The 57,607-nt window shown below is 33.8% G+C and overlaps 3 protein-coding genes across 3 annotated transcripts; 1 reads left to right on the forward strand and 2 right to left on the reverse strand.

Moving 5' to 3' along the window:
- Nucleotides 1-1,294: 1,294 nt before the first annotated feature.
- On the reverse strand, nt 1,295-7,806 carry LOC117332611 (small integral membrane protein 14-like). Its single transcript, XM_033891588.1, has 5 exons — nt 7,719-7,806; nt 6,091-6,167; nt 5,748-5,796; nt 4,425-4,570; nt 1,295-3,613 (listed from the first exon to the last, which is right to left on the reverse strand). Exons 2-5 carry the CDS (start codon nt 6,160-6,162, stop codon nt 3,575-3,577), a joined length of 306 nt encoding a protein of 101 aa, XP_033747479.1. The 5' UTR covers nt 6,163-6,167; nt 7,719-7,806; the 3' UTR covers nt 1,295-3,574.
- A 3,757-nt stretch (nt 7,807-11,563) lies between these two features.
- LOC117332612 (inactive peptidyl-prolyl cis-trans isomerase FKBP6-like) lies at nt 11,564-31,918 on the forward strand. The gene is made up of 14 exons (XM_033891589.1): nt 11,564-11,694; nt 14,619-14,727; nt 15,422-15,643; nt 16,885-16,974; nt 17,434-17,565; nt 18,828-18,898; nt 19,947-20,006; nt 24,096-24,155; nt 24,755-24,952; nt 25,270-25,379; nt 25,940-26,019; nt 28,044-28,137; nt 28,959-29,085; nt 30,147-31,918. The coding sequence occupies exons 1-14, from the start codon at nt 11,671-11,673 to the stop codon at nt 30,183-30,185; spliced, it is 1,416 nt and encodes a 471-aa protein (XP_033747480.1). The 5' UTR covers nt 11,564-11,670; the 3' UTR covers nt 30,186-31,918.
- Nucleotides 31,919-40,249: 8,331 nt separating this feature from the next.
- Nucleotides 40,250-44,585, reverse strand: LOC117332613 (ATP-sensitive inward rectifier potassium channel 1-like). Its single transcript, XM_033891591.1, has 2 exons — nt 43,072-44,585; nt 40,250-41,124 (listed from the first exon to the last, which is right to left on the reverse strand). The coding sequence occupies exons 1-2, from the start codon at nt 44,394-44,396 to the stop codon at nt 41,100-41,102; spliced, it is 1,350 nt and encodes a 449-aa protein (XP_033747482.1). The 5' UTR covers nt 44,397-44,585; the 3' UTR covers nt 40,250-41,099.
- Between the last annotated feature and the right edge of the window lie 13,022 nt (nt 44,586-57,607).

Below are 57,607 nucleotides of genomic sequence, written 5' to 3' on the forward strand. Positions count from 1 at the left end.
TTATTGAAAACTTGTTTACCAGAAGACTTTTACCTATTACAGCACATCTTTTCACATCAAGTTTGTTTTCATAACCTACATAATACCTGTACAAACACATTTAAATGCTTCCAATGATTAACTTACAAAGTAGACATATATTATAGATACAGTATATATAGCAGACATAGGTACATCTGTAGGTGTTATATAGATATACAGTGTATCTAGATATATATGCCTCTGGTACAATGCTGTATTAGTAATGTATCCAACCTAATCACACTGTGCACTTACAAAAACACAAAAGGTGTTTTTAATAATAAACTGTAAACAGATGAAGGTTTCTTGTGAAATCTGGGTGGAAAAGAATAATAAATTGGTCTCATTTTAGCGCAAACAATCTTTAGTCTTTACACCAGCAGATCAGTGAGGCAAGAAAATTCTTACATGTTTCAATTAGCACACCCATCCTCTTTTCCTGAAAAAGGTGGGGTGTGCTTATTAGGTCAAATATAATATGTCACCATGTTACACACATACTGGCATTCTCTATCAATATGATTATTGCACATCTTTATGTAATATTTACATATTTGTTTCAAACATGAAAGAATATTTTTTAAACGAAATCTTTAAACTGCCAATTAAAGTAGAAAAGAATACTTCAACAGATTTCTAATTAATCTCTGACTGGAACAAAATTCTATTGACAGTAATGATTAGCTAGTATAGAGAGAATCGATATCATTAGTATCATTATACAAATGAATCTTTCAATTAGAAACAAATTTTAATAGTACCTTTTTCAAAGATTTTATAACAAACAATTCAATAGTCAATATCTCTTCATACGACATTCTTAAACACTTCTAGCCTCTTTCTAGATACTTTTCACAACATTTAATGAAAATATTACTTTAGAATATGAAATAATGATTTCTCTCAAGTTTTCATTACTAAATTTTCTAAATCATCAATACAAGGTTTAAGCATTGATATCATTTTAAATATTTTTAAGGAAAACAAAACTTCTACTAAAATCAAGTGAATGAACATATCAGATATACTAGTATACCCTGTCACCATCATTGAAAGAAGTTGCCAACTTGGTATTAATATCAACTGATAGCTTCTGGCTAAATTTCTGAAATATTTTCCTTCCAACTCGATATAACTAACAATTAATAACAGATTGGAGAAAAATATAAAAATGCGAAAAACTTAAATATGATACATTAATCATGTAACAATACATTATTTTTAAATTCAGCAATAAAATTTTAGATAAGATATACTAGAAAGAATGTTTTTCAGTAAATGAAACAAAGGAAAAATTTTAGTAAAAAGAAATTCAAATGTTACCATATATAATACATAATTATATTCCAAAATATACATTATTACACGATTCGTTTACTATAAATCATAACCTCTTTTAATTGTTTTTTTATACTACTACATGTATATACATGAATTATGTTGTATCTCTCTTTCTCAAGCTTTCACACAAATTTCACACCATCTGAAATCTCAATCATCAGCAGATTAATCAACTTACATACAATACTACCATACAGCCAAACATTCATCACGGATCAATGCACCATTAAACCATTTACTAATATCCAACTTTGAGGAAATAAAATACATATTTGTAGTCACAGAGCTGGCTCACCACATATTCCTTACCCCATAGTCTACAAATGTGTATTTTACACACGTGTTGTTAGTACTACACATGAACTGTGGTGTTGGGAATGTGTGCTTAGCCTCCGTGTTTGTAGCACTCTCATTCAGTACCATAACAGCAGTAAATGACATCACTATATATCTATTTATAGTAACACTTTGCTGTAGCTTCACATATGTAACATTCTTGGTACGATCAAACTTAAACTTTAAACCTTATCTTGCCGGACATGAAAATGGAGGATTAAGTAATGTTAAATATTTCGTTAAACCTGGATTGAAAACATGCTGCCCACCCATGATCAACAGATTTACAATTATATAACTATTGTGTCCCATTGATGATGTTTTAACATGATAAAGCCAATTATGGTTTGTCAATTAAATCAACTTATATCAACAACCCAGTGTGTTACATGTTTACCCTAGGCTTTATTTATTTTAACCTTTTCCTTTCAGGCTACTATGAACTTGGCCATGCTTATCTTGTAGATTTTTCTATGTTAGCTGTTCAAAACCATATACTACCCAGCAGTATGATTTCAATTGTTACATTAAGATAGAGCAGCCGTTTAAAATTATAATTTCTATTAAAAGATTTGTGAAGTATGTTCTCAAAATATGATACATACGTATACCATGAATGTTGTCATAAGATATTAGAGATTGTTTTTATTTATTCATTTTTTTTCCTTAAATTTATGTCATGATCAAAAACATAATTTAGGTTCAACTGTTATGGTTAAAATTTGTAGATTTCGTATTTTTGAAGCATAATGATATTACAATATACACAATGATGAATTTCTACTATTAAAACTATTGAAACATTTTATAAACAAGTTTGGGTCAATATAGCACTTTACTAAAATGCAGAGAAAAAAAAGCCAGTCCAAAGAATTCTGAAATCTACCAGAGCCCCAATTTTAAAAACTCCAAAAATCAATACGTCAGCCAATTTACCATTGCATTCATTTTAACACTTTCTAATAAATTCATTACAATCAGCAACAAAAGATGGTAAAGAAATCCCACAAAATCTTTGCAAGGCATTAAACTTGCGTTAATAACAATGAAAAAAGCTATTACATCTTTTCCATTTTAGATTTCTTAAAGGCACGTGACTGAGTTTATAGTTTAATGACACATCTTATTAATAAGCTATTTTTATTAGAATTGTTTGTAGTTTTTGGACTTGTAAACATTTATCAGAAACTTTCAAACAATTACTTCAATGTTAGAATTTTGACTTCATAGTTGTTTCTCGAAAAAGGCCAAAATAACTTCAAGGTAGATCAAAGACATTCAGGGTTGGTATATAGGATGAGCAGAAACACTTTATTTTTAGGCCAAATGTGTTTCTTTAATTATCAATAAATGCTAATGGTTTTTGGTGATATGATTATCACTTCAAGCTTTTTCCATATATTAAATAACTATAATATACTTCATACAATATCTATAACTGAGAAAAACATCTAAAGCATTAAAAATTTGCATAAATGAACTCACCTCCTACGCATATAGCTTTTTTATAATATATTTTCTATGAATCTCAAAAAAGTGTCAGTATGTGAAAAATCCACTAAGTCACAACAAAAATGCTCAGGTTGTGTGTATATAATGGCCTGGAGTGTTTTTCTGTTTGACATCAACATGTTGATTCAATTTTTTTCCTCATTTTCTCCATTGAAGTAAAAATGTTCTTTACACCACAGCAGTGAAAACAGGTGCCTTTACAAGTATATTGTACATGACTTTGTTAAAAAAATATGGCACCTTGTTGAGACGAAAATATTGTGGAAATGAAATGTTAGTGTCCTTCACCAGATGATAAGAGAGAATATGTAGTTAGGAGTCCAGCCATTGTGAGATTACAACCCTTCACTCTAAGTTTCCCTTTTCAGTTGACAGAGGGACCAGGCGGTGGAGGACTTGGGTCCTGAAATTTCAAAGGAAATATATATAGCTTTTTAAAGGTGGCCGGGGTTTGATTCCCCGATCGAACGTGAAAAGGTTTCCCCGGTTTCCTCCCACAGTAAGACCCCTCGTGCCTTTCAATCCGGGCCAACGAGCATGATTAATGTAAGTTAATATAACTTGTTTCGCAATGGTGTAAAATAAATAAAGTTTACAGTTCTTTATATTACTATAAAGTACATGTATTTACTATCATGAAGGCCTCCACTGGTTGGTACAAGCCTTATATATATATATATATGAGATCAGTGTTTTGGTTGAATATATTCATACAGAACAGATGCAAAATGGGGTATTAAATTATAAGTCAGTTGTCAATAATAGCTAACAACGTAAAATATATATTATAATTTCAGGATTTTTTTCACTGGTTTGGGATGGGGCCTTTTCATTTTGGGAAGAATTTTTTTGGATTAGGAAAGATCTTTTCATGTGTGGCGGGGATTATGGCTTAAGTATGAAATAAATTCAATTGGGAAGTGGGCCCATTAACGGCCCAAAAAAGCTCTCAAAAAACCCTGAATATATATTTACAAAAGCAAGCATTATCTTGGGACACCTTACAACATGTTGGTACCATTCTCCTTTAAGTAAACTTATCTGAAAGGAGATTTATAAATAATCTTTTTACTGTATACTTATACTGTAGTCTTTTGTGTTGATAAATAAAACACAATTTTAATATAAATTTTCTCTTTGCATCATTTAAAATCTATTACCCAAAGGAATCAGCTTACTGGAAATGTACACTCATGAAACGAGGAAAAACTTACATTATTCCTGGCTGGTTTGGAATCGCCAGTGTTTCTCATGCTCCTTGGGCGAAACAGGAAGAGAGCTGTGGCCAACACTACCCAACCTATCATCATCAGCATCATGTTGTTTAAACCGCCATCTGGGGCTGTATTGGCACCAGGCACTATAACAGACAACACAGAAGTCCAGTGATCAGGAATTTTTGTGAATCAAAGCAACTTTCCAATATTATGGGAGAACCAGTGATATCAACGAGATTCACATTTATATTGAATAAAATTAATTTCACTTCAAACTGGTGTTAATAAATTTCAGTTCTTAGCATTTAATCATTTTTCAAAGTAGCCTTATTATGTTTTCTCTAATTTATACATTCAAACAGAACTCATTTTGAAGCCGACAAGCCATCCCAATAGCCCTTTTCAAGAAAAGAAACTGAAAAGGACCTGAATGTTGTTTTTTCAGGAAGTCTATTCAAGTTCTAGTGGGACTCCAATTTATCTGACCCATTTATTTATGAAATACCCCCACAAACCCTGATCAAGAAGCATCATAATAAACTAAATCTTAGCTGAGGAATTAAAGTGGTGTATGTATGAAAAAGGTATTTAGTTGGGAAAAGCAGAATAAAAGGAATCACACATATACTGCATGCCGACTGAATCCCTTGGATTGTGAATGATTAATAGAATCTTTCCCTACCTTGGGGGCTTGACACAGAAATCTCAACCTGAGGTGAAATTTATGAATGTCCATCCCGAGGCTTTCCGAGGGTTGGACATTCTTGAATTCCCCGAGGGTTGAGATTTCTTTGTCACACTCCCTAGATAGAGAATGATTATTTTTCTCCCACTACTTTAAATAATTGCATATTATGATCAAGGTCTTTTTGTAAACATCCTCATTTGAAGTACCCATCACAACCCAAAAAGTTACAAACCAATATCATTACACAAGTTGTGTAATGATATTGGTTTGTAACTTTTTGAGTTGTGATGGGTACTTCAAATGAGAATGTCAAGAAAACATATGTCCAAAATTAATTCACGATGTATACATTCAAACAGACATTTAGATTAGGCATCAGTGATACTGTTCTGATCTTAACATGAATACATCTTGTAATTTCACAAAACTTAGTGTCTCTTACACATACTAAATAACATTAAATAACAACGCGGGAACTAAAGCGACGTCATTCAAAAAGTAGTTCATCCGGTTCAGAAGGTTATTGCATGCAATCTGTCAGACTTTGAAGGTTGACAGAGAAATCTTTCCCGCCTAAAACTGGAGATGAATCAGTTAAGTGTGAGAAAACATGATCATGATTGTATACTTACAATCTGTCAGACACTCATTATCTGTACAATATGTCTGTGTGTTTCTCAGCTGAAAACAACAAAAAATACACAATGAATTTCATGTTTTCCATACGTACATATCATTTCCTAAATACCTAAATAAGAATACCTTATAAACAATGATGGGGTTCACCATTATAAAAGTTCATTCATCCAAAAGAGTTTTTAATATATGGGAAAACTGTTTTATATTTTATATATATATACATGCACACCATCATCTATGCTTAATTTCATTTTCCTATATTTATATTCAAGTATGATAAAATAAATTATCCTAACAATTTATTGTTTGAAGCTAGAAATGATATTTTATACTTACCAAGTTAATGAGTCTCTGCATGGCATGTTCATGATTCCAGACGCACTCACAAGGATCGAAACCGTCTGCCATTTTTACTAAAATACAAATAAATTTGATCATACAGTATGTTTCCATGTACAATATAAGTTCTTTTGGAGAATTATTTTCAATACCTATGGCTGATTTTTAGTTTTCAATTTTACTTGCATTTAATTGTGATGAATAGTAACCAATACACAATTTGCAGCACAAAACCAAGAAATTATTGCAATTAATGTTTGAATTTTTTCTGTATTTTGTTTTTTTTGGTGCCAAAAACACACTATTTTTATCTTTTTTATTGCATTTTTGGTTGAGAATATTATATCCATTTGCATATGCTGAGGCTTTTAAAATTTGCAGGGCCCAGTTGTTTTACAATATTCCTTCAATGAAAATGTCCAATATATGAAATTAAATTAAGAAAACTTTCCTTAACTATTAAGGTTTTTTCCTTTAAATCAAAAATGAAAATTTTAAGTAAATATTAAGGAATTTCATTAAGGTTTAATTTAGGACCATTAATTGATGCAACCAGAGCCTACTCTTTGAAAAGGGCAATAATACTTCGATACTAATTGATGATTAAATTAATCTATGTAGACAAATAACTAGATACGACAGATTTCAAAGTTAAAAGGTTAATAACATGAGTGGATTGCATACACTTAAAGCTTGCATATTATATAGATACAGAATAGAATGCATGGTAATGAACTGGGCTTCTTATGCACCCAAACAGTTTTTTTAATCCATAATCTGAGTGTCATTATGTGCATACATACATATGTGTTTACCATCAGAAACACAAAGTCATGAGGAAGCTGCTACCATGTAGATTGATGCATCAGATGAAAATCATGTTATATAAGCTTATAAGCTGACAACAATGAAGTCGACAACTATGAACAAAGGAGTGGAGCTAGTGCATTATTACGTCCATTATAACGGCCTAAGACTATATCAAAGTGGCTTAAGTAATTTACACGTATGTGTATTCTAAAAGCTAGAACTGTTGATATATTGATACTCCCAAATTGTATAAGGTTTCAGATCCAGAATGAGTATGAATTCTTGTTTTTAGTGTCGAGTGTACATGTGTGGGCTCAAAATTATAAAAAAGAGTTCATGATTTGGAGCTGGCCATGGGACACAGGACAACGTCTACCAGGTAGAAATAGGGAAACCCGTCACTGTAGCTAGCGCCGAGAATTGACAGTGATCAGCTGGTTATATTTATTGTAGCATGAAGCTCCATATAGAGAGCAACCTACTTCAGTAGCGCTGAGAATATTGACAGTTTTTGATAATAATGATAGCAAGTTTAGCGACTCTACTAATTTACATTTCTATATATATAAAGGATAGATTCGATCCACAATTCAGATACACAGCATTTAGCCTACTTTCGTAGTCACACGTACAGACATACAGGAGTGACCCATTTAAGCGTAAGTGGACATCTTGGAAATAAGATATCAATATTTCGAGATTTTAAGTGAAAATTTCAGGATAAAACGTGCATTTTTATTCAGATGGTGATATAATTCTAAATCAAGAAACAATCATAATGTGTTATATCAAAATAATGAGCATATGGCCATTACCTGTGTTGTTGTTTCGTCCAGACCTTCTGCCTCTAGAAGCACTTCCTGTTTGTCCTCAGATTATCAACAAAGACACGTCAGATTTAACAGGGTGCCCGGATGTACACATAAAGAGTTTTGCGCGGTAAATTCAAATTTCATTTGGTATTATGTATTTACCTATTTGAAGCATAATTATGCTCATTTTACACAGGCGGATTTAAAAAATTACCTGCTAAATTTTTTCCCCGAGGGAGTACGCACGGACCCCCGTAATTTGGCACGCCCTCCTAACTGAAAATCCTGTATATCCGCCCCATTTTAGGACGATATAAAACAAAATAAAAATAAACTATTGTATGCTGTACAGCTTTAACAGCTTGGATTTTTATCAGGGATCATTTTTTTTTTCAAACTCAATGGAAAACAGTTTTTTTTCTGTCCAGAATGAAAGGCAAACTTTTTTTTTGTCAAAACATATCAGCAACAATCTTTTTTTTCATATCCGTTTATATCAAAGTTTAATAACTCTAATATTTTTACTTGGATTTGAACTTTTCAAAGTTTATTTTTTTAATTTTCTTATGGCATTGGGAATATTTCATTCGTTTTGAAAATAAAGTGTTGATGTTTGTAATTTCATCATCCGTTGCTATCTATATCAGTTTATCAAATTTGATCATTCATCATTGCGGATCCAGTGGTCAGGATATACCCCCTCCCCCCCCCCCCCCCCCCCCCCTTTCTCGGAGGAGAGAAAGAATTGGAGAAAAAAATCGGCTCGCGCCTAAGGCGCGAGCATTATCACTAAATTATTGGGGTCTTCCCCGAACACCAACTCTGGTGAGGGTGGGGTGTTTACATAGGGGTTAAGGTGTGTTGATAGGGAGTTATAGTCTGTTACAGAAATATCCTCAGTGTAAGAACACAGGTAAATCAGAACACATGTAAATCAGAACACATGTAAATCAGAACACAGGTAAATCAACTTAGCTGGTCAGAAAAGCATTAGCTGTTAATGATTGCCAAACTGTTTCAAAAAATAGTGTATAAAACTGCATGAAGCACGCTTTGGAAAATCATCATATTTTGCTTCGATATTTGAATTATCAACATCTTGGCATATATATGTATTTACTGAATCTTGAATTGTAAATCAATTGTATCGTTGGATTTTAATTTTATTAAATTTAGCGTCTTATTGATTTAATTTGTGCTTGTTTTCAGATTTAATGTAAATATTTAGAAAAAAAAAGTACTTTAATGTGATTGTTTAATTTACATTCTTTTATATTATTTCAGCAAATTCAACCTTGTATCATTTTTCATTTACATTGTATGATGCAAATATTATATATATCTGATATCAACATTTAAATTAGCATTTAAATTGGCATAATTACGGAATCTTAAATTCATACTTTTTACTGGAAAGCAATATTAACCCTAACTATTATATAACACAATATAGATCAGTTAGGCCTACTGCAAAACTATTGTAATATTTTTGTAAAGTTGTATCTGTTCCAGGTTTGATCAGTACAAAAGTTTTCTTCAGCTCGCTATAATGCCTTTTTCCAGATTTGATAAGATTACCATATACATGTAATTACATTATAGATCAGCTCTTGTAGAGCAATATTCATGTGTGTATCTGTTTCAGGTTTAGTTAGTAGAAATATTTTTTGTTCATCATACACAGAATAGCGAACGCACAAGTCAACGTTAATTTCATCATTAACAGATATTGTCATTATTAATAGTAGCATCTATAATTAGAGCTTTGAATTTAGAAAACAATTTTATTTATTTTCTATTTATATATCTTAATATGATATTGTCATTATCAATAGTAAAATATATAATTAGGCATAGTGCTTTGAATTTTTTTTTTATATATATTTTATATAGATATATTGAGATAATATTGTCATTTCATTTTTAAGAGTAAAATAATCTAGATGAGAGTGCTTTGAATTTAGACAACTTTATCTGATTCATATACCTGAGCTGACCCTATTTTTTTTTACCTGAGTATGTCATATTGAAACAGACTATAACTAAACTTCAAAGAACTTCCTACAATAACATCTTCCTTTGTCTTTACCAGAGTTGGTGTTCGGGGAATGAGCCAAATTATTGGACCCCCTTTCGAAAATCCTGAATCCGCGCCTGTTCATCCTGTACAGCAGGCCATCTTTTAATTGATGATAAGGGCATGTATGTCAAATATCAGCAATATATCTTGATTGCCCACTTAGTAAAGGGACTTCGATAATATACTCTGAGTATACATTATGTATTTTAGAACTTTTTAAGTGTATATACAATTTTGTGATTATTAAGTGTGTGTGCAACCGGAACGAAGTCGCGAAGGACAATCATTAGTTGTGGCAGAGACCTATATACTAGTATATAGGTCTCTGGTTGTGGGAAAACGTCAAGATACATCAAAGAAGTCAAATTAGACTTATATCGATGTCTTCCAGTGATTCCAGTGATAAGTGTTTTTGGTGTGATCAATGAGTTTAATAAGATAAAGCAATACTAGCTGTTATATATGCAGATTGAAACAAAACAACAATTTAATACATCACAATCACTTTTATTATGCTATTCAGAGACCTATATATATGTTTATGTAATGGCTGGCACGTCCCTGATAACGAATAATGTATTTTGTTTAAAATTAATCAAAATTAATATTGAGTCCAACATCAGGGAGTTAAAAGAACATAATTACATATATATGCTCTATTTATCCATGAATTTGGACTGAAATATTATTTTCATTCACTGATTGATAGAAACGAGCTCCTCACATGTGTTCCGCTATAGTCACGTACATAGTCTACTGTTGTGCGATGTTTACAGCGTGCCGACTGGCTGTCCGGTTGTAAACTACGTAACAATTCTTTTTGGAGTAGGGGGACATTATACTCTTTTTATCTTTTATCTACATTTTGTTTATTGTTATTGACAGTAAAATACCTTTTCATTAATCTTATTGATTAATCTCTCCATTTAAGACAACCATGTCTTATTTTTGTAAGTTTCGTACAAGACGGAGGGGGAAAACCCACCTAAGTATTCACTGAATATAGTTAAATTAATGCTGGTTTGAACAGAGACCTATATACTAGTATATAGGTCTCTGTGCTATTGTAAGAAAAGATTTCACACAATAGTTTTGAATATCTGAAGACATTCACAAATTACACATACTGTACATGTATTAGATATTAAAAACAATTATGACCTAGTATTTGAGAGCGAAGCCTCCGAAAAAAATTGAATTTTGGATTCTTTCAATCTTTTTAATGCATCTAATCAAACTTTTTTTTTTGTAATCTTAAAGGAGCAAACCTTTTTTTAGCTCTAATTTACAAACAAACTTTTTTTCCGTCAAAACTGCCAACAAACTAATACTTGAATATTTTACAACTTTTTACTTTAGTGATGGGACGATGATCGGATATACAGTACTAGTAGAACTAGACATTATCATATCGTTTAACATCCAATGATCCAATAAATGATTGTATTTTCCATAATTATTCATCTGTAGGTTGAAAACTGCCTGTATTTTAGATTGATACATAACGTTATGAAGATGTCTTTTATCCATACTAGATAATTTTACAATTGTATTTACTGTAGTAACTACACAAATGGTGTAATGAAATAGTATAAACTATTAATTAATTTTATAAGAAATTTAAATAAACTGTCATCGGAATATATAACAGATCAATTACATTGGAATGTCTTTCCGATTAATTATTTACAAATGGTAAGGTTTCCACTAAAGTAGTCCGGTTCGACAGATCGGATCCTACATTATAATATCCCTTGATTCTTGCTCACTCATACGCTTGAAGTTTCGCGGGAATCGAAAGACTGGGCAGAAGTTGAGAGAAGAACGTGTGGTTTGTTTACAGTTTATTTTGGAGGTTGTTGTCAACGTTTTGAAATGGACCAGGACGAATATTACACGGTGTGTATCGAAAATGATACTTTGTGTAATTGATCGGGACTGGTGATGTGATCATGATTTGCAAAATGGGTGGGGCAGTCGTTCAGTGAGGACCAAAACTAAAGTTGAAAAAAACCTTTCATTGTTTGCATATGCATACTGTCACGTCACGCGCATACCACAGGGGCTCGGTTTCGGGATTCTGAGTAACATATGACATTAGTTAACAACCACAACACTATAAATTAAGTATTCATCTACATTCTAAAACCTTGTAAAAAATCGTGGTTATCGATGTATAAAAAAAGAGATAGATAACCCCGATGTTATAAGGTTTTAGAATGTATATGAATACTTAATTTATAGTGTTCTGGTTGTTAACTGATGTCGTATGTTACTCGGAATCCCGAAACCGAGCACCTGTGGCGCATACCAGTCACTGCTGCCTAACTATTGGTACGGTTGTTTTAGCTGCGATAACGTATACGTACAGTAGCTATTGATGATGGACGAACAATTTCTGATGGATGTTCGTTGTCAAGAGCTACGATTCCCTTCCATTGACGATAGTTTTGCAAAACAAGGAACCTCGGAAATGCTACAAATAACGGATGTCGTGTAACTTTGAGAGTAATATTTAGTATAATTAAACATTTCTTAAGCAATTTTAGCAATGTATTATCTTACCAGTACATCTGGAAGTCTTTAATTCACACACTTTGATATTATACTATTCAGAGTCATCTTCGTCATTAGCTGCGATAACGTACGTAGCTCTGGACGACGGAAAAACAAACAAAACCATCATATTATGTAGCCCATCAAGGAACCTAAGATGGACACTCAACAGGAATGTGTTTTTCTCTGTTCTTTCTTAAAATTAGCATAAGATATACAAATGTACATGTATAGTGTATAAGGATTACAGTATTACACTTCCACATTTTTAGGTGCTAGGAAACAGCAACCTTAAGCAGTCATTGCCAAATTTCGCTAGAACAAATTCATTCCGAACTATCGGAGGGAAAAAAATGACCCTTATTTAAATGATAAATCCCGATGAGTTCGGGATGGGACCGGAAATAATGTTTCCCAAAATTAAAATCACTATCAACACTAGACAATCTTGTCTCCTTCTGCGAACTGTTTGTTTGTGATTATTAGTAATATGATATTCACACTTTGACATGTTTGAAGACATTAGTTGAATTCAAATTAATTATAGAAAAACATCTTAAATCGTACATAATGACCTGTTTTATGCCTGAGTATGCCAAACTATTTTCTGTGCAAATTATACGCTTGCTTCCTGGCTTATAATATTGATATTTAACATTCAAACGTTCCGGTCAGGTCATAGTGACGTCGCCTTATAGAGAACAAGAGCATGTTCAAAGAGCACATGTAGCTTGTCTGTTCCCTTGGGTGAGATAAGAAAATCTCACCCCGGTAAAACTGTGGATATCCCTGTCCAGAGTAAGAGAATAATCAATTCTTTCACCCCTTTTGGGGTGAGATAGGGGGATCTCAACCCGAAGGGGGGGGGGGGGGGGGGGGGATTTTGTTAAATTCACAAACATGAGGCTTGTCGAGTGTTTGGGAACTTAACAATCTCCCCCTGAGGGTTGAGATCCCCCTATCTCATCTCAAAAAGGGGTGAATGATTATTTTTCTCTTACTGTTTTCCAATGGTAATGTGAACCAAATCCAAACGTATGTAAACAGCTACACGTGACGTTGACGGTGGATGACTGTTGTGATGAGGCTGCAGCAGATGCTTTACACCTTACAATGTTGATTTCATACAAAACATAATTCCGATAAGCTTGTCAAAAACAACAAACACCCAGTTAACTCCGATAATTAATACTGATTTTAATTTCTTTTGTGAATAATACTGATATCTGACATTCAAAAAGAACAAATGACACAGGTAAACAAGCAGATGAACATATGCATGTGTGTGACCCCGTAAAAGAAGTTCCGGGTCAGGTTATAGTGACGTCACCCTATCGAGAACATAAGCACGTTCAAAGGGCATGTGTAGCTTGTCTTTTCCCTAGGGTGAGATAAGAAAATCTCACCCCGGTAAAACTGCGGATATCCCTGTCCAGGGTAAGAGAAAAGGAAATCTCAACCCAAGGGGAAATTCATGAACATCGATATCCAACTCCAGGCTTGCCAAGGGTTGGACATCTATGAGTTTCCCCGAGGGTTGAGATTTCTTTGTCACACTCCCAAGGTAGGGAATGATTATTTTTCTCCCGCCATTTTAAATGATTGCATGATCAAGTCAGTGGTCAAGGCATGTTTGTAAACAAATGCACATGGTCGGTGCATGAATATCCTCATTTGAAGAATCGAAGTAGCCATCACAACCCCAAAAAATGCATTCCAATATCATTACACAAGAAAACAAAGTACACTGTACTTATTCAAACAGAAACTGAAATAAGGTATCGGTGATATACTATTCTGGTGTTAACAACAGTACAGCTTGTCATTTCATTTTCATAAAGCTTTGTGCCTCATACGCATATTTAACATTAGATAACAATGCGGGAACTATGAGTGACGTCACTCAAAAAGTACTTCCGTAAGTACTTCCGGTTCAGAAGGTCAGCGCGTGCAATCTGTCATACCCTAGGGGTTGACACTGACAGAGAAATCTCTCGCATCTAAAACTGGAGTTAAACTGGTGAACTGTGGGAGAAAATAATTAATTTGATCAACACATAGTTAACAAAACAAAAAAATATATTTCACATAAATTTTCATCATTCATCAACTTTGATAATATACAGTGTATCATGATCAGTTCCTTTACAAGATTCTTGAACCTTGTATTCATTAATGAATATTTAATATATATGTTAATATTGATGAAAGTATTATGATAATAATTGACATTGTAAAACCTTAAGTCAGAATTTCTTTCTTTACAGCAAGAAGATCTTTCTGTCCCCCTCAAGGAACCTCTTGATCTAAATGAGCTACGGAATCCTTTGAGTGAAGGCCAAAGTTTTCAGCTCAAAGAGGATTGTATGGTGCCAGGTTAGTTTTAAAAGTTCTTAATTTAAAACATATAAATTGCTCTCAGAATTGTTCAAAATTAGGAATCAGATTAACATTGTTTATTTCATTTACAACGAACATATATATAGCTCACAGAGATTTTCCTACAATAGAAACGGGGTCCGTTAAAAGGACCCATTCCCAATTCCCAATTTTGTAGTCACTTATGAATGACTAAGTATGTTTTATATACAAAGACCTATACTAATTATATAAGGTACCTTTAAAAAATCAAAAACAGCTACAGATAACAAAATGAAATGAAAAATAATATTAAGGCAATATTCATCAAAGAAAAACTAAAATTAGTATGAATTTCACTATTTTTTGTTTTTCCCAATGTCACATTTTGTCGTGTAGAAATTCCCAGTTCAATGGACCCTGGACCCAGTTAAAAAATTGTAGGAAAATCCCTGGCTCATGATCAGTTATTAGTTGAATTTTGAATTATCTCACAAGTATATATGAAATGATATATTTTCAGACTTTAACAACCCTGATTCTATGGATGAAACCCAATGTGGTTTTCAGCACATACAGTACGAGTACATCTATAGAAATTACTGACACATATATCATACCCATTGAGTGACCATGGGAATTGAAACATGATCCACAGAGATCTAGAAAAACATATCGTTCTTTCAGAAGTACAATCTGACTATCTTTTCAGATGAAAACCTGACCAGCAATGCCTTCTTTGAACCAAATGATGTGCTGAGAAATTGCTATATTCCTGATGAAGACGATGATGACACAGATGAAGATGATGGGACTTGTCCATTTGAAAAAATGGCAAAGAAAATGGAGAAACTTGTTGAAGATGGTGGGGTTGTGAAAAAGATACTGACACATGGATCAGGCAATGTTATACCTGATGGATCCATTGTAACCAGTGAGTTATAAGCATACATGTAGTTATATCAGTACACTAAAGCTTTCGTGCAAACGTGAATTTGAACATATTAGCATGATGATGAATTGACGCTTTATGGTGTTATTCCTACCTATACCGGTAGGCTTGAGTCCAAATATAGGCTCCATTCCCAATTGTATGTTGTTATCAGTAATATGTAAAATTTTAGTTCCCTGCCAGAAACGGAGGGGGGGGGGGGGGGATATAGTTTTGCGTTGTGTCCGTCCATCTTTCCGTCCTTCTGCACATTATATATATAATTATCTTGTCTGGACTTAATTATCTCCTATGCTTTTCCATGTTGGCACTTTATACATGCAGCATAGGTTCACCTAAATGAGGTGGTGTACGTGTCACATACCAAAAGTAGGTCACTGACCTACATCATGACCTTTGACCTACATCGAAGCAAAATATTGTCCAGGCTCTACCTCCTATACTTCTTAACACTGACACTTCATACTTGGGGCATAGCTGGCTTCACCTATATAAGGCAGTGTGTTGAGTGTCCAAACTAGTTTACTGTGATGTATATTGTGACCTTTGACCTACATAAAAGAAAAAGTTGTCAGGCTCTATCTCTTACACTTCTTACACTGCTACTTCCTACCTAGGGCATGGGTTCACCTAGATGAGGCAGTGTGTTGCGTGCCAAAACTAGGTCACGTTGACCTCCATTGTGACCTTTGACCTGCATCAAAGAAAACGTTTGGTCAAGTTCTATCTTCTATGTATACACTTCCTAATATTGGCACTTCATACTTGGGGCCTATGTTCACCTAAATGAGGCAGTGTGCCATGTACAAAGTCGATAAATCTAATCCACACTTCCAACTACTGTTATGGTTACCATGCATAAGGGGAAAAAAACAACCAGATTCTTTCTTCCAGGTTTGTTTATAATACTTTAGATATTCAGTCTCCAGTCCTGATAGTCATCTGTATGCACATTGTCATGGTGTAATGATTTCTTTTAAATACAATTTACTGAATTTAAGTATCAAATATTTCTAATTAAGGAAGCATTATCAACATATAACGTTTAAATTGATAAAATAACAAATGTATAAGTTACAGTAAATAGCCATCAGATTTATTTATCATCTTTGCATTCTTGGCATTTAAGTTCACATTCATTGAAGGACTGTAATTCACTGAATTGTCTGGTTGGTTTTGTTGTTACAAATCAAAATAATTTGGAAATAACATTTCTTTTCTAGTTCACTACAATGGCTTTTTGGAGTATTCAGATGAACCATTTGATTCCTCACGCTTACGAAATGCTCCTGTCAAAAGACAGTTGGGAAAAGGTAAAAACATTTGTCTTCCTGAATTTTGTAGATAACATTTATTTACTAACATGTATATGGTACTAACTAATGCAGCAAACACTATCAAGCATACAATATACTTAAACAATTATTAAAAAAGAAATACTTGTAAGCTTTAATATATAAGATAAAACAAATACTTGTAAGCTTGTAGATTCAGTTTGGAATTGATGTCATTGATATTGGCCGAGAGTATTAATTTAGATGTAAATTGATTTAAAAAAATGAAATTTATGTACTTTCACTCAAAATGTAGGAATTGTGTGATGATTGTTGAAATGTTAAAAAAAAGTATACCATTGTGCTATAAAACAGAATGCAATCTCTTTCAATTAGACAGCTGGATCATGTATCAACTGGACACATTAATACTCCTTTGTATTAGAGAGCTGGATCATGTATCAACTGGACACATTAATACTCCTTTGTAAATTTCAGGACAGCTACTAGAAGGATTAGAGATAGGAATTTCAACTATGAAGAAAGGAGAATTGTCCAGGTTCATCATTAAACATGATTATGCACTTGGAAAACTTGGCTGTGCTCCTCGGGTCCCACCTGAAGCTACTGGTAATGTACAGAATTGAGCAGTGACTAGTTTTGCTTATCAATCCCTGATCCTAACTTTTGAATGTTTTGGAATTTCTATAGGAGAGACAGTTCAAAAATACCTTAAAACTACCTTTTGCAGGCATGCTATTTCTGCTGGACTAATTTATTTTAGTAGTATTTTGATGTGATGGAGAAAATAAAAATAAAAAAAAGTTGTACTGAGATTTAAGTCAAAAATTGGGGTTGAAAATATAAAGTTGCCTTTGAAAATATATAAAATGGAAAAAGCAAGCGAGAAAGCATTACAAGTTTTGAGGATCAAAAAGTTTTTTTGTTGGAAGACAATTTAAAATACAATGTCACCAAACTTGCTTGCTGGATTTCAAAGATCCTTGACAAAGAAGCGTGTAAAGTATAAATGATGTCTTGGTTAATGTCACCCAAGCAATTGGGTATTTTTTGTGTGCGATCACTTGAGTTCCCTTGGGCCAATCAAACTCAAACTTCATACAGCACTTCCTTACAAAAAGTGCTTGCTTGGGATTGCTTCTCATGTTCAAAGGTCCAAGGTCAAGGATACTGTTACTATTAATAGAAAATTGGTTTCCTTGAATAACTCGAGTTCCCTTAGGTAGGCCAATCAAATTCAAACTTTGTATAGTGCTTCCTTATCAAAACTGGTTGCTTGGGATTGCTTTTTCAGGCTTGAAGGTCAAAGGTCATTGTTACTATAAAAGAAAAAAATTTGCTTGCAATAACTTGAGATCCCTTGGACCAATCACATGCAAACTTGATTTATTGCTTTCTTACAGGAAGTGCTTGCTTGTTTAAAATTCAACTCCTAGCTTGCTGTGCAGGTGACACTTCCACTTCTGTGGAATTCTTGTGTTATATACCTTTAATGACTTCTGACAATGCTATTAAGTCAATAGTTTACTGAAATGGTGTGATATGTTTGAGAAAAAACATACCTTAGAATTTGTTCTTTGTCACAGTGGTGAAAAAAAACATGATAGCTGTTCCCTATGATATTTGCTGGGATAACATATTTGTTGAAAAAAGAGCGAAATTATCTTGACTGAATTTGAAAGTTTTTGAAAGGTATACCACCTTCAGTGAAATGGTATTTCATCTGGATTTTTTTGTAGTTAGAATGTATGAAGTGTATGAATTTAGTTCAGTATTTTAGCCTTTACACACTTTGGAATGCTTTTTGAATAACATGAGCAATACAAGCCCATTTGAGCTGTTGCTAACTTGTTTTTTGGCAATCTTGACAGTGATGTACGAAGTGGAGCTGATGAGTTTTGTGGAGCATGCTGGACTAGATGAATACAATTTTCTAACAGAGGTGAGATTAAAGAGAGATTTCAATACCAGAACAGGTGTATGACAAGTTTGAGGATTTTGTGATTATAAGGAAATTAAAAAAACAAATCATCATATTTTGTGACATGATTATAAAATGATAAAGCTTTTCTTATCAATTACAAATTGTCCTTTTTATGCCTACATATTACTAAAGACAGTTTTCGATGATTTCCTACGTATACTGGCTGGTCATGTCATCAATATTGAAAGATGTGTGTAATAACACTATGACATCACAGTGAATATACTTATGATGTCACACGATTCTCTAATTACAATATAAGTTATGTGATAAACAGAATCTTACATTTGTTGCTACATGTATACAATTGGATTCATTTAATATTTGATCCCAAATTACATAGCAACTCATATGTATAAAATCCTCTATGTCCTTCACATTTCACAATATGACCTGCAAACTTCTTATCTATAAGTATCTCGTTCCCTAGTGCTGTTCATGTAGAACGGATATTCATACCGTCCTACCCTGGCCTCTGGCAGGGTATGAAACTGGTTCCATTACCGATGGTGTAGCAAACCTGATGTGATTCACATCGGCTGGTCATCAGTCTAAGATTATAGTTTTTTCAGGTAAAAAACATATGTAAATTGTTGATTCTGGTATCTATTATCAATATTCAATTAACAACCCTGTACATTATGTTATTTCTACAATGGAAGGTAATATCCAAAACAAACAAGATGCAGGCAGAAATCAGTTCAAATATACCGCCGTCTTTGATACAAATGTAAAGGTTGACTTCGAATTCCTTATAAGGCAATCAAAATAAATTGATTCCGTGAGATTTCAACAGATATTTGGAGTTACATACCTCGGAGAGCAAGGTAAAACATTCTGAAATTAAATAATTACACAACGTAAGATTCATTTTTAGCTCACCTGGTTCGGTGAGATTCAGGGGTTAGTATATATGCTGTATAGTGAGGAAACCCTAAGATATAATGACAATATAGAGATCACTTTGAAAGAAAATAATCAATTTACAAATCTTTATTTATTTCAGGAGGAAAAGAGAAATTTGAAATTTGATCAGCTTAGGAAAGTATACACTGAAGAAAGACAGGTGATTGACATTTAAATTTTTAGCACACCTACCCTTCGGGCAAGTGAGCTTATGCCATGGTGCAACGTCCGTTGTCCGGCCGTCTGTCCGGCGTCTTCTTCTCAATAACCAAGGGGTTCAGGGACTTGATATTGGGCCTGTAGCATGCTCAGGTGAAGGGCTACCAAGGTTGTTCAAATGAATGACCTTGACCCTCATTCAAGGTCACATAGGTCAAATAGGCTATAATCTTCAAAAGACTTCTTCTTAATAACCAAAATGCCAAGGGACTTGATATTGGGCCTGTAGCATGCTAGGGTGAAGGGCTACCAAGTTTGTTCAAATAAATTACCTTGACCCTCATTCAAGGTCACATGGGTAAAATAGGCAAAAATCTTCAAACAACTTCTCAATAACCAAGAGGCCCAGGGACTTGATATTGGGCATGTAGCATGCTAGGGTGAAGGGCTACCAAGTTTGTTCAATATAATGACCTTGACCTTCATTCAAGGTCACATAGGTCAAATACGGTAGGCTATAATCTTCAAACAACATCTTCTCAATAACCAAGGGGTCCAGGGACTTGATATCGGGCCTGTGGCATGCTTAACCAAGGGGTCCAGGGACTTGATATCGGGCCTGTGACATGCTGGGGTGAAGGGCTACCAAGTTTGTTCAAATAAATTACCTTGACCCTCATTCAAAGTCACATGGGTAAAATAGGCAAAAATCTTCAAACAACTTATCCTAAATAACCAAGAGGCACAGGGACTTGATATCAGGCCTGTAGCATGCTTGAGTGAAGGGCTACCAAGTTTGTTCAAATAAATGACCTTGACGTATTTGAAAGGTCACATTGGTCAAATAGGCTAAAATCTTAAAACAACTTCTTCTCAATAACCAAGAGGCCCAAGGACTTGATGTTGGGCCTGTATGTATACTGGGGTGAAGGGCTACCAAGTTTATTCAAATGAATGACCTTGACCTACATTCAAGTTCACAGGGATGAAATAGGCTTAAATCTTTAAATAATGATTTTGCGATAGCCAAGAGTCACCGAGACCTGATATTATACCAATAGTATGCTGGAATTAAGGACTAGAAAACTTATTGACATGAATAAACTTAGCTTTTTCTGATATTTGAATAAAGTGGTAATCAGCATAGTATCTGTAGAAATGACCTCAATCAACTTCAAAGTTGCTGTAGAGCCATGTGAGCGATACAGGCCCATTGGGCCTCTTGTTATTGATGATGGTTTGGTTTGCATTGTTTAATGTCCTATTTACAGCTTAGGTAACTAAGGATGGCCTCCCCTTTGTGCTAGATAGCACAGAACTGATGCCAACATTGTAGTGCTACCTGATCACTGAAGCCTACTGCCAAAGACACCCAGCAGGTCGCCCCACTCTGTCACATTATACTGACAACAGGCGAACCAGTTGTCCAACTCACCAAATGCAGAGTAGTATGCAGGAGTAGCAACTACCATTACTTAAGACTCTGGTATGCCTCAGCCAGGGGACAAACCCATAGCCATCCACACAGGGATTGTTAGGTTTGTCAGCCAGTCCACTCAATTTTTTGCACTTAAGCCAAGGTTTTGAGCGGGGGCCAGTTATAATTAGGAAACATTTATTAGCTCACCTGCCCGAAGGGCAAGTGAGCTTATGCCATGGTGCGGCGTCCGTCGTCCGTCCGTCCGTCCGTCCGGCCGTCCGGCCGTCCGGCGTCAACTTTTTTCATTTAAACAACTTCTTCTCAATAACCAAGAGGCCCAGGAACTTCATATTGGGCCTGTAGCATACTGGGGTGAAGGGCTTCCAAATTTGTTCAAATAATTGACCTTGACCTTCATTCAAGGTCACATGGGTCAAATAGGCTATAATCTTCAAACGACTTCTTCTAAATAACCAAGAGGCCCAGGGACTTGATATTGGGCCTGTAGCATGCTGGGATGAAGGGCTACCATGTTTGTTCAAATAAATGACGTTGACCTTCATTCAAGGTCACATGGGTCAAATAGGCTATAATCTTCAAACGACTTCTTCTCAATAACCAAGAGGCCCAGGGACTTGATATTGGGGCTGTAGCATGCTGGGATGAAGGGCTACTAAGTTTGTTAAAATAAATGACTGTGACCTTCATTCAAGGTCACATGGGTCAAATAGGCTATAATCTTCAAACAACTTCTTCTCAATAACCAAGAGGCCAAGGGACTTGATATTGAGCCTGTAGCTTGCTGGGGTGAAGGACTACCAAGTTTGTTCAAATAAATGACCTTGACCTTCATTCAAGGTCACATTGGTCAAATAGGCTATAATCTTCAAACAACTTCTTCTCAATAACCAAGAGGCCCAGGAACTTGATATTGGGCCTGTAGCATGCTGGGGTGAAGGGCTACAAAGTTTGTTCAAATAAATGACGTTGACCTTCATTCAAGGTCACATGGGTCAAATAGGCTATAATCTTCAAACGACTTCTTCTCAATAACCAAGAGACCCAGGGACTTGATATTGGGCCTGTAGCATGCTGGGGTGAAGGGCAACAAAGTTTGTTCAAATAAATGACCTTGACCTTCATTCAAGGTCGAATGGGTCAAATAGGCTATACTCTTCAAACAACTTCTTCTCAATAACCAAGAGGCCAAGGGACTTGATATTGGGCCTGTAGCATGCTGGGATGAAGGGCTACAAAGTTTGTTCAAATAAATGACGTTGACCTTCATTCAAGGTCACATTGGTCAAATAGGCTATAATCTTCAAATGTCTTCTTCTCAATAACCCAGAGGCCCAGGGACTTGATATTGGACCTGTAGCATGCTTGGGTGAAGGGCTACAAAGTTTGTTCAAATAAATGACCTTGACCTTCATTCAAGGTCACATGGGTCAAATAGGCTAAACTCTTCAAACAACTTCTTCTCAATAACCAAGAGGCCCAGGGACTTGATATTGGGCCTGTAGCATGCTAGGATGAAGGGCTACAAAGTTTGTTCAAATAAATGACCTTGACCTTCATTCAAGGTCACATGGGTCAAATGGGCTATATTCTTCAAACAACTTCTTCTCAATAACCAAGAGGCCCAGGGACTTGGTATTGGGTCTGTAGCATGCTTGGGTGAAGGGCTACCAAGTTTGTTCAAATAAATGACCTTGACCTTCATTCAAGGTCATATTGGTCAAATAGGCTATATTCTTCAAATGACTTCTTCTTAATAACCAAAAGGCCCAGGGACTTGATATTGGGCCTGTAGCATGCTGGGGTGAAGGGCTACAAAGTTTGTTCAAATTAATGACCCTTGACCTACATTTAAGGTCACAGGGGTGAAATCGGCTTAAATCTGTAAACAATAATTTTGCGATAGCCAAGAGCCTCCTAGACCAGATATTAGGCCAATAAAATGCTGGAATGAAGGACTAGAAAATTTATTAATACGAATAAACCTAGCTTACTATGATAATCAGCATAGTATCTGTAGAAATGACCTCAATCAACTTCAAAGTTGCTGTAGAGCCAGGTGAGTGATACAGGCCCATTGGGCCTCTTGTTACTTAAATTAATTTTTTTAAATTAATATTTACAGCATGCTTGTTATCTCTTATTAAAATTTTTAGTAAATCAAAAATTAATTCCATCTTAACTTAAGGAAGTCTATGTCGTTCTCTGACTCTATATTTGGTATGTAAATTTTTGCTGGTTTTTGTCAGATTTTAAATTTCTTTAATGTCGGTGTCATTTTATGCATTTTTTAGGCCAGCATTATTTCAGCTGTTAACAGTACTAGCGTATGATCTTTAAATAATGCAGTTCTTTATTATCCTGTGGACACTATTTTATCCTGAGACAACACCAAGATCATTGTCCCCTTAAAATCAACAGAAAGAAGAAATATATCTTATGCAATCACAGTAGTTTGAATTCATCATGGAAGAAAGTCTTTGCTTAAAACATATGGACATACAAAAATAGAAAGTTACCCATGATGTGAAAGCATCAGAAAAGACAAATGGAAAGGTCAACATCATTTATGATAATATATTGAATATGCAGAACTGAACTGAATTTCTAATAACTGAACATAGGTTTAAACTTTTTTTTTCATTATTTCAGCATGGAAAGCAGCTTTTCGATGCTGAACAATTTGGGAAAGCATATCGTCATTATAGGAAGGTAAATTGATCATGTGATTTAAGTTTTCATATTGAAGTTCAGAATATGTTAGGTAAAGATTAAACGTGTATATGGAAGACGTGTGATGCAACAAAGTTAATGTTAAATACATACAATTTTTGTAAATCCAATTTTCAAGGAATTGAACATCAGAACGGCTATTGATTTCATTGATTATGCATCTATCTTTACCCTAGCATATAAAATAAAATATCAAACTGTAACACTGTTGTTGAAAGAAGCAACAAAAACAAATCAAAGATAACATAATAATAAAATTAATTATCTCTCCAAATGGGATGGAAAAAGCTTATATACAGTACAAGGTGTATATTGAACAATGGATTTTGACAATTTTTGAGATAGATAAAAATCTTGCACTATATACAAATATTTATGGTTCTTCTAAGCTGACTTATTGTTATAAATATAATTTGATTGATCCCGGATCTGAATTCACTCCTTTCTGCCTTGTCAATGAATGAGTTTACACTTCTGGTTTGTTCCTGAATTAAATTGACCTTTGCTGCAGACTCGGTCATGAAGAACTGTACCCTTACCTGACTTGCTCTCTAAGTAAGCTTGTTAATTACCTTTAGGCTGCCACAATTCTGGAGGAATATCGCCTTAAGGACGATGAGGAGGAACGAGAACAGCAACAAATGCTTTTCAAGATGTACCATCACATGGCAGTGTGCAGCGATAGGATGGCCAAACCTGGTCGCTGTATTAGCTACTGCAAAAGGATGATGGAGATCGAACCAGAAAATGTCAAGGCACTCTACTTTTTTGGGAAGGTAGGCAATTCCACGACTTTGTCAGATTTCACTGAGAGTTTAAAAAAAAACCATTTCTCTAAAATTTCTCGCACTTGAATGACAAATCTCTCAAACTCTCAAACTGGAACATGATTTCTACCTCAAGTGAGAACTTAACAGAATGGTTTGTAAATTGTGTTTTCATTTCTGACAAAAAAAAATGCTTATGTTGATTTCTGCCCAAGTATATCAGTAGCAGTAATCTTGTTTTTGTGTATCTTAGATATGGTTTAATGAATATGTTTGGTCTAAGTTATTTTGGCTTTGTACATTAGGTTTGAAATTGGACATTTCAGGCACTGCACCAGCAACAGGAGTTTGATCGAGCGCGTGGTTACCTGATCAAGGCTCAGCGTATGGAGCCTAGCAACCGCAGCATCAATGAACAGCTTGCCAAACTCGAAAGGTGAGACTTTTTCTGAATATAGACGTAATTTGTCTGTTCTGCTAATATTTATAGCTTAATTATTGATGAAAAGGGGAAAAATGCAAAGAAACGGAATAATAAGACACTTTGTAGTAGGTTCGAAATCACTGCATCAGTGATAAAAAATGTTTATTAGTGTCAAGATCACTGCATCATTGATGAAAATTGCGTAGTTGTGTCAAAATCACAAAACCTATAATGAAAATTGTGAAGTAGTGTCAAAATCACTGCTTCATTGATGAAAATGTGTAGTAGTGTCAAAATCACTTTGCTATTGATGAAAATCGTGTAGAAGTGTCAAAATCACTGCGTCATCGATAGAATACCAGATATCTGATAGGTCATCAGCTTCTCATATATCGTGATACGTATCGTATTGTGACCCCTGTATTGCTATACGAATCATATCGCTACCGACCTTGCAATACACAGCTCTATTAGAAATAGAAATGTGATTTTGCTTTTAGTTTTGAAATTAATTTGTTAGCTGAATTAAAGTAAACTCTAATTGAATTGTAACACTGCATCACTTGTTATAGGGATGTTAGGAATTACAAGGTAATGGAAACCAACATGTACTCACGGATGTTCTCGAAACCAAAGGGACAAACACAGGAAGGTAATGATTCCTTATACATAGAATGTATTTGTTTAAAGGATATGGTAGAGAGTCATGATATATTTATCCTATGAAGGTATGAAATAAAACCTAGTATGCACATTCCCTTTACATTACACATCCATGAGATTTTTCAGGTAACCTAAGAATTACCTAGACTGTAAACATGGTTATGTAGGCTTGTCTCGTAGATAAAATATGGTGTATTTAAGTGTCCAAGAAGGACCAAGGTGAGCTTATGCCATACCATGGCGTCTGTCGTCTGTCTGTCATCTTCGTAACCGCTATACGGAAATTGACCAAATTTGGGCAAAATGGGTCAGTTTGGCTAAAGATATGTAAACGTCTTCTCTGAAACTAAGTTATGCACATCACTCATATTTGATTGGTAGCATCCTTATGGGGATTCAAAATTGTACAAAAGATATGGCTGACCCCCTGGGGACCTAAGGGGCGGGCCCAAAGGGGTCTATATGGCAATATTGATATTAATGACTGCTCTGAAACTAAGCAATGTATGACATTAATATTTCAGTGCTAACATCCCCAGGGGACTGGGACTCAAATTTATACAAATAATGGAACTGACACCCCCAACCAACCCCTGAAGAATTATTTCTTTGGTTTTATCTTTAAAACCATTCAGATCCCCACCCCTGAACCATATATAGCCTTGCTGGGCATCAAGAGATGAACACAATCATGAGTAAAAATAGGCCCAGGGTTCTTACCCCACCCCAAGGGACTTACAGTTTCTTTACAATCATGTAACAATCATGTTGAATCTGGACTTCGTTTCTGGGTTTTATCTTTGATGCCGCTGAGATCCCCACAGCATAAGCATACATCAACAATTTTTAGCTCACCTGGTCCGAAGGACCAAGGTGAGCTTATGCCATACTGTGTCGTCAGATGTCCGTCGTCCGTCTGTCCGCACTCACTCAGATATATGTGTGGGGTGAGTTAACGATTCATTCCGTGCAAAAATCTTCGTCGCCTATAGTAGAGGAAATTTAATGTAAATTTGTGTTTTTTCCCATAATTCATCATTAAATCTCACTGCGCATGTGCTTTTTTAGCGACGGAATGAACGGAAATTAAATGTGATGTCCGTATCAAATTAAAACTTGTGCCTTGTACCCCACAAGTTCTCAGACAAAAGACTTCGCCCCATAAGTCGATCTTGTCCTTATCACCGTCTTTCAACACAATTGATTTCTTCTTCTGAACTGCTGATCAGAGTTTAACCAAATTTGGTAGGAAGCATCCCTAAGTTGGTGGGATTCAAATTTATACATATGATGGGGCTGACCCCCCAGGGGCCCGAGGGGCGAGGTCAAAAGTGGTCCATTTGGCAATATTGATATAAACAACTTCTTCTCTGGACCTATTAAGCAATGTACGACATTGATATTTCAGTGGTAGCATCCCTCGGTGGCTGGGATTCAAATATATACAAATGAAAGGGCTTATTTCAATTGAAACAATTAAGATCAAGAGATGAACACAATTCTGATGTAGAAATAAGCCCAGGGGTCTTTCCCCACCCCCAAGGGATTTAATAGGTTTCTTTAAACACAATCATGCTGAGTCTTGACTTTGTTTCTAGGTTATATCTTTGAAGCAGTTGAGATCTTCACCCCATAATCATACATTTACAATGTAGCATTGTTTTAGACATTAACAAATATAACATGAACATTATTTTTATGTTTGCTCAAATAAACCAGGTGAGCGATACAGGCCCTCTGGGCCTCTTGTTTTACAAATAAAGCTATAAGCAAATGGAACAAACATTATTTTGATGTTTGCATATATAAACCAGGTGAGCGATACAGGCCCTCTGGGCTACTTGTTTTAAATATGGAGATACATAGTTTTGTCTGGTAGATATAATATGGTGTATTTAATTGTTTTAAGTATCGAGATATGTAGTTTTGTCTCGCAGATATAATATGGTGTATTTGTTTTTAATATGGAGATATGTAGCATCTGTTGCTGATATAATTTGGTATATTTTGCAGAGAAAGAAAAAGAAAATGAAAAAATAACAGTGAAAGAAAACAAAGCTCTAAATTGTTCTGAAGCATTTGCTGATCTTGCAAGGACCCAGCTGATGTAAGTACAGGGCCAGTTCATCAAGTGATTTCCTGGCTTTTTGAAGAAATTGTCACCTGGTAGAATTTGAGATGATTTTTTTTGTGAAAATTGTTAAATTTGATTATATAGTTATAGACATAATATATATATATCATTGTATATATAGGATTTTTACGAGATTAAAAAATGTTTTTAAAAATTAGAAATAGGGAAAAGTGAAGAAACAAAAACAAAAATTAAATACATGTATGCAAAATTGTGAAGTGGACATAAAAGTGGGAAAAAGGTAGCATTACTATTGATGCTCTGACATCAAATGAAAGCTGTATTCATTTCTTCCAGAATTGTAGGTTTAGTCATTATGTGATTGTGGATACAAAGTTTTATTAAATTAAATTATCCATTACCAAAATTATCCATGTGTGAGGGATTGGAGACATTTTTTCACAGTCCTTTGATAAATATATTGGGAAAAATGTTCAAGCTGAAAGTCTTCTAACAAAAAATGTTTATCACCCATATACAGTTTACCTTAGTCTTATGTAAGATGTTTACAGTTATGAGAAAAAGGTTAATTTTACACAGGAAATAAGATTTCCCTGTATATAGAAACATTTATTTTTAAAACTGCTCAGTAGAAATATATATTTTGTTGCCTAAGTATTTGATCATCAGAAAAAAAATGTAGTTTCTGTTATAGACTTGAAATAACAATATATACCAGATTAATTCTAACCTTTGTATAAATTCCTAACTTATAATTGAAGCTTTGGACAAACCCTTAATATTTGTTTATAAACATGGGGTAATGAAAGGTATAAAATTTGTTGTTACTGTAGAGCATTCCGAGATGATTCCAGTCGAACAGAGATGCCCTTTCCATCGGTCAACTTCAGCTTAGGTGAAATTGAGTGTATATTGGAAACAGCTACTGACTTAGGACTAGATGCTAAGGAGGTCGGAAGTGTAAGTAGAAAAGACTCAAACTGAAATGATATTGTAAGCTGTAGATCCTCTAAGATAAGCCACATTCTATTTTTGGTTAAAGATGCTTCATTACAGACAGTGAATATACACTGCTTCAATAGAAATGCATAATGGCACCCATGGTATAGCAAGATAACTGTCCTGATAATGATCACTTTAAATTTTAAGACAGAATGCTATTTAAAAGATATAGAGGCAGAGTTCAGCAGAATTTCTTCTGATACAATTTATTATTTATGCACATAAAAAAGGGAGAAAAAGTTCGAGGCTTAAATTTTAAGGGTGGGAATTTGAAAAGTATGAAGTATAACAGCCTGTTTTTGTTTTCAGTAGATCATAATCACTGTGTTAGATATGTAGGATCCTTGATTGATACAGACGTTAAATTGAAAAGGGTGTGCATTTCATTGATGTTATATTAAATAACACAGAACCTAGTTTGGTTTCTATAGTTTAAAGTCCTGTCAACAGCTATAGTGATTTAAAGACAGCTTCCCCCTATGCGATGATGTAAGTGTGTAACGAATGATGTATTCGTGTTTGTCTCCCTTGATGGTGCGGATCTGATATTGGATGGATATGGTCATTCCAAAGAAAGTTTCTACATGGCATACTAGTTTGTGAAGTATCTTCAAGATTTGTTGACTACATCTTGAGATCATTTGTTGTATGCCTTAAACTCCTAGCCACAAATAAGTCCCCTCTTCATTTTTGCAGAATCATTAATTTTGAAATAGTTAACTGAAAGTGATTCACAAATAAGCCCTCCCAAATATTCAATTCAAATTTTTATACTGGAATATCAACGTAGGGGGCTTGTTTGAGGAAAAATATGGTACTAGAATTTAATCATGGCCGCCTGTGAGTGGATTGATGTGGTGATATTTATTTAGGACAGGAACACTAAGTACAGCTAATATGATAACGTTATAATAAACCAAAATCAGTTTATTTACAGTACTTCCAGTTTTATGTAGTTTTGATTTGGTTGGAAAGGGTCTTATGTTTAACTATGTCTTTTTCTTGTTTTATCTTTTTAGGGTCAAAGTTATCGGATAAAGTTATATAAGAAGGAGTGAAGAATTCGGAATCATTACCATAATGAAGTAGTCGAAGCAGAAATATTACAATTGGAGCATTGAAAGAATGATTTCTGATTTTGAGGATGCTGGAAATTGTAAATGATTGTCTTTTTACAAGGATATATGCAAGATCCATGCTGACAAAAATGATTATTTACAAATTGGACAAGGAATGGTAATGGCATGAATGGGCTGTCCGGAATCAGTGTTCTAGGCAGAACGTGGTACAGGACCAATCAGAGGTCCCAAAGTATCGCCAGCCGTGAGACTCATTATATATTGTTTGGGGTTACACATCAGTCCCTGACACATGATCTAACTCGGATATGATAAGGTGGATATTTACTGCAAATACATCAGCAGTTGGCGGATAGTATCGTAGAGGTTAGTTTGTTCACTTTAAATGTTGCTGATGAGAATGACAGATCTTCGTGGGCCAGCTGATGAAAATGTTTTAAATGTTGCTGATGAGAATGACAGATCTTTGTTGGCCAGCTGATGAAAATGTTTTAAATGTTGCTGATGAGAATGACAGATCTTCGTGGGCCAGCTGACGAAAATGGCAGATATAGTGTCGGATCTGAAAAAGAACAACTACCTCTCAGTCATCACTGAGTGAAACAAAGCCACAGCAACCATGATGTGAGGATCCGCCCGATCATGGCTACAGTTCACATTTTCCCTTTATATACAGACAATATGTAGATAAGGATTCATTTTTAGATTTTATACATTTTATGGTTAGATAGATGTAAATCTGCAAAATACTTGTACTGTTTTGGCACTAAAATGATATTATGTGAAAATACTCCCTGGTTGGTCTGGAAGGAGAAGTAGGCCAACAAAAATAATGAGGTGGGCGGGACAGCACAGTTTCCCCACCGTGACATGATGATGTGTAGAGGTTCTTATAATGAATGTTAATTATAATTCATAAAATGTTTTCATATACAAATCCAAGTTTTTAAGATGTCAAGTTGTACAATTTTTATTCTTATTATTTTATTCTTAATTTTTTATGTTTTTTTTTGTTTTTTTTTTTAATGTTTTTTTTTTATAAAACTTTCTTTAAACAAAGCAGTATGACATACTGGATTTCATTTGATTATTTTCATTTCCCCACTTTTTATTGGGGAGGTGAGGGGGATGCGGATGGGTGCTGAAACTGTTTGTTAAGTTACTTTTTAAATATGTATATGTATGAACCTCTGTATTAAACTTGTATATTTTGAGAAAAAGAAATGCTGACAATTTTTTTATTTCTAGATCTTGAATTTTGTCATAAAATCTGATTTCCTCTTAAGTTCGTTAAAAACATTGAAAATAAAACCATTTTTGGATTGCTCTCTTGGATTTTCATTTACTGGTATCAGATTTTAACAAATAAGCCCAATTACAAACTAAAGGTTCATAACTTCATCTGAAGCAAACTCAATATATGTACAATGTATACTGAGATTAGTTATTAAAGAAAACATTGTATAGTACAAACAACCTTTGATAACATTTCTGTGTTCAGATAAATTTTTGTGGAAATGTTTATTATAAATTTAGATTTTGACAATTTATTTAGATATGATATGATTTCATTGGCTAAAAAATTAAGAGGAGGAAGTTGTCACATTTCAAACTAAAAAATGTATGTACCAAGATTTCAATTTACCATAAAAATGTTGAAATCAATTATGTTGAACTTACATGTAAATTTTATTGTTACACTTAGAAAAAAATAAAACATTTTATATGAAACATTAGTGTACTTGTTATTTTTGCAACATAAAAATCCCTTATATTGCATGTGAATGTGGATTTCATGATAAAATCCCATATATTGTGAATGTGGATTTCATGGAAAAAACACACATTGCCAATTTCCCAATTCATATTGTTGTTTTAAAATTAAATATTTGTTTTGCTTATTATTTTCAAAAAGTAGTATTTAATAGCGTGAGGTTTTTTGTCCCTCAAGAACTAAACATACTGTAGAACGAATATTCATACCCGGTCTACACTGCTCACGACAACAATCTGTCAGAAATTGTTCGTCATCCAGAGCCACATTATCGCAGCTACATGTACACGCATACATACCGATATTGGATTATGGACGAAGGGAGACAATCCCAGTGCAGGTGTAGTCAGCCTTGTTATCTGGAACTTGGGTAACTGGAAAACTGGCTTATCTTAAATTGCAAATGTAGTTCCGGCAGTAAAATACTTTTTGTTACGACTACAGTATATTTACTGAAATCAAGTGTCTATCCATCCGTTTGTCCATTCATTCATCTGTAAACTAAAGCCTGTTTTAGTAATGCTGATTATCAATTCATGGGCTCAATATCTGCAGAAGGTTTTTAATTATTTTGTCAGAGTTATATGCCCTTTTGATCATGACATCAGATCAATTTATTTGCGGAAGAGGTACATATTGGTAGCATTTTGCTTACAGTTATCAAGTTTAGTATAAAAAAGTGTCCTTGTCATTGAACTAAATATGTGACTTCATAATGGGCGACATTAGTATATATTTACATTAGCTCCGCATTTCCCCATTGACACAATGCTAAGAGGCAGTTGCCACCATACGCCTATAACACCCAGTGCCTCGGGCTATAACACCCAGTGGGTCATGTGACTTTAAAAAAGGCTGGATTTTTTGTGTTGGTTTAGTTTTTTTCAAAGTTGATGAAAATGATAAGACAATGTAAATATAAGTATTGAACAGTGGTTTTAATGTTGTTATAGTCGATATGGCAGCAAGATGTTAACAGATTTCCATGCTACATTTGCCCACCATACATCTTGCTGCCATATCGACTATAACAACATTAAAACCACTGTTCATTGCTATATTGGAGTGACTAATTATATAAGTTCTTGCTCTTTGTTCAGACTTACGACCTGTTAATAAAACCGGTTCGCAAATGTTCCTAAAGTGAAGGAAATTTCTCACCTGTTTCCATAGAGAAGCATTATTGGACTTCAGAAAATCTTAGTGTAGGAAAGTAATGTAATGCTTTACTATGGGAATTTGAAGTTTGTTCATTAAATCAAGCCTAGTTTAAATGTTTCGCAATGTGAAACTAGTAACACAGCAATAATGAGATGATGCAGTTTATGTTGTCACTTCAATACCACATGTGACTGCGGGAGTAACTTCAGGAATTTGTGAGAAAAAAAAGGAATTTTCTCAAACAAATTAATTATAATGTAAGGACAGTTGAAGATGCTACATCGCCGAATTCTTATACGCTGCTTCTCGCACAAAAATTGCATAAAATGGTTCCCAATGTATAGAACAAAATCTAATTAACATCTACAAATGACACCCACTGTATATAACTATATCTAATTAACACCTACAAATGACACCCACTGTATATAACTATATCTAATTAATACCTACATGACACCACTGTATATAACTATATCTAATTAACACCTACATGACACCCACTGTATAGAACTATATCTAATTAACACCTACAAATGGCACCACTGTATATAACTATATATAATTAACACCTACAAATGACACCCACTGTATATAACTATCTAATTAACACCTAAAATGACACCCACTATATATAACTCTATCTAATTAACACCTACAAATGACACCCACTGTATATAACTATATCTAATTAACACCTACAAATGACACCCACTGTATAGAACTATATCTAATTAACACCTACAAATGACACCACTGTATATAACTATATCTAATTAACACCTACAAATGACACCCACTGTATATAACTATATCTAATTAACACCTACAAATGACACCCACTGTATATAACTATATCTAATTAACACCTACAAATGACACCACTGTATATAAATATATCTAATTAACACCCACTGTATATAACTATATCTAATTCACACCTACAAATGACACCCACTGTATAGAACTATATCTAATTAACACCTAAATGACACCACTGTATATAACTATATCTAATTAACACCTACATGACACCCACTGTATATAACTATATCTAATTCACACCTACAAATGACACCAACTGTATATAACTATATCTAATTAACACCTACAAATGACACCCACTGTATATAACTATATCTAATTCACACTTACAAATGACACCCACTGTATATAACTATATCTAATTCACACCTAAAATGACACCACTGTATATAACTATATCTAATTAACACCTACAAATGACACCCACTGTATATAACTATATCTAATTAACACCTACAAATGACACCCACTGTATATAACTATATCTAATTCACACCTACAAATGACACCAACTGTATATAACTATATCTAATTAACACCTACAAATGACACCCACTGTATATAACTATATCTAATTCACACCTACAAATGACACCCACTGTATATAACTATATCTAATTAACACCTACAAATGACACCCACTGTATATAACTATATCTAATTAACACCTACAAATGACACCCACTGTATATAACTATATCTAATTAACACCTACAAATGACACCCACTGTATATAACTATATCTAATTAACACCTACAAATGACACCCACTGTATATAACTATATCTAATTCACACCTACAAATGACACCCACTGTATATAACTATATCTAATTACCACCTACAAATGACACCCACTGTATATAACTATATCTAATTCACACCTACAAATGACACCCACTGTATATAACTATATCTAATTAACACCTACAAATGACACCCACTGTATATAACTATATATAATTAACACCTACAAATGACACCCACTGTATATAACTATATTTGATTAACACCTACAAATGACACCCACTGTGTATAACTATATCTAATTAACACCTAAAATGACACCCACTATATATAACTATATCTAATTAACACCTACAAATGATACCCAATGTATATAACTATATCTAATTAACACCTATAAATGACACCACTGTGTATAACTATCTAATTAACACCTACAAATGACACCCACTGTATATAACTATATCTAATTAACACCTACAAATGACAACCACTGTATATAACTATATCTAATTAATACCTACATGACACCACTGTATATAACTATATCTAATTAACACCTACATGACACCCACTGTATAGAACTATATCTAATTAACACCTACAAATGGCACCACTGTATATAACTATATATAATTAACACCTACAAATGACACCCACTGTATATAACTATCTAATTAACACCTACAAATGACAACCACTGTATATAACTATATCTAATTAATACCTACATGACACCCACTGTATAGAACTATATCTAATTAACACCTACAAATGGCACCACTGTATATAACTATATATAATTAACACCTACAAATGACACCCACTGTATATAACTATCTAATTAACACCTAAAATGACACCCACTATATATAACTATCTAATTAACACCTACAAATGACACCCACTGTATATAACTATATCTAATTAACACCTACAAATGACAACCACTGTATATAACTATATCTAATTAATACCTACATGACACCCACTGTATAGAACTATATCTAATTAACACCTACAAATGGCACCACTGTATATAACTATATATAATTAACACCTACAAATGACACCCACTGTATATAACTATCTAATTAACACCTAAAATGACACCCACTATATATAACTCTATCTAATTAACACCTAAAATGACACCACTGTATATAAATATATCTAATTAACACCCACTGTATATAACTATATCTAATTCACACCTACAAATGACACCCACTGTATAGAACTATATCTAATTAACACCTAAATGACACCACTGTATATAACTATATCTAATTAACACCTACATGACACCCACTGTATATAACTATATCTAATTCACACCTACAAATGACACCAACTGTATATAACTATATCTAATTAACACCTACAAATGACACCCACTGTATATAACTATATCTAATTCACACTTACAAATGACACCCACTGTATATAACTATATCTAATTCACACCTAAAATGACACCACTGTATATAACTATATCTAATTAACACCTACAAATGACACCCACTGTATATAACTATATCTAATTAACACCTACAAATGACACCCACTGTATATAACTATATCTAATTCACACCTACAAATGACACCAACTGTATATAACTATATCTAATTAACACCTACAAATGACACCCACTGTATATAACTATATCTAATTCACACCTACAAATGACACCCACTGTATATAACTATATCTAATTCACACCTACAAATGACACCCACTGTATATAACTATATCTAATTAACACCTACAAATGACACCCACTGTATATAACTATATCTAATTAACACCTACAAATGACACCCACTGTATATAACTATATCTAATTAACACCTACAAATGACACCCACTGTATATAACTATATCTAATTAACACCTACAAATGACACCCACTGTATATAACTATATCTAATTCACACCTACAAATGACACCCACTGTATATAACTATATCTAATTACCACCTACAAATGACACCCACTGTATATAACTATATCTAATTCACACCTACAAATGACACCCACTGTATATAACTATATCTAATTAACACCCACAAATGACACCCACTGTATATAACTATATATAATTAACACCTACAAATGACACCCACTGTATATAACTATATTTGATTAACACCTACAAATGACACCCACTGTGTATAACTATATCTAATTAACACCTAAAATGACACCCACTATATATAACTATATCTAATTAACACCTACAAATGATACCCAATGTATATAACTATATCTAATTAACACCTATAAATGACACCACTGTGTATAACTATCTAATTAACACCTACAAATGACACCCACTGTATATAACTATATCTAATTAACACCTACAAATGACAACCACTGTATATAACTATATCTAATTAATACCTACATGACACCCACTGTATAGAACTATATCTAATTAACACCTACAAATGGCACCACTGTATATAACTATATATAATTAACACCTACAAATGACACCCACTGTATATAACTATCTAATTAACACCTAAAATGACACCCACTATATATAACTCTATCTAATTAACACCTAAAATGACACCACTGTATATAAATATATCTAATTAACACCCACTGTATATAACTATATCTAATTCACACCTACAAATGACACCCACTGTATAGAACTATATCTAATTAACACCTAAATGACACCACTGTATATAACTATATCTAATTAACACCTACATGACACCCACTGTATATAACTATATCTAATTCACACCTACAAATGACACCAACTGTATATAACTATATCTAATTAACACCTACAAATGACACCCACTGTATATAACTATATCTAATTCACACTTACAAATGACACCCACTGTATATAACTATATCTAATTCACACCTAAAATGACACCACTGTATATAACTATATCTAATTAACACCTACAAATGACACCCACTGTATATAACTATATCTAATTAACACCTACAAATGACACCCACTGTATATAACTATATCTAATTCACACCTACAAATGACACCAACTGTATATAACTATATCTAATTAACACCTACAAATGACACCCACTGTATATAACTATATCTAATTCACACCTACAAATGACACCCACTGTATATAACTATATCTAATTCACACCTACAAATGACACCCACTGTATATAACTATATCTAATTAACACCTACAAATGACACCCACTGTATATAACTATATCTAATTAACACCTACAAATGACACCCACTGTATATAACTATATCTAATTAACACCTACAAATGACACCCACTGTATATAACTATATCTAATTAACACCTACAAATGACACCCACTGTATATAACTATATCTAATTCACACCTACAAATGACACCCACTGTATATAACTATATCTAATTACCACCTACAAATGACACCCACTGTATATAAATATATCTAATTCACACCTACAAATGACACCCACTGTATATAACTATATCTAATTCACACCTACAAATGAAACCAACTGTATATAACTATATCTAATTAACACCTACAAATGACACCCACTGTATATAACTATATATAATTAACACCTACAAATGACACCCACTGTATATAACTATATCTAATTAACACCTAAAATGACACCCACTGTATATAACTATATTTGATTAACACCTACAAATGACACCCACTGTGTATAACTATATCTAATTAACACCTAAAATGACACCCACTATATATAACTATATCTAATTAACACCTACAAATGATACCCAATGTATATAACTATATCTAATTAACACCTATAAATGACACCACTGTGTATAACTATCTAATTAACACCTACAAATGACACCCACTGTATATAACTATATCTAATTAACACCTACAAATGACACCAATGTTTATAACTATATCTAATTAACACCTTGTTTTCTTTGTTTCTTGTTTTCAACCGATCATGACGACTCTTTGTCGGAGATGTGTAGAATCTTTGAAGTGTGTGTTTCGTAACACTTTAAAATTAATATTTAATGCACGCCAGTTAGTAAACTTGTCATAGCCTGCATCTCTTAAAAAATATTTTGAAAGATCCACAACGGTCTGAATTCACGTGTTCAGTCTTATCTTAGTGTAGTAGATATCTGTCGGTACAGTTATAACATGTTCGTAATTCAAACTTACATGAAGTGTCGGCATCTCGCCCGATTTTGTCATATCGACCTCATGTCGGCTATATCATGTTCTAAAAAATAATCCTGTAAGTTAAAAATCGTGTTTTAATTTGATATGTATATTTTATGATATTTGCTGGTATATACCTTCAAACGGACTGATTTCATTTTTTTTATTCATAATATATAGCATATTTTTAAAAATTTATTTTCAAAAAATAAATGAAATATTTTATCCGATTTATTTTGTTAGCTTAAATTTAAGAAATGAAATCAGCTTTGAAAGGTAAAATAATCTTTTTTTTATTTCATTTCATTTCATTTTTTTTCAAATATCCCAAAAATAATTTTTACTGAATGCTATTTTTAGAAGTGTGCAAAATTATTTAAAATCCAGCCAAAGGTTTCGGTAATATGATATGACATAAATCGTTTTGTTTTTCTTTCCCTAAATCAATTTATATACTATGTATTGTGAAGAAGGCCTTAGTAATGCTGTGATTACTTGTGCCCGGTCATTTATGCATTTGAAGCAAATAAGATATGTTTAAATCAAAATCAAGTGACCAAAAGTCTAAAATACTACACACCAGAATATGTCCAAATACACTAGGAAATGCTCATGTTCCTAATTAGGTGTTAACCTGCATAACATGTTCGTCCGTCTGTCGGTTTAGTCCGTCCGTCGGTTAAGTCCGTCTGTCTGTCATGCTGAGCGGAAGCTGATAACAACACGCAGTAATGTATATTTTCAATTTTATTGATGTGAAATAAAAACAAACACTTGTAATACAAAGAACGTGCAGATATAATATTTGTAGTGCGATTTCAATGGAAGTACCAACCGGATTTGTATTAACAGTAAAGTATACACATGCTGCAGTGTAAATGTACCGGACTGAGAGAAACATCACGGATGATCAAAATACATTGTACATGTATTGTTGAAAAAAAGTTAATTTCTATAAATATATAGAAAAAAAATCTTTCAGTTTGTACTTTTGAAATAATAGATATTTGGATCAATCGGTCAATTTATTCACATGTATTGGTAATTGTATTATTTTATAAGGAACTCTACTATGTATTATGTATTTTATAACTATTATTCAATTTAAAACAAATGTATGTACTTTTTTGTTATTTAGATGAAATATTGGATTATTTAAGACTAAATTCAGTTTGTTGAAATGAAGGGACTTAATCTGCTTGGCAGCGCAAAATAAAAATGGACTTTACAACTTATATAGGTATTTATTCGTATTTGTAAGAGCTGTGACACGCCCAGCCGCAAAAAAAAACTGGCTACTATAGTATCATTTAAAAATTAGAATCCATAGCATACTACCGGGATAAGCTCTAAAGGATGTTTTTTATTATTATCTCAACAGTTTATGTGGAGAAATGTGAACTTAGTACTAGGGAATTATTAAAAATAGCGATATTGGCTCTAATCGTTTGATGAAGATGGGACTTTAAAACAGTTGTTAGGCTAGGTACGTATTCGGAATATTATGCAAGAATTCAATTAATTAAATGTCTATTTCTTGGTGATCCTTCGAGTGATGAAGAACACCATTGACAATGATATTTAATAACATATCGTATTTGTATATTCAAAAACATTTAGAATATCAATATGAAAAAGTACGGGATACTAGAAAGTAGTACAAGGGAATTATTTCTGTAAAAACCATGTATTTAATCGAGAACCGTCGGTACTTTCCGGAAAATAGAAAAATGTTCACGGAATATGCCGACAATTACCGATTGCACATGCATTTAGGTGAACACGGATTTTTTATCATACAAAATATACAAATATACACACTTTTTGCCTCGATAACCACTGCCCGAAGAGCACCAATCCTCGAACATTAGTCAAAATACGAGTGCAAAAACAATAAAAATGTTTAATGTTGAAAACAAATGGATTTTTCAAACGTATTTCGTACCTTATCTAGTCTGAGGTTCAGGATTATGACAAATGATCAAGGTCAAGGGTCAAAGTCTTGCCTGAGACTGAGACACTGTACAAAACTACTGTAGACAATATGTCCCCCCAGTGACGGAATCTTATTCCCTAATATGGAATTACATTTCTTTTTATGGAAAAGCGGGTTTTCTAATAAGGCGTTGTTTCCTTATTTGGAATTCACCAGATGCTTCCATCAAATGGTACACTGGTTGTAGTGGCATGTATTGCTGGATGGGTCGTCTCAGAACGCTGGCATCGACAATCTCCTGTAATTATAGAAACAATGGGTAACTATTAAAAAAAACAACAGTTACGCATGATTTGAAATTTCTGTATCGCGTAAATTTCGCAAGGTGAAATGTTTTGGGGTTTTCAGTTTTTGCGAATACACATAAAATGTTCACATCAACACTTGGTTTTATGTGTAAGGTAACGGGCTTTATACTACATATACTTTAACTTGGAGATAATGAGCAAGTCCATCACTCAATCACTGACTTTTAATGTGTTTTCTATTGGTTTATTAATTTGCCATATGCTAACCCGGTGACGGGGCAATTTCTTTTGTTCAGTAACTTTAAACAGTGTCGCAGCCATGAACATATTGAAACGACATTTTAATAAAACCTACATCACTGATTCTATAAATGGAATAAAATCTAAATCTATACAACACGAGGGAACAAAAATAACCCAGCATCAGCAGCCCAGCTACCAGTCAGCATCATCAGCAAGACCACAGTCGTCGGAGAGGCGGACACATCTCATATTGTGTCGTTTTCTACAATTCTCTTATTTCTACAATTGCAGAAACGGACACAATACAAGTCATATCTAGAATGACGTGGTCGGTAGACAACACTGGAAGTAAATCTGGATACAAAATCACACTACAAAGGTCGGCCTCAGACCTATACCATCATAAACTCCCTTACAAATCTAATTGGAAATAAGATATATAACTCCATATTCAAGAACAGTGTCACATATTTGTTCTGATACAATCGAATATACCGTCCACATGAACCTCTCACAGCTGAAGAAAGCGATGGATTTGCCTCAAATCTTGATAATAAAGAAAATACTAATATTCAGCCCAACAATAATTCCCACCGATAAACTACCATCGAAAATTGTACAAGCAACACCAACGTGAATGAACTTACTCAATTTAAGTTAAACCCACAGACTTCAGAATGCAGACCGTTTCCAACTGGTCATTTGAACAGCCAAGTAACTCCTAATACTTATATATAGTGGTAGAACTAATCCACGGCACCCAACGCCACAAATAGGCACACGCGCGCACCTGCTGCACTCAAAACTTTCCAATTTACAAATTCGATATAAACTGAGAAAAACACTTCAAAGAAATAACTGAGTATGAAAAAGTACTATGCACGTCACTAGGTACAGCCAAGACGAAAGGGGAAGATGTGAGTCACCTTGGACAACATAGGTATGATAAAGTGTTCTGTCGCACGCCGCGATCAGAGGGAACATACTGTTTGAACTTAAATATAAAGTTGACAATTCACAGTAAACTCATCTTTCAATAACTTGTTATATTTTCCGCATCGCTTACATAAAAAACTTCAATGTTTATTCGTTTTTAACCAGTATTTTATAGTACGCGTCACACTTTAAGGTTTTATATTTTCATATCGTATTTTTTTTCTAATAACGCGGTATATTGCTTGATTTAGATTTAAATAGTTTCTATAACGTGAACATTTAAATTGTATATTATTTACTTAAATTCATTGTTTAAACATTAAAACTTTTTTAGGTATTAATTTATTGTTATACTATTTAGATTGAAACTTTTAATTTTCAAAATAAATGCATGCATTTTTGTTTGTACCCAGCTTTTGCAAATAAATAAATAAATACCAAATACAATTAAAAAAACCTTTGTTATAGTTTAAAACAAAAATGTACTTTTATCTTTTACTATAAAAAAATCAAAGATGATAGTTAAACGCCATTCATTTAGAATATATCAAAATACGTGTACAACGATTCGCAGTTAAAATTAATTTTACAGTTTCGTCATAAATACAGCAGGATTGAATTACGATATTTTGAGCCATATAATGATATTATATTTAAGGGGAACATTAGAGTTGTCCATTTAACACATACATATTTCGAAATTTTCTTTTAAATCTCGTTATCAACGATTATGAAAATAGAATAAACATCATACATACCACTTCTGGCTGTTGTAGGGTTCCTCCCGGAATGCCACTGCGCCCCTCCCACTTTCTCTTGCAGCATCTGTGACGTTACTGGCCTTACCGAGCATATAGTTCAGGGGTCCGGCGTGGCTTTGGGTTCTCCGGAAACTGGACCGTCCAGTGGCTCCTTCCACGTTATCCAAATTTCCGGTTCCGTTGTAGATGTTAGTGACGTCCTTTCCGCTACACTTCGGTGTTGGAGTTGGAACGGTTTCATTAAACTGCTTGAAATTGGCTTCCCAGAGACCGGTTTGTATATCAAAGTCTACTATATTAGCAAAGCGATATCCCCATTGTATGTCTTTTGAAGAATAAGATGTCCTTGCTTGGCATATCTCGCCTGTAGATTCAATAGTGCCTTCTAGTAGGACAATAATTTCGAATGTGTTGGATAAGATTTCGTCAAATTCCATGTTCCATAATGGACTTTTATTGTTAATTCTGTGTTTGAGAACAATTGGCCACATCATGAACACGCGACTATCCATTCCGTGCGCCTCGAATTCCATCGCAGTCTGGTACAGAGGATAAACGGTCCCTTCTTTAGAAACCTTCTCGCTGATGAAGATGCCACTGGCTTTGGTGTCAACCAGGTGGGATTTACGCATGTCTCCTACCCGGACTTGTAGACAAAGCTCGCCATCTTCTATACAGATACACACGCTGTCGCTGAACAGAAGTGTTAGCCGTCGGTGTTTTGGCCTGGCAACCTTGACAAGGATGAAGCCGACCAAGAGGGTCTCTATGAGAAATCCTACTGTCACCTGTAGATAGACAAGAAATAAAGTACCCCCACATTGGGTATTGGGGTACAGTGAGCCGTACCCGATGGTGGTCTGGGTCTCCACCGAATACATGAATGAATCGGCAAATGTCTTCATGTTCTCCACACATGGCCGCCAGTTTGGATTATTTATATTGTCGGGGTTAAAGTCGTCATGAGCATAACCCAAGATGTACCACAATATCGCAAACACAAAGTAGACAAACAGGAAGGTTGCACAAAAAATCAAAATTGCATACCGCCATTTTATATCTATCAACGTCTGGAAAATGTCTTTCAGGAAGGGAATCCTTTTCTGTTCTTTGAGGCCTTTGTACGACACCCTGTATTTCCCGCCCTTTTTAAGTAGCGCCGGGCGTCCAAGCTGGTAGCCATTTTTGAGTCCTTTTTCCTCCTTAGCACCATTTAAAGATGGAAACTCGAGCAGTTGTCCTGGATCCTCGTTGGTTTGGGTTTCTGTCGGCCTGGGTTTTCTAAAGCTTGCCAGCAGTGAGCTTCGGTGATCGTAAGACATCGCGTGATGTGGAATATGAAATATATTACAGAATTAGACTGTGATCCGGTCTTGACATGCTCAGCTGTGGTGAAATGAGAGGCACTTAGGCGAATTAGGCAACTTAACGTGCGGAGAACGGCGATACTGTGACGAGGATCATGATTAAGATCGAATTATGACGAACTGATGACCAAAATGCAAAAAACTTGGGCTTTATCAATCATGAGTGGGGCCGGGGAAAATTTATGGGAAACGGGACGTTCTGATTGGTCGTGAGAAAACAATGACTGCCTGCCTTATTGATCCCTGTTGTCAGGTAGGAGTTGTTTTGTTAATTGTTCAAGAGTACGAATGACCATCATGGCGGTTTATCGAGAGACGGTGATTGATGACGAGCCGCCAGCAGAGGAATGTCAGAAACATCACTTTTATTATTGCTCACGGCATCAACGAACGTGTAACTCTTCGCCTTTTGCACAAAGCAATCATTGTACGGCCGCGGGGCATCAAAGGGCCAGAAGTGTTCCGAACGATCATTGTCTAGTGATCAATAATCCCTCTCTACACATCTATATGAGCCACACTGAACAGCGTTATAACATGTTCATACTCAAATTGTTAGTTTATTCTTACCAATGAAATAAAATAAAATAAAAATATTTCACTGAATAGCGATAAAACAAAACTAATTTATTTAATGACACATGTACAGACAAATGAAAACAAAGTTTGAATTACAAGAATCTATTATAAACTTCACATATTTGGAAATAACATTGAAATAAAATAACATTTCCTATATTACTTATGATATTTCTGTATCATTGCCTAGCAATACACACTGTTAAACCTCTCTTTAAATTCATCGCTATTTACTTCTAATGAGAAGGTAACTGAATTTTCAGGTTTCCACTTAAATTTGTTGTATACAGTACTACTAGTGTCTGTAGATATTACTTATGATATTTCTAGATTTAATTAAAGTTGGAAAGTGACGCTAGAATGATTATTTATATACTTCTAAATAATATGCATATTGGAATGGTTAAATGGTAAATTTATGAATAATAAAATACAGAATAATCTTGAAATGATTGACCTTTGTTAAACATAAATATCTACAATTTTATTCAAATAGATAATAAACTAAGTAACTTTTTTATCAGTATAATGTGGCCAATAAACACGTTTGTTTTTGTTATTTTCCTACATTTGTTTTGTTTGTTTATGATATACATTATCATGTCATTATGATAAAATTCAAGTAAGATTTTACATGAAATTCTATACATTTAAAGAAATAAATCTTATTATCACTAGTTGCAAATTAATAATATCTCAGATGACTTTTTAAGTGTTTTTGTTCGAAATGTTGTGAAGTAGGTATTTATTAGTTTGATTTTTATTCATATGATGGCTGGAGGAAATGGTCGAATGGCAGACGAAAGGCTAACTTTGTTTTGTTTTCTGTATCATAGGATTGTATGAATAACCAGTAACATACATGTATCTTCATTAAATAACAATTAAATGACATATGCAGTGTATGCAAAACAAATGAACGAAAAGGGCGTTATAAAGTTGTTGTTAGGATCAGCAATTGAGCTTAAAGGGCCAAAAATATGGCAATCAAAAAGTGAAAATATACAACTCAAAAAGGCTCTGAATAATCCCCCAGCCCCGTTATCAAACCACGTAGTTAAAGGAATATCTAAATCATCATGAAACACCAGTGTATATTCTAAACATGTGCCACTGTCTTTTCCTCTAGACGAGAGCAAGCTGGATAACGCCAAACTTCAGGCCAAATTGTTCGAAAGGTAATTAGCTTAATCACTTGATAAGTGAAAATCTCACTTCTCATCTACGTCAAAACGTGTTTGTTTATATTCTTTGAAATAGGTAGGTAGGGAGAGACTCGCGTGTATGATATTTTCATAAATTGCGAACCTTGTTTTGCGATAAATGATTTTATCGTGGTTTTTAAATTGTTGATAAATTGCAATTAGCCTAATCACCTTTTGAACATTTGAACAACTGGTCCTTGGGGATTAAAGTCCACCAGTGTAATATTTTTGTGTTTTATAAGATCAGTGTTAGCACTCAGACGGCTTGTTATACAAGAATGAAACACTTTTTTTTTAGCAAACGTTGGTATCAAAAACAAGTACTGTATTCAAATTTACAATTCATCCTTTTTTCTCAGCGATAGAAAGTCATTATTGTTTAAAGTGAAATGCGCGCTTAGATAATATGATTTAAATGGTAGAGTGACATTTTTCTACAAAAGTAAAAATGAAGGTTGAGATTAATGTCGGCAGATATACCAACTAGTTTGTATATCCCTTTTAAACTATTTTGATTCTGAACTTGGAAATGAAGATAATTAGAAAAGACGACCAGCAATGTCCATTACAGCATTGTCAAACATAAATATATCCCAGTCTGTCTGTAATCTGTTTGTGGCATTTGGGTAATCCGCGAGAAAAATCTTTTAAAGTACAATATACAATATTAGTGCCGAATCAAAAATCATAAAGAAGCAAAAGGACGTTTTGACAAACCGGGCTCCACAATTATGTTGGTAACATATGCATTATCGTGCAAAGGAAATCTATCTATACGGCATACAAATGGCATTTGGTTCATTGACAGAAAATAACATTACGACAATTTGTCCCTTGATGTGTCCGTATTAAAATTCCCATACCGGTTTTACGTTGCTTTTCCATATCACCCAATGATATTCAGCAGCTATCTGTAAATAAAGGGGAATATTTATGTTAATTATCAAAGTAAGCTCACAATAAGTATTGAAGACTTAGGAAAATATGGAATAATTTCTTCCTTATATGCATAACATGTTTCACTTACACTGGATGTTGTGTAATTAATTAAACATTGTTTTCAATCAGGACATTATTTCTACTTATATGGAGGTAACATAATTAAATATTTTCATTTTTGAATTTAATATTTTTTCAAACATGGGGCGATTTTTGCTTTATTTGTATAAAACATTGCATATGTAATCAAACAGTCTTATCACACAATGCCATATTCTCTGTTTTATAAATATGGAACATTGCGGATTCTAACAAAATATTTTCTAAAACATAAGTTTTACTATATATCAAGCTGACATAAAAGCCTGTTAGAAATATAAGATAAGCTCTTTCGAAATATTGCAAACTTTTTGATAGGAAGTAATTTAGATTGATATTTTTGTCTGTATTCTTTACAGCTGAGAGTGAAATAATTCCAGCAATGTTGACGATGTCGAGTTAACGGCTCTGTTCATTTCAATGCTATGAGCAGAATATGGGCCTTCATTGAGCTATATAAATCCATAGGCTCGTAGGACAACAGGAATACATGTAAAATGGTAATTTTGTGTCATTTTTAGTTTTAAAATTTTGTCATTCATAGTACATTGTACATAATCTATTTTAAATAAATAGTACTTGTTAAAGACAGAGTTTCTATTTAAAAAAAAAGAGAAGAAAACCCATTGTAGGTTATAAGTAAGATATACTATTATGCTGACTGGTGATTTGACATAATGAATTCGATCATGGTCTTCCTGAAAACCATACAGAAAAAAAAGAATAAAAAGCTACATGCGAGGAGGACGTTCTGCCAGTAGGCATAGTCAGTCATACGCTGACCTCAAGGTGTATCATAGATCTGCTCACTCAGGTCATAGTAGTACTGGGCGAATACTTCAATACACTCTACTGGTTTCGATTGATCAATATGTTCGCTATTCCTGTTCTTGTAAATGACATAGAGCCCTATTAACATCCCATGTGCCATTTTGTACTTATATTATTATATTAAAGCTTTGTGATTTTCATCACGATTAAAAGCGTAATCAAATGCAAAATACCCATAATTCGATACATTTCATACTTTTCAATGTTGGATTTAAAAGAACGTTGCATACGTGTGTATATTATCAAATATTATTATATTATTATACAAACAGGTTACGGTAAACTTCGTTGGGTGAAAAGTCCACCAGCAGTGTCAACAACCTGTAATCTCATAGGATTGTACAAAGACACACAGGACATTGTCATCCTTAGGCAAGTACAGCAAAGCAAAAATGTATTCTAGTACAGTGTATATGATAATGCTGTAACATGTCAAGAAGAAGGAATTTTTAAACAGCCTAAGCACTTTCTACAGTGTATTTGAGTATCTAAAAAAATTGATTGAATTACACGTTATCCTTCATATCAAGATTAACCAACCTCAATAAAAGAAAATTACATTGACATCAAATGTAATAATGAAATGCACAAAATATCCAAAAGGACATAACACCTGTAAATTTGTATTAAGAAATATACACTATGCATGTCGAATGGTGACTTAAAAACTACAAATCGGCCTCCTAGCACTCGTTAGTGAAGCTAAGGGGTAAAATATATGGAAATCGAGGATGAAATTTAGAGAAATCTAGGACTCGTTTTTGAAAATGACGTAACAAAGGTATGGAAATCGCCAAGCGAAGTTGGATAAATCGAAATGGGCCTTCCAAAATATGGGCAGTTGCTTAAATTCAGTGATTTGATAAATTTGGATATTTTAGGTGTCGGAATATTTTAAAATACTGTGTAATATTCTGAATCAGTGTCATAAAACATTTAGACGTTGTATACAGGATGCGGCTAATCACCGGGATTTAAAGTCCAATTTCAGTGTTTCATTTTTGAAATGATTACAAAATAATGACTGGTATATGGTACGAAAAATATTTTCTAGGAACATTCTCAAGTTCCTACTTACTAATACATTTCAAACCTTCATTACACAAGATAAATCGCATGCATATTGTATTTATTCATAGATCAATGTTAATGTAGTTAAATCAAATAATATTGATACATTATTATCTTGCATAAACATCTTCTAATTTAGTTGATAGCACTACCTATGAATAGTTTGTCATATACCTACATATAATTGGTTAACGCGATGTCTGGTCTCGACACAAAGAGCGAAAGTCACTTAAATGATACTTTGTACTTCAACAGGAAAGAACAATTCTGGTGAATATAAGCGGGTACATCACGTGATCACAATACTTACATTTCCGGGGACGAGAGACGCGGATACATAATTCGTTGCCGTACTTCAGCCTGAACATGTTTCTGTACCTTTGGTTTACCAATCAACAGAAATCAAATGCTCATCAACACTGTCGCTACGAAATAAAAACATTCTTCGTTCACTTTAAATGAACAGCATGTTCTATCTGTAAAATCCTATTTCGATACGTTTTGAGATCATTGAAGAATCGCGATTTTAACAAAACTAACGGAATTATGTTTAGACATGGCCATTTATAGCAATCTTCACACACATTGTATCGCATTTAAAGGTTTTGACTTTTTTTTATTTAAGCTTTAAGAAAATACGTCCATTTCATGTGACAAATTAGAGAATCACGGAAATGAGGTTTGGTAGAACTTTTTCTGTTTAAACTTTGAGGTCAGATTCGTGCTCTAGTTGGCTGGTGATGGGGTTTAGGGTGGTTAGTGGTAATGTTTCTCTATCAGTCTGGGTGTCTGAGCTCTCTGGTTGGATGTGTGGGAACATGCGTTCGGTAGGTACAGGTAATTGATTACTGCTTCCGCCATCAGACTTATTTATGTCGCTCACACCAATGTGAAAGTTTATAAACATAAGGTGTAGTCATTCATCTTAAAGTTCACTCAGTAATTTTGAATCTGTCTTTTGGATTGTCCTCGTTTATCCACATAGGGGTCGAAGTACATTTGTACAATACCGGAACACTTGATGCTTTCGGTTTTAAAATCATTTCTGACAATATGGCGTAATAATATATGCACGGTATTATAGAGCATAAGAATTCCCAAGATGGAATTTTACAAATTAAATTTATTTTATGCATGTATCATAGTGAAGTTTATCAATATTTAAGGATGATTGGTTTTAAGTAATATGTAATTATAGAATGAAGTGTTAACCTAACATTGCTAGGGATAAAATGTTGATGGCATTGGTCCAATTTTATAGAGCTACAACGCGTAGATATACAAATACGCGTACAAACGGGCATCTCTGGCAGACAGTGTAGATTATTTAAAATGTTAATATGATGTTCATGGGCTCCCGATTTTATTATATGCTTATAAGTAAATATATCAAATATGAATATGTGACTTCTTTTTTACACCCTGCTTAACGAGCAACTTTATAATAATATTTTGATTATATACTAAATAGTACATGAAGTGTTTATTTTAAAGGGTATTTCCCCATGACTAGTATTGACGTAATAACGTATGTTTACCCCCTTGTTTTTTATGGTTGCAAACATAATTGTATGAACCAGAATGTAATCTGGTATTAGCTTTGGAATCGTGACGCTGTGTATATCACATTATTTTAGGTATTTTAACTTTAATAGATGCAGTGGAATACTTAGGTTCACATATCAATTATTTTGTATGTTTTGTTGGAGTCGTTTTCACATTTAATAGACTTATGCTTGTCTGTGAAAAATTCTATATTCCATGATATGACTTAAGAAAATTAAATATTTTTTTAAGAATCTAAAAAAATATGCCAAAAAGTAAGGTTTTACTTGTGCACTCTGAGTGCAGACAGCACAAACTTTTCAAAATCAATCATCCTCCTGTCAATGGATATACAAGCTGTCATGATTTCTCTCCGCCGTTAATATGTCACTCAAACACTGCGACGATGACGGACGCAAATGGGAGCTAAAATCTTTTGTCAGCGAGGGTTGATACTATTGTTAATTAAACGTGGCACTTATAATAAGTGTTTTTGGTATTTAATTGTGTAAATGACCATTTTAAATGTGTAAATTCCAGTGTTCTTTACAAATTCCAAACAGATGTTTGGCATGCATGGCCTATGAGGTTTAGTGGCTAGCTAACCGCATCATACTTTTGGTTACCAATTTATTACCGGGCTCGTTGTCATCAGAATTGTTTTGTACTAAAACCATCCGTTATATAAATAAAATTATTAGTAGTAATAACAAATTTGATTGAAAATTTCAGAACCATCACAAAACGTATTTCCCATATCTACATAAGGTTCACATTAATTTCTCCGCGTGATTAGATTAAGTTTAAAAAATATACACAGGGCATATAACATGAATTTCTAAGAAATACTACTTCCGCGCCTTCTGTAGGCTCGGGCATTGCGAAAGTTGAATTCCGTTATTAACTGTTCAAGGTCCCTTGTGTAAATGTAGTTTTTTTGGATATATTACTAAACATACTCTGTGTTCCTTTTGTCGCGGGTTGCCTATTCTCGCGGTAACTGAAAAATTGTTATAGAATGAAGGATAGGTTCTTGTTAACGTTATTCTAGAAAAGTGGTTATGCTGCATTCAACTTTATATTGAAACAATTATTAATTACACAGCTAAAATATGCTTACTGCTATGTACCGCGATAAAAGGGCACTGCCGTATAAGATATATCATCTAATTTGTTATTGGTTCAATATTACTCAACGAATAAATGGAAAAATGGAAAACTCGGATTGTCATAGAGCCAATAGACTGGCCACCAGTTCTTTTTGTTAAGAATTGTCAAGCTAAATTATGATACTAGATTATCTGTCCATAGTTTGATACTTATTCAGACATATATATACTAGGGACCAAAATCATAAAGCTCAATTTTATTTATAATCTTAATATTCTAGAGACAGAGGGCAAGTATATAGAGCCATATTTGTGATATGATAATGTTTAAATACCACTCATTCATCCCACGGTCTTACGTAGTATATACACATTATGTTCCGTGAGATAAACCTGTATCACAGAAGGTTGGACAAGTTCTTCTATGTCACTGATAATAAAACACACCGACATGGACATATACTGATAAACAGTACACCGCGCCAACATGGCATCCATGTTAATGCTAGAAATGTACTTACTCATTATATATTGCATATTTTTTCTTCTTTTAGAAAAAAACAATTCCACGTCACCCCTTCCTTCCATCACCTTAATTTTCTTACCAGTGCGGGAATTTCAATTAGTGTTCGATTGTGAGAAATGGAAAGTTTTTTTGTTTTTTTTTGTTTTTTTTTAAGTTTTGAGATATATTATAAAATAAAGATTAATTAATCACCTTCATTATTGTAAACATGAAAATTTGAAACCTGTCATTATTCAGCTGCATGTACTGAATGTAAACTTTAATAGTATTTTTTTAAGTGCGCATCCATTATCCAGACGAATCAAGAGGCTAGTTGCACATAAAAGAGGTATAGACGCTTTAGCAATAAAATAGATAAATAAATGAATTAATAAATAAATAAGCTTTTTTTTTTTTTTTTTTTTTTTATAAAATGGGAAATATACGAGGTTCTATCAACGAAACTTGCTTTGCATTATTTAAAATTAGTGTTGGATACTTTTTGCAATATATTTGAAACATGAGCGAAATCATTCCGCATTTCATGCATATAAATAATGACTGGCGTGGAAAAAGGTAACGCCAAAATCTGAAATAACAGAAAGTGATTTGAACAACTTAAAAATCGGGAGCCACTAGAGTGCTTTAAATATGCCGTCGACCTGTTTCTAATGAACATAGATTGCTATTTTTTTTTATGTATGTATAGATTAATTATCCAAATACAAGGATGTAAAATTCGTTAGCGATAACAATGCACATACTTATGAAATTGATACCAAGTTAACACTTGCCATTGAGCAATATTGATCCATATAATAATTCAGAAAACTAAATAGTTAAATCATTTAATATTTTCGGCATGACTTCATAAAAATATGATGCATGTAATAAACTTACTTCATTGTTTTATAATTATCTATCATTTAATTTCTGCAGTAAAATAAAGTATTTGTCGCATTCTATAAAATTGGTATCAAAACTCAATATGCCTCCTATACCTTGACCGTATTGTCAAGTCCAAGGATAAGTTGCTGTCATAGTGACACATACATCATAGTTCATCGACTGACCAAAGGCCACAGCAAGGCCAATTATTTGGTCATTATTATCCGTCATAAGACCCGACGGAAACGTGACAGCTATATTGAGGTACATAACTAGGTGTGCAGGTGAGAATGGCTTACCTGTGGTCAGTTTGGAGATAGCTGGACAATGTATATGTCATATAGAGCTGTGGGCATGCATGTTAATGCTGACATGCGGACATATTATTTAGCAAAGACATTGTTGACATTGAAACATGACCAGAGACAGTGTTTTCGTTGACACAGGACAAGTTTTGTTATACCGAACATGTACTGGAATAATGTTACAGTTGACATTGGAGCATGTTTTGTAATATGGAACATGTACTGTAACAGTATTACATTTGACAAGAGAACATGTTATATGATATAGTACAAATACTGAAACAATGTTACATTTGGCGTGGGAGCATGTTTTGTAATATGGAACATGTAGTGTAACAGTGTTACATTTGACATGAGAACATGTTCTACAAAATAGTACAAATACTGAAACAATGGTACATTTGGCGTGGGAGCATGTTTTTGTTTATACGAAATTTGTACTAATACAATGTAATAGTGATGCTGTGAAAACGGGACCAAGTTCTAAGATACCGCACATGTTCTTAAATAAAAGTGTGTACGTGAACATTGGGACAAGATTCTGAACATTCAAACATTTAGGAGCATGTCGATATCAAAAAATGCTGCAACAGTTTTATACATAAACAACTTCAAATAACAATGCACAGTAAAGAGACGGAGAACCATACATGTACCTGTAAACCGTAGCGTCTTCTTGTTTGATCACTCTAGTGATTGCTTTTGTATCACTTTCTGCATTAATTGGAAAAGAAACATAGATGTATCAGTCTGTTGATTAGCTCTATTAAATAAGCTCCATCGTCAAAAGCGATCAAACTGCTTCTCACAAAATTGCATACAATTGCACCCGAAGTGTAGAATTATATTTCACCAACAAATAAAACGATTAGTAATATGTTCTTGAAATGATCACATAAAAAACTGAAAGTTACCTACAAAATATAAGAGGGAAACACGATTGGATTTCTTCAAGTTGCAATTGATCAATTTTTCCGCTGTGAATTTAAAAGATAAAATTAGAGACCCGAATATTTGAAGAATGATAAAATCATAATGCATGTAATTTGGTATTGTATCAAAATTTGCCAAAATCCCATTGGGAATACTTAGTTGATTTGTCGTGATGAATTGTGCACCGATTCAGCTAGACGATAAATGTTTAAAGCACCTTTTAAATAGAACACCCTACTATCCAAAATTTACTCATTGCAATAATCATTATGGTGATAGTTTCACCCTTCCGTGTGTTAACCCTTGTGTGTATGTCTAGTTTGATTTCCCTAGCAACTATTCTGTTTCTCATATTCTTGGTCAATAGCATCACTTATGCTTATTGAATGTCATATAGATGAACAAGTTTGGTTATCATTGGACATAGACTATATCTACAAAGGTACATCTGTGTCATTTCATTGCCCTAGAATCTATTCTATTTTTCCACACCAGAACCATCTAGGTTAATTGAAGAACATGTATAACACAAGTTTGATTTTTATTCGGCATACAATGTATCTACTAAACAGTACTATACCCATAGGTATCCATAAACAAAATAATGAAACAAAAAGTAATGAACTGATAGCATGATGTCTATAAAAGATAGGGGCCGCGGTGGCCGAGTGGTTAAAGTGTACCAACACTTTATCACTAGCCCTCCACCACCGGGTTGCGAGTTCGAAACCTACGTGGGGCAGTTGCCAGGTACTGACCGTAGGCCGGTGGTTTTTCTCCGGGTACCCCGGCTTTCCTCCACCTCCAAAACCTGACACGTCCTTAAATGACCCTGGCTGTTAATAGGACGTTAAACAAAAACAAACCAAACCAAAGTATCAAGATACTTAGACGGAGTTCTGTTTGTTGTATTAAGGGGATACTAAAAAGTTCCCAGGTGGAAAAACTTCGGCACCTTGTTATTAAACAATAAATTACAGAAAACCGTCGTTATCTTAAACTTTGATAGCTCGAAGACTTCAATTCGAAGTAAAATTTTAGTTCCGACATTAAAACTTGAAATATACTAGGGTTACCTCGAGTACTCGGGGTATCCTGTGCGTCTTGGGTCGAATAAACTTTCCTGTTATGCTTCATTGCATACATTTAATTCCAAAATTACTAACTAACTTGACATGGTCGCCTCGTTTAAACAATTATACAAGAATCTCTATCTCTCCCTTGGTTTTCTATTTTTTATTTTGTTGGTGTTGATTAGATATATCAATTTGTTGTTGTTGGTTTGATTTTGATTTGTTTTATTGAGACGCTGTGTATAGAGTTCTGCATACACATTGGGCGATGTAGCATCTTTAGTGAATAAATAGTATCATTTTTTAAAAAGAAATTATGTATACATTGTACACGTATTGATAAGGATTATTCAAATTAATAGTAGAAGTAGGAACAGAAAGACATCGAAACCACAAAAGAAAAACTTTATAATTCTGTATATCAATTCCAAGCCAGTGTTATTACGGTGCGGTAGGAAAGTGTTCCCTTTGAACATGACACATAGTATTTATGGTATCCCGAGCAGGAAACATAAAGTTAGGTAGTGATTGGGGTTGTCAGCATTTGACCGATTATTGATTACGGTCAGCTTGCTGGTCAAGCTTTCGGCATGTTTCTATCTTTGGACACGTGTTGTAACACTACCGACGACTTTGATTGTCATAATATATCTACCGTACTGTCAGCATATCCGGCCTCTATTGTTTAGTCTCGCCTTTAATAACACGGGTCCGGATATAGTGTTTATATAATATCGTTATTGTTCTAATTCTACAGTTCCTTGGTCAAATATGAATAAAATAAATGAAATATATCATTATAAGAATCATATATGATAAAAGTATAATTTTTAGCGGTTATATTATCATAGCGGTTTTCTCTCTAGAAGCAGTGCGCTAAATTACGATTTCGCTGATTGCACTTTGTAAATATATGTTTTTATAGAAATCAAATAGGGGTGCAAAATAGTCAATGCGCTAATCTGTTAAAATTTGAAAATGTGCTAGAATTTGAATGCGCCAAATAAGATACGTTTACAGTGCCTAAATACATTCGTTTTTGTAATTGTTGCTTACAATCACCCCTGTTTCCATTTAATTTTAGCAAAACCTGATGATTATAAAACTTACTATTTGAAAGAATGTCGGTTTTTATCATACTGTATTTGCTTCACATTGATCTCTGTTACAAATACCAATACCATATACTTATTTGAATACAGTGGTAAGATTACAATTATTGCTAAGCTTAGCATATCTGCGCATAGATTCATGATAGAAAAGGGTCGCTATAGAAACATTCCCCGGAATGCTCGCTGTACCGAGGATGAAACTCACTTTCTAGTATCATGTACTAAATACAATGCTGATAGGAAGGAGCTATTTAATTTATGTTGTATGAAAGCTCTCAATTTTTCAAATTTAGATCCAGAACAAAAATACATATGCTTGATGAATAATGAAGATGGGGATATTATAAAGTTGTTATCTAATTTCATTATGTGAAATTAAAAATAATACATATTTCTGTATCTATTGTGTAATGATTTTGTAATAGCTAATCTAGCTGACTTCCAAGTCATATGTTACAACATGAGCGTGTTGTAAGCAATTTTGTTTATGTGTTTGTAATTTATATTAGTATAAATGCATGTCCATTCATCTGTCTTTTGGCCACTCTACCTCTTTGTGAGTGTATTTCCTATATTGCCCCATGTGGGCCGGAATTCGTTAATAAAGAATTGTAATTGTAATTGTATATCGATATAGTGTTTAGAGTTTGTATTTTACATTTCAAGCGAATTAATTTGATATATCATGACTTAGAATGTCCCAATTCCGTAAAGTGTTTACGAAATATCAATAAAATTTGAACGAACTATCAATACAATTTGAAAACAATGTAGAAATTACAACCAATGTTATATTTTTCACATATGAGCATGGTTCTGATGTCCGAACGAAGGAATGCCACTTTAAAGGTGCATGTTAGATATATGCGTCCGATGCACCATCACTTAAGAGTCCCCTGGGATTTAAATGTATAAATATTCGCACCATATTCCCATAAACTTTATTTACTATTACATGCCTATCTTTCTTTC

This window comes from Pecten maximus, chromosome 8, assembly GCF_902652985.1.
Source record: "Pecten maximus chromosome 8, xPecMax1.1, whole genome shotgun sequence".
In the NCBI taxonomy this organism is placed as follows: domain Eukaryota; kingdom Metazoa; phylum Mollusca; class Bivalvia; order Pectinida; family Pectinidae; genus Pecten; species Pecten maximus.

What these genes read in the sequence shown, in the direction of transcription:
- LOC117332611 (XM_033891588.1), bottom strand. Translation starts at nt 6,162, where the DNA reads ATGGCAGACGGTTTCGATCCTTGTGAGTGCGTCTGGAATCATGAACAT. An exon ending in TGCAGAGACTCATTAACTTG is followed by an intron (nt 5,797 to 6,090) that starts GTAAGTATAAAA and finishes TGTTGTTTTCAG; the next exon opens with CTGAGAAACACACAGACATA. An exon ending in TAATGAGTGTCTGACAGATT is followed by an intron (nt 4,571 to 5,747) that starts GTAAGTATACAA and finishes TGTCTGTTATAG; the next exon opens with TGCCTGGTGCCAATACAGCC.
- LOC117332612 (XM_033891589.1), top strand. Translation starts at nt 11,671, where the DNA reads ATGGACCAGGACGAATATTACACG. An exon ending in AATACAATTTTCTAACAGAG is followed by an intron (nt 18,899 to 19,946) that starts GTGAGATTAAAG and finishes TATTTATTTCAG; the next exon opens with GAGGAAAAGAGAAATTTGAA. An exon ending in CTTGCAAGGACCCAGCTGAT is followed by an intron (nt 28,138 to 28,958) that starts GTAAGTACAGGG and finishes TTGTTACTGTAG; the next exon opens with AGCATTCCGAGATGATTCCA.
- LOC117332613 (XM_033891591.1), bottom strand. Translation starts at nt 44,396, where the DNA reads ATGTCTTACGATCACCGAAGCTCACTGCTGGCAAGCTTTAGAAAACCC. An exon ending in CCCTACAACAGCCAGAAGTG is followed by an intron (nt 41,125 to 43,071) that starts GTATGTATGATG and finishes CTATAATTACAG; the next exon opens with GAGATTGTCGATGCCAGCGT.